This window comes from Genypterus blacodes, unplaced genomic scaffold, assembly GCF_046128005.1.
Source record: "Genypterus blacodes isolate CSIRO-AG114 ecotype Tasmania unplaced genomic scaffold, CSIRO-AGI_Gbla_v1 ptg000052l_1, whole genome shotgun sequence".
Lineage (NCBI taxonomy): Eukaryota > Metazoa > Chordata > Actinopteri > Ophidiiformes > Ophidiidae > Genypterus > Genypterus blacodes.
Window position 1 is genome coordinate 2,801,682 of NW_027466864.1, and position 67,745 is coordinate 2,869,426.

Below are 67,745 nucleotides of genomic sequence, written 5' to 3' on the forward strand. Positions count from 1 at the left end.
AGCTACTCCTGACAGCTTGTATTTGTGTTTGTGTGTGTGTAGACCCTGGTCATTGTGGTGGATAGCTTCAGTGATATTGAGCTTCTGTGTGACATTCTGGAGTCCATCAAGAACAGGCATGTGTGTGTTCATCTGCTGCTAGACCGTCTGAATCTGAACGTGTTTACCAGCATGTGGGAGGACCTCGAGCTGGACAGCAAGCACTTCCCTGTGAGTCTGTCTCTCTGTCTGTCTGGGACCTGCACAGCTCCCTCTTATGTAATATAAACAGGTCCTATCAAAATTATATTTCTATCTATATTTATATCATTGAAAACCTTTCGGATAGCTTAAGAAACAACAAAATGTTTTCCTCTGGGTCGATACAGTCTGCCTCCCCACCCTAAACGGCGCACGCACGCACACACACACACACACACACACACACACACACACACGCACACACACACGCACACACACACGCACACGCACACGCACACGCACACGCACACGCACACGCACACACACACACACAGTCAGTAATTTGCGACCCTCCATCAGCAGCTTCTCACGTTAAATCCCAAACTCTTAACTCTCTATTTCTTTGAGACTGTAAAAGGGGATTTTACGTTGCATCATCTGCATAAAGAAAATCATGGCATGTTCACAGCAAAGCTTTAGGTTTAATGTGGAATTAACAGCTGCTAAACCTTCCATCCACCAAAGGTCATTAGTGTCATCTTCTCCCTTTAGTCCTCCTCTAGCACCCAATCAGCATTTACCCACAATCCCCCTCCCGCAGCAGACTTCTGGCAGCCAGCCAGTTCGGTTCATACTGAACTCGTCCTATACACGAGCACCATGCTGCTCGTCTTCTTTGTCTGCTTGCGTGTCTTTGCCCCAGGCTCTCTCTTGTTAGCCAGCGTTTGACTTTAAGCAAGGTTGTAGATGCACAAACTCAAAGAGAGAGGAATTTTTGGGGATTAATCGTCTTAATGAAATCTCACCACATTCACGCCGGTGCAGTTACGACACAGCAGCGCTGCACATGTTCTGCTGAGCAAACAAACGGCTCCAGCAGTCGTAATTAGAGCTCCAAATGATTCACGTGATGTTTTTAAGTCTTTGAATGCTTGGAGTACTTTCAAAATATGAACATTTCATGAAATTAATGTGAATTTGTATCATTGAGGTTAAATATTTTATCTACAATATGTCGAGTACAATTTGTTCAGTCTTATGTTGCAATAAAAGGCAAGTCCTACATAATTCACCATAGTTAACTCATTGTTCGTGCGTGCTTGCGTATGTAGCAATTGTCAGTTCGCAGTGTGGATGGACAGACCTACTGTTCCAGAATGGGCAGGAAGCTGACCGGTCAGATCACTGAGAGTTTCATCATGACCGACTGGACTGAAGTGCTCACTGGCTCATACAGGTACAGGTGTACACACGTACACACACACACACACACACACACACACACACACACACACACACACACACACACACACACACACACACACACACACACACACCTCTCTGAGTGCATGAATACTACTATGAATAAATTATATATATATGTAACCGCCGAATCTCCAATATGTGTGTGTGTGTGTGCGCTTGTCCTCAGTTTCTCTTGGCTGTCCTGGCAGATCCACCGTAGTCTTGCTGTTCTTTTAAAGGGCAGCGCAGTCGCACCTTTCCATCAGGAACTCCGCCGGCTGTACACCAGCTCCAAACCAGTCCCTGGATTTTTCACAGTCCCTCTTCTTGTTGACACCACATCACATGGAGTCCAAAATAATCCCACAGGGCCAAGCCAGAGCAGATCAAATTGCCACCGGACTGGGAATGAAGACAGAACGTCTTTAGGGGTGCAGCAAAGACACACAGGATCAAACATGGCCACAGACGTTCAGCACACAGCTGCTGGTTTATCCAAACCCCAGCATGCAGGTCAAATACAAAAGCAGACAAAACCTTCCCCTAGAACGCAAATCCAGACACAAATGCGTCTAAATCCTCTGGCTCAGGCTACATACCTTCTTCATGTCAAGCCAAGTCCCACAGTGCGTGGTGAGCCGCCCCAGCGTGGCCCAGAAACAAACCCACAACCTCCAGAGGAAAACCACAACCAGGTACACACCCGGCCAAAGCCTCCTCAACCTCAAAACCAGATCCACTCTCAGCCGCACACTCAGCTCAGCTGGCCTCAGTCTCAGCTCACTGGCCGGGGCATCACCATGACTACAAACACCACGAAGGTTCAGGAATCGAACACTCCGACTAGTTCCGGCGCAGAGAGAGAGCACAGGTTTGAATTCCAGTCTCTACACAATGGAACCAAAATCGAGGCTCATTCAAATTTTCCGGCTCGCCACACTGCAGGTGTTTACCTTCCAGAAGGAAACAGAAGCAGACTGACAAAGCATTGTGGGATTGTTGGTCTGAACAAACCGAGACCCCATAATTCTCTCTACTTTACTCCACAAGCTGACTTTCTATCTTCTCATCTCAAAGTGTTATCATTCTCCACTCCACAGCAGAAACATGCAAAGGGAGACCCTCTGTGCTACTTCACCCACACAAGAGGCCCCGAGCATTCCACCCTAGCAGCCAAGAGGCAGGAGCAACCCCAGAGGCAGGATCAACCCCAGAGGCAGGAGCAACCCCAGAGGCAGGAGCAACCCCAGAGGCAGGAGCAACCCCAGAGGCAGGAGCAACCCCAGAGGCAGGAGCAACCCCAGAGACACCACCTAAGCCGCCTTCTGTCCAACATTCACCCAACAGTGCAGCCCCCAGGATCCAAGTTGTTCTTCCAAGGTACAGAGCCCAAGTTAACGCTGCGCCCCCAGCCGGTGATCCCTCATCTGAGACGAAACTGGGCGACCCAGAGACCGGCTGCAGCGCCCAGACCAGTGGTGCTACGGTCCAACTCCTTTGGCGGTAGGACAGCGAGTATGGAAGGACAGATGGGCTGGAGGACGTTTCACTGACCCTCACACAGTTTGAGAACCACGGCGGTAAAACATTTATATTTTTTAACTGCCTGGCGAGAGACGAGTGTGTCTCCAAGAACACAGCTATACTGAAGGAGGACTTGGCTGTCATTGACATCATCAAAAAGTCATTCTTTGCTTTCAGCCCATTTGAGTGTGTTAATTACACAATGCTTTATTTATGTCACAGCGAATTAAGGCACAACTTATATTCTAAAACAATGAGGAATGAAATGTCTCACTTTGTTTCCTGTGTGTGTGTGTGTGTGTGTGTTTTCCTTATAAAGCAGAACAGATGGAAAGAAAAAAACGTAAACATAAACATTAATTCCATCCTCGTCTTTTTTTACTTGAGAGATTCTGAGGAATATTTGAATATTGTTTGGCGAGTCTCAGATGGACAGATTGAACAGTTAACATTTGACCTGTTGTCCATTTGACACATCTGTGGACTGCTCAGCCAGTCTGCTCCCTCCCCTCTGTATCTGGATCTAAAGACCGTGTCTAAGTGTCCGTGTGTGTCTGATGTCGAGGTCCATCTGTCTCCAGTAATCCACTGGGTGAGATCTTACTCCACCAGCGCTCTCTGAAGCTCTGCACACACAGACTGGCTAGACTTTCCCCGTCCTGGTTGTCCTCCCTCATCTTCTCTGGGATCAGGTCTTCAGACATCAACTGGAAGATAATACGAGACAAACACACATAGGATGAACCACAAACCTGGACCTTGGCAAACCCTAAACTCTGAACTCTGAAGAGAAATCCTCCTCACCTCGTCGAGGAGCTGCAACGTTCCTTCTTTGGGATTTAGTAGCTGCAGTGCCTCGTCTGCCCTCTGGAGTGCGCTCTCGCTTCGCTGCAGCACAAAGGAGGACTGCTGCTGCTGAAGGATTCTCAGCAGGAGTCTGTGGAGGAAAGAAGCCCATCGACACACTCAACAGAAGAAACAACCTAGCTGATGGAACTGGAATGTTGTTTGTTTTTATATTCCTCAGCTAAATATGCAATCAACTTGTTCCACCATAATTAAGAACATGAGGACGTGCATGCATCTGTTAAATGAAGATCAAGGAGGAACAATTTTCTTAAACTGCTTAAAGTCAAACCATCCTTGCTTGTAGACAAACCGACCTTTCATGGCTGCTCATGTTATACCCAATCATGATGTCATCACCTGTTACCTATGAGCCTGTGGAGTATGTTTGGAATATTCACACACATCTTCCATTCTCCCTGTCCCCACTTTTTGGAACTTGTTGCAGGCATTAAATTTAGAATGAGTGTATAATTACTAAACAAGAGCCGACCTGTTACTGTTAAAAAACACAAATTATCCTGGATTTGTACTGTTTTCAATTAACAATAGGTTATGGAGAATTTTCTGAGTTTTTTTTTTGTATTTTACGCGCTGCCTAACTTAAATACAGAACCCTAATGACTACAAACACTGGACTACAGTCTGTCTGTCTGTCTGTCTGTCTACCTTGTTCTGATGAAACACATGCAGGCCTTCAGCCACATTCTGTCGCTTCTGTTCTCTGCTTCCTCCTCCTGTTGCTCCTCAGTCTGTCCACCAGTCTGATCCCCTGCTGATTCAAATGGCAAACAGGATCCCGGCGCTGCCAGCAAAAACCAAATACAACTAATTGCATCGGGCCATTTGCACGTCGGCTCACTGTGATTCAATAATCCAACAAAACAAACATTCACCCGCTGTAACATTATGGGTCTGAAATCAAACAGGAAGTGAGCTCCAGCTTACTCTGGGTTCTGTTTCTGTCCAGCAGTTGCAGGCAGGTCTGTCCCAGGTTGGACCAGTGCCAGGGGTTAAAGGGCAGCAGGCTGCACATCTGCTGCAGCGACGCCATCACACACTCTAGAGCTCCAAAGTACTGGTTGATGTTAACCTTTCATAAGAAGTTTACAAACTAATATTACAACTAAATGGTTGATGATTTAAATAGAAAGTAGGTATGTGTGTGTGTGTGTGTGTGTGTGTGTGTGTGTGTGTGTGTGTGTGTGTGTGTGTGTGTGTGTGTGTGTGTGTGTGTGTGTGTGTGTGTGTGTGTGTGTGTGTGTGTGTGTGTGTGTGTGTGTGTGTGTGTGTGTGTGTGTGTGTGTGTGTGTGTGTGTGTGTGTGTGTGTGTGTGTTGGGCACCTTGAGCAGCAGCAGGCTTGTCAGATGACAGCTGTTAGAGGCATCTTTGTTCTGGACACACACACACAAAAACAATAAGAGATTGTGCAGGCGTATCATGACCATTTTCCAAAGCTTTGAGTTTTTAGATCAACTGCATAAACTTAGACATGCAGGCGATCAGAAGGAAACTAAAAAGTTCATGACATTACAGGAGTTCGGTGTTGAAAGGCTCCATATGGGACAGTGATGTGGAATGGCGAGCCTTGTGTGGCGTTACCAGCAGGTCAGCGTACTCCAGCGCTCGCTCTCTCTGCCCCAGCTTGGTGCAGCATCGGGCCATTCCGTCCAGCACGTCTCTGCGGATGCTCAGGTTGTTGTCGGGGATCCACTGCAGGCAGCTGCTGTACGCGTCCAAGGCTTCCTGATCAACCACACAGCACCACAAACAAGGACTTCAAATTAGACATTTTAAAGTAGAACATTGGGACTTATGTACAATATAAAAAGACAACATGTAAGAAGTAATAATGGGTCACTAAATAACAAAGTCAATAAAATGGCAGCTCTGTTTGTTTTGCTCTACAGAAAACTTTTTAAATATATACATATACTGGCTGATGATGGCAGATGTGCAGTCCCTAAATATTAAATAAATACTAATACTAAATACTAGTTCACATTTCACTGTTAAAAGCGACTCCAATGATTTCCCACATCTAATTTAGTGAACTTGTACAAAGCATTTGTGGCATGTGCAAAGTCATGTAAGGTGACCCAGGACATAACCATGGTTACTGCCCGCTGGTGCCGAAGACAACAACACTACAGCGCTACTAAACCCCCTTTAGAAGTGTTCAGAGTGGCTAAGAATCTGTTTCATCTGTATTGTAATTGTCTTTAGTCAATTAGAATAGGAGTTCATAATGCTTGTTGAGATACCTGGTAGTTTCCCTGTCTGAAGGTCAAGTCCCCTCGAAACTTGTAGACTTTCTGCTTCTCTAAAGAATCGTCTGAATCCAGAGCAGCTTCCTCACAAAACCACTGCAGAGAGAAGAGGAAGCACAATCGCACATCATCAATGATTTCATTGCGCAATATTAGTCAGGACATGCGCTGTATACAAAGAAAGAAACAACCTATTTAAAGTAACTCTGTCCCGTTCAAAAGGTCAGGTGTTCTGAATGTACAATACCAAACTCTATTTCACACAGATGCTAATTATTCTGAGGACAGAAAAAGCCGACATTAGCCCCGTCCACAACCACTTCATTGGTTCATTATCTTCAATACATTCATTACCTCAGCCAAAGAAGACATGAAAGAGTCAGAGATTTAATGCCATTTTTATTTTTATTTTCAAAACAATTTTTTTGTATCTCTTCCTACAATTGTGGGTCAACAAATTAGAATGTTTGGATCAAGATAGACAAAAACTTCCTCTTTACTTTTTCATATTTCTCGCCCTTTTGAGATAGTTGGCAGCCAAAGTTGAGTGTGTGTGTGTGTGTGTGTGTGTGTGTGTGTGTGTGTGTGTGTGTGTTTCATTCTTCAAAAAGTGCTCATAAGAAACTGAGTCAACAATAGACACTTTGTTTACACGCAGACTGACCATGTCAATCAAACTGATGATGCTTTAACAAAAACAGGAACATTTTGTCCAGAGCGTTTGACGTAATAAAATCAAAGGTTCTCGGCCTTGGTATGCACAATGAGTGTTTTTAAGTTCTCTATTGACAGAAAATGTTCGAGGATGATTGCTTTTATGTGTAGTTATAATAATGGGCGGGGTTCCACGTGTAACCCCGCCCCCACAAGAACCTCTCGTCTTCTTCTAAGGTTCCAATTTTCAACGGTATTACAGAAAGCTGATAATGTTACATGCAGTTTGTGTTGACATTGTTCAGAGTGACAAGTATCGTGGTTAAACTCTACTGTATTGACAGGCTGAATTAAACACACACACACACACACACACACACACTCACCTCAGGCTCACACAACTTTGCGTTATAAGACGACAGAGCGGTAAAAACTCGATCTCTCGCCTCCGAGAACACCGAGTCATCAAACGTGCTTCCAAATATCTCCATTCTGAATCCAATGCTCCAAAATGTGTCAATAAATGTGTCGCCACAAATGCAAAAGAGGCATTATTGTTTACTCGTGGATGGACAGTCCGTGGTTATAAGCCGCAGGACTAAAGCACTTTCCACTGACAATGGTTCCGCACAGAAAGGTTCCTACGTCCTGTGTTCATGTGTCTTTATTTGGTGTTTGTTTTTGTATAAATATTTATTATTTATTCTACACATACGTTGTTCAAATGGTGTTGCTCCATAGGACGGATCCAAATCAAAGGTTATTGTTATTACTACCTTTATTTAATGACAATATAGATTACAGATACATAGATGAATAACAATATAACAGTTGAGTGACATGTTATGTGTTGTTCAACTGTTTATTATTAGAATCATAAAGAACTATTTTAAAATTTAGCCATATAGTATAGAATGAATGAAGTGCATAGAAAGCCTGTAATTCTAAGTGTTTCATTAAAATATATATATTTTTTTTATCATTCAATAATACGTTTACATGCAATACAGAGTCTGTCAGCAAAGGTCTCTGACAGTATCAAGTTTAGCTACAGGCACATACAAACAAAGGATGCACTGATACGATTCCAACACTTCACAATGATATCAAAGTGGCTGCATGGGCTAAATATAAAGAAGTGAGAAACATGAGCTGTGTTCCTTCTCACCCAGGCACAGGAAGGTGTGGCTGTGAATGTGAAGACACAATTTAGAGGTGAACTCACTGATGCACACTGATATGGATGTCGCCATAAATAAACAAAAAGAAAAGATTATACGACACAGATGAAGTTCAGCTTCGTGTCGTCAGGCAGACGGACCCAGCGATGACCACCTGATGTCTCCATGGCTCCGCTCATGTCACAATCGGCTGGCGTGGTGTCGTTCCCCGGGGCCCAGTGGGAAAATTCCAAATTCTCATTATCGACCCAGAACCAGAACTCCAGGACGCAGGTGTAGCGAAGGCCGAGCCACACAGAGTGAGTGCCTGCCTCCATGGCCGCCAGCTCCGCCCTGGTCTGGGTCTCCCGGTCAGGGATGGAAGCGATGTCTTTATGATTCTCTCTGCAGTAGTCCAACGCGTCTTCCCATGTTTTGGTCATATTGTACAGCATCAGCTTGTTGGGTGATTCTAGATATTTTTTATTGAAAAAAAATGTCATGAATATCCAGGCACGACTCTGCAAACTTAAGTCACTGAAGCATTTTCCACAACACATTGACACTAAATGAATTTGAATGCAAAAGCGGATTCCGGAAGTTTTAGTATTAGCCAGGAGCTTCTAGGATAGCTAGGAGCTTCTTCATGTCTGAGCCAGGAGGCTGGAGTTGATCCTCATCTTGGCCCAGGTGACTCCTTAGGTCACATGAGAGTGACTGTGTAAACTGCAACATTATAAGTAGGTCATAAGTGTTCTCTCACACCTTCAAGTGATCCAAAAAGGAGTCTGAGGTGTGAACCACCTTCACAGGACACATGCTGGTTCAGAGGAGCGACTTGGACTTAAACTGCAAGTCCAGTGACCTCAACCTGACTGGTGTAAGACTGAGAACGCTTACAGCCATGATGAGACAGAGACAGAGAATCCTAAAATGTGATTATTCAAGCAGATTCCTCATAGAAACATTAGATTTTTTCGGATTAAAATGCTCGCAAAACCAAAAATGATAGTCATTTCTTTCCATAGTGTCTAAGAACCCACATCACTTGGGAAATGACATTTGTTAGGGATATAAATGTTTAATGTACAGAAATTTGGCAATCTAAGGCTAAATGTAACATGATTGGAGTTTATCATTATTATTATTATTATTATTATTATTATTATCTTGCAGCGAATTCATCCACATGCAGCTGCTGAGAAAACTAGTCAGTGAAAAATGGCACTCTGTGTGAAACAATGACCTTTAACAAACAATAGTGGAAGAGGACATGCTTGTACCTTTTTTAGTGCCATGGATTTTCACCTCACACAGAATTAAATTCTTGGTCTCCTGGTACTGAACACTGACGTAGCGCCCAGCCACCGGCTTGTCATCACACTGATAGGATTGCCACTCTTTTAATGTAAAGTTGTCAATGGTTGCACACCTGGAACAAATCCAGATAGAGATGGGGGGAGGGAAAGAGGGATTTTGTAAATTTGTTTCTGCTAATTTAGAAATATAATTTGTTTCTCACTATATGACATAAATTACCTGCGCCCACTGGTTTAAATATTTTATTGAAACTATGTGATGCTTCCATAGACCTCATTCTTAATGGCCACTGGTGAGTACTTCAGATTTTTACAATTTGCCAGCAAGTAACTGAAGCGACAACACTAAGAAAGCAAAGTACTGATTTTAACATTCATAACAGGAACATAAAACACTGAGGCAGAATGAGACAAATAGCTTAAGAAGTGCAGAAAAAAAATGACAAACACCTAAAGATCACACATGCTGCAAGCTGATTGACGATATTTAACATGGGGGAAAGTGAAGGTTTACTTTGTGTTTGTGCTGTGGTTTATCTCTCTTGAGTACCCAACTCGGATCTCAGCCTTATTCAGCCTCGTATCCGTGTCGCCGACTTTGTTGTAGATAGAGATATTAAAGATATTATAGATCCCCAGCAGGTCGATCATCCACCAGGGATTCTCGTCGCAACGTGTGTGTGCACATAGTGTTTTATCCCCATCAATGGCTCTGCTGGACACGTGAATCTCATAAATTGATGACTGAGAGGTGGTGCCGTTCGTTGCCACATTTTCTGTGTTGTTGACACAAAATCATACAACAAACATTGTTTTTTTTAACATTGTGGCCTTTGTCTTGAGTAATGGCTTTTACCCAATTTAAAGAAATACAGTTAATCCTACCTGGTGTACAGTTAGCCAACAGTGTAGCGCCTGTAAAAACATCACCACATTATCCTCAGTAGTAGTAGAAGTATAATTGTAAATGTCCCAAAGAAAACAACCAAATTGTTTCCTCATGTTCTCCATTTTGTCCTGTGTGTAATAATGTGATGGTAACTGCACATTGATAAGAAATTCCTGCAAAATGCTCACTGTGATAAATTACAAACAGCAGTACAACAGTATATCATTCTTGAGAAAATAATTAGAAGTTTCAAGTGTTCAAGTGAAAAGAGTCACTTTACCTGTCAGACACACGGAGAACAGAATCCACTGCATCTTTGCTCTAAAACACTAAACCCCTTAACTACCAAACAGGAAAGAACATCACAACACATGCATACAGTCAAAGGTAACAGAGAACACAAATAAAGATGGAGATTTCCTTTAAGATGCACAAAATATCGCTTAATGAATCAAAGAGGAAGATTATGACAGTGCAGCACTCACCTCACTCGATCCCACATTGATTTGATCTCACAACTACATGATGTATTTGTGCTCATCTTCCTCTTTCAGTCAACCAGTAAACTTCTCTTTCAAACTGTCAGCAGTTATTTCAATATTCAAAGAAACACTATCAAAGAAAGCATCCTGTGTGCATATTCCTCCACATGCAAACTATCTCTGCATTTCCTTCTAATTTGTTTGAACAGTTTCCTGTTATCTGTCAATGTTTGACAAGCCGCTTTATTTCATTTTCATATACAAATCTAATTTCACCTGGAGGGCATCTTGGACTGCATTTCCATTGGTTTAGCTTGGGCTCACAGCTCTCATTATGCAGAACATGGGGTCAACTCTCATTTATTGTACTAATACTATGATTTCTACTATTAGTTCAATAAAACAGCAGTGATGAATAACTATAAAAAACATGATTCTTTAGTACAAATCAGGTTTTAATTGGACATTGCACACTCACCTACTCTGCAAACTACATGGAGTCCAGCTTGGTTCCTTTTTACTCAACAAGAAAACAACAAGCAACAAGCTGTTTACAAGCACACATTTTGATCAAAATTTATTGGATTTTGTCCTCAAACAAGTAAAAAAAAAAAGATGAATTTCTAAATCAAGCTAAAACTCAAGCCAGCCTCAAAAACAGTTGTGATGTCGCTCAGCATTTGCACGGCTGGGAGCTGAAGCAGCTGACTGCAGTGGGCAACAGGAGGAGTGTGTGGATCTCTACAGCAAGCCAGAGCTCAGACACAGTTTGCTCAAAGGTCACAGGGCATTCTCTTTGTATTTCACATGTTCCAGATGTGTGAGTGGGAACGTAACCTTATGTAGCTGGCAAGTTCAGTTCCACAGACACAGAATATGTTTTCAGCCAGCGTGTGGACAGTCCTGAGTGCAAAGGTGAACCAGCTGGTGATGGATCAGAATATGACACAGTTCTCAGCCGAGTCAATACAAACGGATCTGTCCAACTCTTGACTGGATGCTTTAGTCAAGGGAATAATCATTTAAAACGCTGCAGAATTTGACTTTTGGAGGTGTTGACCTCTCTGGCTTTGATGTTTTTATTCAAGCAAATCACCTAAATCACATCTGCCAAAAGAAAAATCTCACTCCTGTCTGCTGGCTTGTTTGTATACTTGTTGGCAGAATTTATGAAAAAATGTGGGATCATTTTTGGAAGTGTGGTTCCATTCTGAAGCTGCTCTGGATCCTGGAGTTTCTTAAATGGTTTCAGAACATTATGAGATAGGGTACTTTTTAATATTTTGCCATTTCTTTCAAAAATAACATCAATTTCAACAAACAACAAAATAGATCAGGCATATATGTATCCTATGATATATATTAGTATCAGAAGGTGCACTTTTGCCTGGAACCAGATAAGGATCTGGATGTGGCTGACCTAAAACAAGGTTATACAGCTGTGAATGGAACAGCTGCTTAGTGACAAATAGGACCACAAACGTGCAACAACTGCTAATGTATAGCTGAGATGATGCTTGATGCAGTAAACACTTCTGATGCATCTGTAAAAAAGCTACACAGATAAATCCAGAAATAACAGGATGTTTACGAGTCATTTCTCTCTCTCTCTCATCCTTGATGGAGGCATGAGTTGCTATGGAGGTTCCCTTCTACTTTGACGTGTCAAATCCCCCCGTCTGTGTCTAGGGAACCAAACTGTAATTACACTCGTCATTCAGTAAAACAGGGCACTGCTGAAAGAAGAAATGAGGAGAAATCTGTTTGGTTTGTGTTTAAAAACCCGACGCACATCCACAACAAGCAGCAACACGGAGTAAAAACTGTTACTAGGTAAAGAGTAGATTAGAAAACTGGTTGGGAATGACAGAATGACATGTCCATTTCATTGTAATGGCTTTTAAAAATCCATTCTTATATTAAAATTGTGACAAGGGTTATTTTTTTTTTTTTGCCAAAGATGCTACAGCTGCTCTACAGTCATACCATCTGACTCGGTGTCTACATACAGAAAACAAGCGAGGACTACAATATATTGAAATAGCAGAAGTACAGCGTAGGATACAGATATGACATTTGCATACAAGGACAGCAGGTAACTACTCAGATCACAATAATAGCTCTTAGCTCTACCGCACAAGGTTAACTGGGATACATGATGAGTGTCAAGAGAGAGAAAAATCACCACTCAGTTGAGCAGACATGGCGCCTTCAGGTTACAGCACACACCGTCTCTGTATTAGTCAGGTACTATGAGAAGAGAAACGCCGCCTCTGATTCTACCTACAGGATCCTCATTCTCCCGATATGTGTGGCTAAAATATCAACCGTGGAGGCGGCTTTAAGAGTGGTCGACGTCCAGGCAGAGTCTCAAAATGTGATGGGCGAGGAAATTGTTGTTGTTGTCCCGTGAAGTAAAAGGTTGTTAAAAGTTCAGGTCGCATTTGACTGTCTGCCGTTTTCCCCGTATTGAGACTTTAGAGAGCTGAGGAGCCAAAGAGCCGGCCCCGGTATTTAATCAGGCTTTCTCAAACATCCACATCAGCGTATGTCTGATCTGCTGAGTTCTGATTCTTTAACAAAAAAAACAAAAAAAGTACCAAAAACCCACTCGGGGGGGAGGGGGCAACACGGAACTCTAAAAACTGAACCTACCATTTCGAAAAAACACTTTTCTATTGTTCTATTGTACATATTGTATGAATCAAGCAATCCCACTGACAATCTGGACAGAGCAGTAATGTCATGGTTTTCATAGATAGAAACATATAAAACCATTTAAAACAGACGTGGTGTCTAGTAATACACAAAGAGCACACTGTCAAAGATCATGGGCTGGATACCTGGAGCCAGGATCAAGCCTAACCTCGGAGCTTCAACATAAACAAAAGCCGGTGTGTAGCAAAAAAGCGGCGTGACGTTAAGCACAGGAAGGAAGTCCTGCGCCAGAATGGCAGCAATGTCAAAAAGCTGTTCAAAAATGGATAACTTCATTTAAAAAAAACGTGTCTGGGTTTTCCGTAATCCAGTTTGGCTCATGGTCATTAAGCCCCTTCAGGGTAACAGTGTTAAGGCCTGAAGAAAGAACTTGGAAAGCGTGTGTGTGTGTGTGTGACATAACGTAACGCCACCTTCTAGAAAAGAATAAATCCATGGTTGCACAGTAAACTTGGTACTGAAAAAGTCCTGTTACAGTAAATGACATTTTTTTAAAGCTACACCAAGAATACTTATTTCGCCAGGATTAGGCTTCCACTGTGCCAAGTATACCAACCCAAACACCGTATGTACAAAAGGATCTGTTGATCGTCTTGGTTATTGCATGCAGTATGAGACAAAAGGCTGGACCTTAACATTCTCAAATCTCTTCTTTTCAAAGCGAGGCACTTGTCAAATCAGGATGTCAAATGTGAACTCAAACCCCCCCCCCCCGACAGAAAACACCGCTGTTTGATCTGGAATGCTGATGAGTTCCGCCTCCTCGGGTGCCGGTATGAATTTTGACAAGTGCCTCACGGTGTAATGCGTTCAATTCTAAACACCAAGGTATCAGTTTACGGTTGTGCAGAAGTTTCCAATGTCAACGTCCGAAGGCATCTTTTTTAGCGTCGGCAAAAAGCGGAGCTGGATCGTGCGTCACGAGTTTGAACAATGAAGACATCAACGGGACAATGTCTGATGTCCAAAGCTTCCTCCTCTCCTCCTTCCTCCCCTCATCCTTTACTGTCAAGAGTGAGTGAAATAATGTTCAAACAAGCATAAGAGCCAAATAGGCACGTAGGTTTATCTGCAAAGCTTCATCAGATTCTGTCCACCCCGATCAGAGAAAGAGCTGCAGGTGAGACGGTTTTGATCTCTGGTCTGTGTGGTGAGGACAGGTAGAAAGAGGATGATGGGTATTTGGTAGACCTGCACCTGCAGTTTGGTGAGGGAATGCTGTGCTGTTCCTTCAGGCACCACAATGCACTCTCGAGAATTCCTTCCTCAAAGACAATGTCCCAAGTATGTCTTATTCAGTCTGTTGAGACGTCCGCATTATCCTGTCTGTCTGTCTGTCCGTCTGTCTCACAGGAAGGTGCTAACATGTAGTAACAGTGGACTGAAGGACAGGGACACGTGGAGGGGAGGGGGGAGGGGGGCAGCGAACAACACATGGGAGAGTATTCTCATGCATTTAAGCAACGATACAAAACATAACACCAAATACAACACACACCCCCCCCCACACACACACACACACACACGTACACATTCAAAAGGAGCAATGCTTCAAAAATGGGGCTCAAATTGTGCAAATTTAGTTCAAAGAAAGCAGTGGGTGATTGTTCTCTATGATTTCTTTGAGCCATACAAACATCCAACTCAAACAATACATATTATTAGAAAAGTGGGTAAATTGGTTAGAGTTCTCCTGCTGAACACAGCAAGACTTAAAAAAGGCAAAACACTGGTTTAGTTTATAGTCATATAAAACAGATTTGGTCTCTCAGAGCCATTTCATGGTATAATAAGAGATTAAGGTGCCTAATCAGGATTTAATCCACTATCTACAGAAGTGGACAAAGTGCATTTCTTTTCGTTTAGGTGCTTCATATTGTTCTCTTCAGTGCAGAACTGAGTGAAGATGATTTATCCCACATACTGTCAAAGAGCGTTTGTCCGGGTCAGGACCCAAAATGATTCACAGGCCTGATTCTGACATAAATAAAGGCAAAGTCATGGTGAAAACTGCAGTCTTGCCGATGTGTCGAACTGCGTATTGAAATTGGAGTTAAATTGGAGCAGCAGCTGGTGCCGGCATTTGCATGAGCGAGGGATAAACCCTGAACACTGAACTCTCTACTCTCTGACAGACCGGTAGCTTTGTTTACGGTGAAGATGTTTGACTTCTGTCTGTCTGTCGGAGGCGGATTCAGCAGTGGACTCTGCGTCACGTCAGCTACTGCTTGGTTCACAAACCGACTCTGATTAGAGGATTAAACTGTGGCTCACATCTAAGGAGAAGACAACACAGTGAATTTTGGCACAACGGTCTGTCTCAAATCTGTGACAATCCCTTCAAAAAGGCGATACAATCACAGAACATTCTACAGAAATATGATTGAAAAATCTTAATAGTGAGATGTTTACGGAACCATTTTTTGGATTTATGTTTCTTCAGAATAGGTGGATTGTTAAAAAAAACTATAACTGTAATACAAATAAATCAATCAACCACTGTTAAGGGAAGACTTGCGTACACATCCTGCATCATTTAAAATCATTATGGCATTGGCATTCAGCATTAAGGTACTTTAACACTTAAAGTGGCATTATCAATTATTGCCATCTTCTTCCGCTTCTTAGGTTAACGTGACTTCCAGCACTGATAAATGTCGGATTTTCGCAAAATGACTTCACGGTGCTTGAATAAAGACGACGGACGACTAAACACATCCGCCGGCTGCCAGTAGATTAAGCTGGAAGTGAACTGGGTGACATCTCTAAACCTTTAAGCACCCTTGTAAACACAACCGAGATATGGTATTTTTCTCCTGTCGTGTTAAGTTTGAGAGCCCGGGATGAAACCTTTTGAAATGCGTCTTTAGGATTGTATGGACAACAGAATAACCGACACGGAAAGGCAGCATCACTGTGTGAATACATCTGCTGCATTCAAGCAAAGAGTGCAAATTGATTAAGGATTAGGCATGTAAACTGTCAACCTTTACTAAACTAAAAACTTTAATGACAAGCCGTGTTCAACAGCTCGTCTCAAACTGGATTTTTGGAACTTGTTTTTTTGTTTTTTGGATCTATTTCTATCGTTCTAAGTGGTAACACACGTTGTCTTCTCCGTCCTCCGCTCGTTTGAAGCGTGACACGTTTGATCGTATTTGTTTTGACATAATTACCTAATCGATGTGCTTTTGAATCAGAGTTGGCTCCGCCCCTTCATGTTTCTAGGTTTGCAAGGATCTCAGTCGGTCAAATACACGTTGGGACTGAGCTAAAGCTGATGGTCCATCTTTAAAAAATTACGTTTCAAAATTGCACACAAAAGTGAATTTGTTGCAAATGAATAGACATGCAAACCAAATGGAGAAAGGACTTAGTTAACCGTCTCAGTACTTACAGTACTAATGACACAGTATTTCACTCTGTAATGTTTCAGCATGTGGAGCCACGTCTCTCCCTCGCTTCCGCTAGTCCTCAGAAACCGATAAGGATTTCCGGACACTACGTGATGGCTCCCAAACCTCGCTGTCATCCGAATCATCGCCAATGTCCTCCTCCTCCTCGTCTTCGTCCTCGTCTTCATTGCCCATTCCGATGCTGGTCTGCTCGTCCGTGGCCATGGCCGTTTCTCCCTGCGCCTCTCCTGCGTCCTCGCCCTCTGTCCTCCCTGCGGCCGGCTCGTGAAAGGGGTCCAACCCGGTGTCCACCCGTCGGTGCACCTCTGCAAACCACTCCCTCACCTTTCAGGTGGGTAAAGGTTGCGTTAGTTTGTGTTGACAGAAAGAGATCTGAAGACAATAAGCATCCTGGTGTTAAAGAGAAACATGCTCCTACCTGTTCGTAGCTCATGTTGGTCTTGGTCACCAGCTCGTCCAGGTCTTGCTCATTGAGGAAGCGGTGTCTCAGGTAGTACTCCTTCAGGATCTCTCTCCCGCTCTTGGATTTCTTCGGCGGCAGCGGCCCGTCGACTTCGGATGAGGCGGACCGTCTCAGGTGCTTCCTGGTCCGGGACCGTCCCCAACCGCGATTCCGTCCGCGCCTCTTCCGGTTGTTGTTGTTGTTGCCGCCACCGCTGCCGCCTGCCGTCTTATTACCTCCACCGCCGTTCAGCCCCTCTACGTTGCCGCTTTGGTACTGGAAGAACCATTTCAGGTTGCCATTCTTCCAGGAGTAACGAGAATCTCCAAACCAGCTGACGATGTAGGAGCGAGGGAGACCGCTTTCCTCTGCCAGCTGGTCGTACTCGTCCGGTGTGGGCCACTGGGTCCGTACGAAGGCACTTTTCAGAACATGGAGCTGCTCTGGAGTCTTTTTACTTTTATCTTTCATGTCTCTGCTCGCGCTGCTGGTTGTGGGCACCTGCTTACTCCGCCCGCCAGGAGGGGTTTGGCTACCTCTGCGAGACGAAGAAGCAGAAGGCGAAGAGCTCAACCCTCCTGTTCCACCTCCTTCTCCAGCCCTCGCTTCATCCGTCTCCCACTTCCCTCCCTCGTTGGAATCGGGGGAGGAGGTGCTGACATTTGGCATTTTCCGTCTCTCTGTGAACCAGGCGTCGATCTCCCTCCGGGTCAGTTTGGTTTCTGTCCTCATTCGGCTCAGTTCTTCGTCTGACGGGGTAGTGTTCTTCTCAAAGCTCTCCTCTAGCACCACCAGCTGCTCGGGCGTCTTCTCCTTAAACTTCTGCAGCGTGAAGTCTGGAAACGGATTCCACGTTTTGGGACGCGCCTCCTTCTCCCTCACGGGCGGAGTGCGAGGAGGATGCGGAGACGTGGGGGTCTCGTCGCTGGAGTCGATGATAATGGTGGCGTTGGCGTTGCTGCTGCAGCCGCCGTTTCCTCTCCCGCTGCCGCCGTCGTGGAAAACGATGACGTGGCTGTTCTTGGAGTTGCGCTGGTTGTACCTCGTGTCGCTGAACCATTTCTTGATCTCTCCCTTGGTCAGGTTGGTGAGCTTCATCAGCCGGGAGATTTCCGCGTCGCTGACAAAGTGGTTCTTCAGGTAACTGGCTTTGAGCTCTGCAAGCTGCTCTTTGGACTTCTTAGGCCGCATACTAAACGTGTCCGCGCTGAGGGCTGAGTTCTCCTTAGAAAAAAAAGGAGAGACATATCAAACAGGACCTCCCTACAGATCGCTATGTGCCCAGTAATGTATGCTTTCGAGAGACATTTAGCCGTACAAATCATTGCGTAATCACTCTGTAATACCGCACTCTGTCCGACACCTCTTTCAGGAAATGACGGGCTTGTCGGGTCACAGCAATGAAAGGAGAATTGTCTGACAGAAAGCAATAAGTGCTTTCCCCACCTGTGGAGAAAGAGAGGGTGGCTGGACAGTGGTAGCCCGTTTCAGTTCACTGTTCAATGATGTGGGCTGGCAGGAAGCTCTGTTGGAGCTCTGGGACTGGCTGGGCAGCCCTGCCACAGTCAAGGTGATGGGACTGGTCACTGGAAGGCTCCCACCTGGGCCGACCTACACAGAGTCAGAAAACCAGGTACAATGGATACACAGAACGTGTCGCTAAGACAAAGAGCCAGATGGAAATTGATTTGAACATTTAAAGTGTCTCAAATTTGAGTTAGTGTTTGTTTTCTTCCACCCTGATTCACACAAATGAGCCTGGCCAGAGACCAAAACCAACACGTCAGGACAGCCAACCAAGTCAAAGAGTTCAATCGTCCCAGCTCACCTTTTCACTTTGCATTCATTTGGTCATGTGATGTGACACATGAGCAATGTCATGTTTGTGATCATGTGGTTCAATCAGTCAAATCAATGTTAACAAGGCATTTCTCAAAGCTCGAGTCTGGTTCGTGTGTGTATTGGGTCCTTATGTACCTGTGTGAACACCAGGCCGGGCTGGCCCACTATCTGGCAGGTCTGAAGAATGGACTGCAGGCCATTGGCTGCCGCTGAAAGTTGGTGAGCGGGTATGACAGTGATGGTCTGGGGCACGGTGTGAACGGTGCCGTTAAACTGCTTCCTCCTGGCCTCCTCCACTTCCTCTGGAGTCCAGCTGACACCGTGCTTGAGCCTCTGGGCTGAGAACCACACCTGGGAATGCATACAGGGAACTTTGTAGTAGTTGGCAGAATCAGGGAGTAAAGTGGAACTGGAAAAGAGTTTTATCAAGTATGACTACCATACAAAACAAACTCTTAGATAATACAATCATATGTATACATGCTCAGAATATACATTGGGTCAAACCATGCTGCTACTAAGAAGAACGAGAAAGCATTGCAACAATGTTTGGTTAGACAAACTAAAACAAAAAGTAATACAAATATAAAATAAATATAAAACAAAGGAATTCAAAATGTGTGCATTTAAAACAATAACTACCTAACAGATGCATTCTAAATCAACAGATCCATATATCGTTCATCAAGTTCATCTCTGTGTGTATACAGTCTAACAAACAGCCAGAGGTGAAAAAGTGACATCATCCTTTATTATTTACCTTGATCTGCTCTTCTGTGAACTGGGTCTGTGCAGCCAGGCAGCTGATCTCAGCCATGGAGGGGTAAGGGAACTTTTTATACGTGCCTCCGAGCAGAGGGTTGGTGTCCATGGCTGCGCTGTAGGAGGGGATGCTGCTGAGCGGGATCAGGAGCTGAGGCTGAGCTGCTGCTGCCGCATTCTGCTGAGCCTGGAAAGCAGACAGCACCTGAAGAAACAAAAGGAAAATAGGGTGTAAGAAAGGACCAGGAAGGAGGAGCAACATTAAAGAGAGGTGAGCCAAGACGGGACTCAAGCTACATCCTGCTGAAGTGTCTCTGAGCAAGATGAAAGATGAGGACCACCTGCAGGCGAGCTGCTCTGTGGCTGATGCTGGCTGACCTTCCTGCTGTGGGAGGGTGGAAGGACCGTCCTGGTGCTTTGGAACGATTCAGGCCATTGTTGAAAATGCACATTTCCAAAAGCACATCTGATTTTTGTTCTCTTTTTTTTCCATTTTACACAGATGCCACATAATCCAGGCAGGTACTGGTTTCCCTCCATTTCCCTACAATATGAGAACCAACTAGCATCTAGCATCTTTCTTACATTGGCCATTTTCATTTTGAAATAGCAGGAAAAAGCACATTAATGATGGCCGGGTCCAACACAAGGGTTACCACACCTACATGATAAGCAGACATTAATAATATAATTGGTCTGCTGCTGTAAGAGTAGTTATCTCATTATCCTGATTATCAGAGCTGGTCTTGCTTATTCTGCATCCCTGGGAATGTACGTAAGTAACATACCACTTATTCAAGGGAAATTCTGCTCTATCTATGTGATTGAGTGACATATTTATTGTATTTTCAATGATCAGCTCTTTTATAGGGAGTGCAGCCTCCAGTCAGTGCATCACAACCGGACTTAGTCTTAACTGACTCTCCTCGTAAGAGAAATAAAGTGAAATGGTTGAAGTCAACTGCACAGTGACATGCAGTACAGTATGCAGTGTCAAACACATCCAATTAGGCTGCAGCATTGAGAGTGTTGAGCCCATGGACTGCTCGAGGTGTGGGTGTGCTGCTCTGCTCAGCCCTGACAGCAAGTCACATACACTGCAGCTTGTCATCAAACAATGGATGACAGGGAAGCGACAAGTTTGAATTCACATCCATTGTCATCGGCATCCATGTCCCATTGCTATATTTAAAAGGAACTGAGGACATTATCCACTAAATCAATGTCATATCAGAGAGTCAGGGCCTGAATGCAATCCCTGAACAAAACCCCAAAGGGTGGAACAAACTGTGGTATCGTGAGGCAGAAGGTACGGCTTGTGATTAATTTTCAAGCAGTGAAATGAACAATGCGACACGATTTGTTCCCAATCTCAATGTTACATCAAAGTCTCATTGAAAAGGTGCGATGGATTCCCCGGGTTGCCATGTTGGAATTCTTTCTCATCGTAACACCACAGTGCTGATCTGAACTGTAAGTTGAATCATGTGATGCATTCATATTTAACAGATAGGACTCATGTGCTGCTGCAGTGGGTTAACGAGGAGGTCAGAATGATCTCTACCTGTGCCAGGCTGGCAGGCAGCACTGCGGGGTTTAGAACCGACGATTTCCTCTGCTGCTCAGAGGACGGAGGGCTGACCAGCAAGCCGCCTCCTCCGAGCTTCATGGAGTCGTGCAGCAGCATCTCCACAGGCGTCATGGGCCCCAGAGGAGCTTCGATGGGCTCCTGCTCCCCTCCAACCTCTCCCTCGCCGCCGCCACCGCCGCCACCGCCTCCTCCTCCTTCGAAACCCTCTGCTGCCTCGTCGGCTGATTTAAGGGACACGGCTATCCTCTTGGGCTCAGATTTACTCTTCATCCTCATGATTGGGGTTTTGCTGAGGGAGATGGCTGTAACCGATACAGGGTCTGCTGCTGCTGCTCCTCCTCCCTCCTCAGCGGTTTCGCACTGTTGCGGCAGGGTCGGCTTGTCGCTGCCAGGATCCTCCGGAGCGTTTGCAACACTGCGTCTCAGCGAGGGACAGAGGACCTCGCTGTCCTCAACAGGAGGAGGACCAGGTTCATCTGAAATGACAACGGCAATTTGACTTTAAACAAAATATCTATCATTTAATTCCATTTCGAGGTTCAACATCTAGGGTTATAGATATGTAGGTGTATTGTTGACACCTCTGGCTTGTACAGTAGTTACTATTTATAATGTAACTATTTATCATGTACACGGCACGCCCCAAGTCTATCGTTGCGACGGTACAGTTGAAGTCATTATTCATTATGCCTGAGAAGAACCTGTTCTCCATTCAATGACAGGTCAGTACAGATTCTAGAGAGAAAAACACTGGAAAAACTGGAATCCAGATGATTCAGATGTGATAAGATGTGTTACTTTGTAAAACAATTGTACCTGTATCCGGTGGGGTGGGGACAACCACAACGGCCTGATCCAGCTCCTCTGCGGTTGGACCTTCCTCTGCTCCCTCCTTTGTCTTCCCCTCCACCTCCATATCTTCCTCCATTGTTCTTTCTATTCTGCCTTCCACCTCCTCCTGCTCCACCACGTCGGTAGGCAGCACCATACAAGGTGTGTTCGATTTCCGGCGGCTCGACATCATGAAACCAAACTCTGTTAACGTCTACTCAGGCTGGAGAAGATGATGTGACAGAAGTGTGAGGCTCACGTGTCCGCGGTGGCTGTGTTCACATGATAGAGTCCTGGATTTATGTTTTTCTGTAAGAAGACACAAAACAAATGTGCATGGTGTGACACAAACATAAGAGAGAGTAAGGAGTAAAGTTTTGTTTACAGGCAGCCATTAAAGGTTAGAATAATATGGTTTCTACAAAGACAGACATAAATTATAAATAGATGTTTTAAATCCATTTGGCTCATAAGGCATTTTAACACATCATAAGCCCATTTCAAGGTGGAAATCCATTTGACCTTGCAAGGTTCTGCATTAGAAGAAAATCATAAACCACAGCAATGTGAATAGTCAATTCATTGTTTAAAACATTTAGATCGATTGACAAAGTAATAGCATTTTAAAGACATGCATTTGGGCTTTTATTCTCAATCTCTTACATAACCAACAGACAAAAGGATGACTCGTGTAAGTTGCAGTCCTAACCATAATAATCATGCATACACTTCCAATTATGTAGCTTCATTTGAGTCTGGATGGGTTAGTTTTAAGTGCAGAAAAAAAGATCTACCTCATAGGCTTTGTAGCTGTTTATTTTTCAACATCATCTCCTTCCAACTTGACACACTTCTGTCAACAATGCTGCCAATGTTCCTTTAGTTAATACGACCTCTTGAGCTGAGACAAATTTTGTGTCTGAGCTAAACTAGCCGTTTCAAATGTTTGGGAAAAGGTGAAAGTCTGAGGGGGACAAATCTGTTGAATAGGGTGGTGCTGAACTATTTCAAAGCTAAAACCGTGGGTTGTGAACAGCAAATACATTATAGCTGCATTGCATTGGCCTGGTATAACACACAGTTTGACCTGCTGAGCCTAAGCAAACGATGCTGATGTACAAAAGCACCTGAGGGATTCAATTACTGCAACTGCAGCTGTTGATCACTTCCTTATCAACTAAACCGACTCACCAATTGTTGTTTTTGCTAAAATACTTGGCAGTTCAGAACTCTACCATACATTAATGTGTGTGAACCCTGTAGTGCTGCACACACTGGGGCTGGGTTGGATGGAAGAGCTGCTCAGGGACGGAAACACGAAAATGTACTGCCTCATTCAATCAGCCTGATTATAGATGTGGGCCTGTAAACTAATTTATAGGATGCAGCATAGCATAATGTGATTTACATTGAGTACAAACATCAGTGACAAAGAGTTTAGATTTATGGATGTTTTATTGTTCCATTGGTGTTAAGAGCAAATCCAACTAAACTCAGTTCACTGGAGTGGGATCTACTTATATAGTAGACTTACAAAATGGCATAAATAGATACTGCAGGCATGTGAAGCTGTATCGTTAACCCTTTATATGTGTGTCTCATTTTGATCACTGATAGCTCATGGTTTCACTTTATAGCGTATTATTTACCACAATAACACACACATATTTAATGGTCACTTTTAAGATTCAACTGCAACAAGTCCAGGACAATTTTACACGACTAATTGAAAACTGTTTGCCCGTAAAGCCATTTTAATCTAACATACACTGTAACGTTATGTGTACAGTGAGGCTACGTTTTACTGGCGGCACGAGCTCATTTGCATTAGCAGCTGAATAATTTTGAGGTATAAGCTAGCTCCTTCGTTATTGTTTACTGTAAAGTAATTAGATCCCAAAAGTGGACACGTTTTAGCTCTACAGCGTGAAGCCTGGGATGTAAATGTGGGCCAAGCATCCAGTGTTAGCAGGGCCGGTCAGTATTATTGATCCTGTCTGGCGGTAAACTTACTGGAAGTACAGAAATGTGCAGTGTGGCTACCGGGCTGTCGAGACGAGACGAGGGCAGGAGCTGTTAATTTCCAAGCTCGGAGCTCCGCAGCGTTCAGCGTCTCTGTGCCGATTCCCCTAGCCGCCGCTGTCGCACCAACCCCCGGCTGCTCATCCAGCCCCCTGTCTGGCCGGGACTGCAGTATTTCGGCTTGCGGGTCTCACAAACCCACCGGAGAGGGGCGGACACAGGCGGAACCGACGAGACTCCCCGTCTACGTTACGGCTCCCGTCTGCAGATGCTGGAAACACCGGACATCTGTCTCTCTCCCCGCGGTGCTATATCACGGCGGTGTCTTTTTTTTTTTGAAAAGTTATTCCCACGAAATGACCGCAGTTACACCAAAGCCCGCGCCGCCACTTTGCTGACCCAATTCTCAGATTTTTAACCAGCAGATTTTTTTTTAATGATCAAACAGCGTCATCGTTCAATGTGATACGTCCTGACGTCATTCCTCGGCGACTCTCTGTGCTCCTAAATTCTTGGAAACTTAACATAAACATATGACATTTTTACTATTTTAGCTTTTGTAGGTAGTGCGGATGAAGTTGTCCTCCTTCAGGGGTAAACACCGTCACAAAGGCGGCGTAAAGTGGAGCGTAGCGGCTTACATAGCTGGCTGGCTGCCACGGCGTCCTTACATGACCCGTCAGCCAGAGTATGAGAAGCTACTTGAGGACAACGGCGCTGACAACTATGGCACACATACAGCTAGACTGCGAAATTGTTTATGCTTATACTTGTAGTCATTTCTAGTCATTCTTAGCTCGCCTTTTAAGCGATTTATACTTTGTTTACGATCGCCATACACATTCCCCGATATTCATACCAGTACTTTAAAAAAGGCCTTTGAATTCGCTAGCTGGCAAATGTCACATTTAAAACTTTATTTGGATAAAACTATTATTGTTGCACTCGATTAAGTGTCACATATGAAATACAGTATAAGTATATAAATATATATATTTGTGGCGATGTGTATAAATTAGATAGCCAGCAGACACGTTCAAAACAATGTGACTTAAATTGATCATGAGTTTTACATATTTGTTGTCACGTTGGTGTACAGTAAAGACAAATTTGAATAAATAGTTACGACAGAGAGGAGTCGATGTTAATGCCATGTCATTTATTTTATTCATTAAGTTAATCGAGTCAGTCTTGGCTTTGAGTTGAAGCCCTAATCTCCAAGTAAAGACATATTGAAAGAAACGTTGAGCTCTAAAGTGAAATATACAGTCATGATGGTGCCAACTTCTAATACAAAAATCAATTTACGAAAGTGAGTCAGCCTGCTAATATACAAGATCATGATATAAAGCGACAACATTTGTTATCTAGCTGGCATTCAGGGGCATTTAGTCATATTGTTGGGGGGGGGGACAAGACAAAGGACAAATCAGACATTTAATTAAAGTACAAACATTTAATTAAATAAAAATGACATTAATACAAAGATTTAGCTCGCGTGTAGATTACTAAGAAAATAGAAGCAGTTTGTATATTTACACAGCTGAGGTTGATGTGTAACCATTAAAAACGGTCACACCGGTCCTGTGAAACGGTCAACAGAAGTCTTCAATCTCTTGTTCCAACTCCTGATGAAAACAAGGACAGCAACCGAGGACAATAGGTTAATAAAACATCACATAACAACGCAATAATTCATGAATGAAGACTGGCAATGTTATATAAAGAGTCTACATGTAATTATCCTCATTTTTATGTGAGATCCTCTTGAAACGATTCAATAAACATACTAACCTGTATTAGTGTGGTTTTGTTGTAGTCTCGTCTGTGTCTATAGATGCTCTGGCAGAGCAACGCATAGAGTTTCTCCAGCTTGTACACCTCGTAGCCATCCGTCTTGGTCACGACTCTCTCCAACAGCTCCTGGGGGAGGAGAACGCCACGGGAAAGGAAGACGAATGAGACAGATGACGATATTTACAGCTATAAACTTCCGAACCCCCCAAAATAATCAGTGTAAAGATGACGGTGCTTCTGTGAGGGGAAAGTGACTCCAAAACACTACAAAGAACTGGATGAAGGCATACGCAGCATTCTGCACCTTTAATTTCTCTTTGTCCATCACCAGAGGAGTAGTTTCCTGCTCAAGGATCTGTATAGCTTTATCCACATCCATCGTCTGCTGCTGTTGCTGCACGGCGTTCTTTAGAGCCCGAGTCATGCGCCTGGCGCTCCTCTCTGAAACACAACGCACATCGGTGACAATGACTTCACACTTCCTTTTCCCAGAACACAGATTGTATTATGCCTGTTGCTACATTGATTTTGTTGAGTGAGGGATTTATTGGATTCTCAAGAACATTTGGAATTCAACTTCAGTGTTTTAGTTGCAGGTCGGTTTGAGAGTCAGACAGCTCACCTGCACCGATGTCGTCCTCTCCTTTTCCAGCTCCAGCAGGCTCTGTGGTGGAGGTCTGAGGCTCCTTCCTTTCACTTGCTTCCACCTCCATTGGCTCAGCCTGGATTTTCTTAATGGACTCCTCTGCTGTAGCTACTCCGTTTGCTTCTTGTCTAACAGTAGGACCCTTCTCACTCACAATTTCTGACACTTTTTGGCCATTACACTCTCTTTCCGTCTCTGTGTTTACATCCCTGTTGTCACTCACTGGATTGATTCGGCATCTACCTGTGTGTTTGGGTGTTGTGGTAGTGCTGGCATGTCTGAGTGTTGTGGTAGTAGTTGCAGCAGCTGCGGCTGACGCTTGTACAGTCTCTCCTGCTGAGGCTGCGTCACTGGCCTTGACCTCGGCAGCAGGTTTCGTCTGTTTGGGAAGGACGTGGTAGTAGGAGGGAGCCAACCTTGCAGTGGAGCAACCTGGTGGAGACAAAAAGTGAAAGTCTCGTCTCAAGTCGCTTTTACACACATATGCAAACGTTGCACATTATGGCCCTCAGTTGTATTAAGTTACAGTGGCTGAAATCATGTATCTCTATGTGAATATCACCACTGAATTGGTAAACTGAGGGAAAAGCACAACTTAAAGTAGCAGTCTGCAACAATATAATTCCTTTAGTGAATTTAATGAAATCCCCGCTCTTATAGATTTAGATTAGATTAGATTCAACTTTATTGTCAGTGAGCAAGTACAGGTACAAGCCAATGAAATAGACTCTTTGGTTTAATTTGCACACTGTGGGTTACTGTTGTTGATCATATTGAAATGATATCAGCATTGCGTTGTGTTGGTAATTTTAAAAGGCAGCTCAGGCGGTTGTGAGTAATGGAAACATCAACACTGCATATCTACAGGAACGATGTGTGATATGTTTGGAAGATTTAGTAGCAACTGCTTCGTGGAAACTCATCGTGTTTAAAAGAGCGATTAATTCAGGGTGAACTGCAGCAGTGTGTGTGTGTGTGTATCAGCTGACATAATCCAGCGAGCGAGAACAAAGGGGGAGGAAGAAGTCGTTACAATTTTCTTAGTGATTCCGTCCACGTCACAATCTTGTAGACTGCTCGCTTCAGCAATTTGTATGAAATGTGCTGTGTATGTATTAATGCAGTATGGTGTATGTTAGCCACACACACACACACACACACACACACACACACACACACACACACACACACACACACACACACACACACACACACACACACACACACACACACACACACACACACACACACACACACACACACACACACACACACGCACACACACACACACACACACACACCTCTTCTACATCGTGAGTCCTTCATCTCCTGACAGATCTTCTCAAAGTCTTCATCAAGTTCATCTTTTATGATAGCATGGACGGTGTCCGCCAAAGCACACGCTCTGTGGCGAATCTGCCGATCTGAAGGAAGCACACACACGGTCAATTATTAAGCTACACATCCATTTTTCCTCTTTAGAGTAATACTGAAAATGTATGCATAAGACAAGGTCGATACACTTTGCATTACCAAGCTTATTCCAAGTGTGTGTGTTCACTGTGTGTACCTGACGGGTCTCTGTCAGGGTTGTACTCCAGGGCATTCTGCCAGATGAGATCCACATCATGAAGGAACTCACTGACTGTCCCATACTGATGGCGGTCAATCTTGGACAGAACACTAGACAGGTCCATCGGCTGCTTGATCACCTCGGCGTAGTCTGGTACCTACAAGGCACACACACAAAAAGGAGGAGGAGCTTGGTCAAGCAGCAAACACAAGATAGTATCAAAAGACAGTGAACTAGAGCTAATCAAACGCATTTTAAGGGAACAGCTACCTCCTCCAAATCCACAGGTTTTGTGAAGACCTTGAAGCGTTTGTCTTGGGACAGCCGATTGGTGACGTCACGCAGGAAGAGGCGGAGTTCCCTTAGCGTGCCTTCCTCCTGCTCCTCCAATCGGCGGGCCTCTTCTTTGGTCAGCTGACGCGGGGGAGCCGAAGGAGCGACAGGTAGTACTTCTAATGCCTGGAGTGCTGTAGAGAGCTGAGGGTTAATAGACGCACAAGGCACTTACACTACATCAACACTGTCACAGGCTCTGGAGTAGCTGTCACATTCAAATAAATGTGATACAAACCCTCAGTGAGTAAGAAGAAGTAATGAGTAAGAAGTATAACATCTTCCACGGAACACACATAACACGACTAAGTTGGGCATAGATTTGGAAAATGTTACCAAATGAATCGATCTCTCACCAGCTTTCTTCTTGGAGGCGGGGGCCTTGGCAGCCTGGTTGAGGAGTAGGTCCTCAAAGAAGTTTCTTCTTTCTCTGCTGGTGGGGACCTGGACATGGAAAACCTCCCCATACTCCAACCGGAACAACTCCTGAACCTGAGGCGACGCAGGGGAGGGAGGATTTATCAACTTTATAGCAGAGATCATTTTTGAAGATGCAGCATACAGCCAATTATTTTACATTTTTCAACTCTGATCATTTTTTTCTAAGAAGCTTTGCTCCGCCCTTACAATGCAATTTAAGCGGTCATACCTCCAGAGTGAGCTGCTCGTAATGCAGGTTGCAGGTGGCCAGCAGCAGTATGGGAGAGAAGGCGGGAATGGAGTAGAGCAAGCTGAGGAAAGTGGCTCTTAAGGCAGGACCCACGGTCTCCCACCACTGTCCGATGTGGGGGATGTACAGGATACTGGGGGAGGTACGCTTGGCTTCAACAAAGATCTGAACAACACAACAAAAAGTAGATGTAAATCTAAACAGAGATGTGCAGTAATATGTTTTGCAGAAGAGCAGACAATGACAAATACGAATGTCTCGACCCATCAACCATCAATAGAGCCCTGTTTTATACTAGTTTGTGTGTAGCACATGTTTATCCCGCGTCCACTGTGGATGGAAACGGGGCCCATGAGCTACCCAATCTCTGTGGCAGCCATTTTGGCCAGTGTGATCCACGGAGAAGAACACACTGAATTTGACAAAGCTGCAAGAACAGAACGCTAAAGGACCCAAGGGTCTCTTTGGTTCACTTCAAGGCCATTTCCAGTATTGGTGTGGAAATCAAAACATAATAATTTTGTGAATGTGGCTTCTGTGCTGTAAGGAGGAAACACTCAATCTGGATAACGCTGAACCAAATCAATGAAAGGTTAATTAGTTCTCATTTTGTTCAGGTTCTAGTAGGATGTTCATTTCAAATCTGGTAAAAACTCAGAGGTTATAAATATCATCTTTCTTCAAGTCTTCACTGTGGTATCCGGTTTTTACCCGAGCACAGGTCTCCTCTGGTGCAGTGGCACTGGCTCCAAACAGCACAGCCATGTCCAGAGTGTACACAGTGAATTTCTCCAGAGCGTGGAGAGCAGCAGGAGCCAGGTGGGAGCTCTGGCCAGAGCCTGGTCTGCCCTCCAGTAGCAGCCGGGGACGATAGGAGGTCGGTTGGCTCAACACACTCCTAGACGAGGAGAATAGACAAGAGACATCAAAATGGTTGAATCGGTAAGGAGATTAAGGCTGCATTTACTCCTACAGAATCTGGTACGCAGCATTGATCGCCGCATGACAGTGAACCTACCTGCTATGGTTTAGGAGTCCGTTAGCTGCAGGTGACTTTCGTTGAGGCAGAGAGTTGGAGCAGACTTCTGAATCCTCACCTTCACTGAACACCAGATCATCCTCAGGCACAGCACAAGGCACATCTGGAAATGTACAAACACGCCCAATATCTGACTGAGGACTACAGTAACATGCTTAATCCATTATAGCTGTAGACGTGAAAAAAAAAGATGACAAAATGACAGGATGGAAAGAATAAATGCAAAAAAAAAGGACAGTAAGAATGCACCTTGTTCCTTCTTCCTCTTTAAACCGTGCTCAGCATGTGGAAACACTCTGCTGACTGTGTGTAGAATGTCCTGCAAGGCTGTATTCAGCAGAGGACGAATGGCGGGTATCAAAGCCTTGGCTGGGGAGACGATTGCCCTAAGAAACAAGGAAGGTTTACGTTTACATTTCAATGCTATACATATAAGAACCCGGGGCCATCAATGTGCTGCATAGCTACATTTGTCATACCTTTGTGCAGCTGGCACCATCTTGGCCATGGCAGACATGAAGTCCCCGTTTGTGATGGCGATGGAGTTCACGTCGAGTACTAGTTTCTGAGATGATGAGTAGATTTGGGGGTAGCGGCGCCGCAGAGCACACAGGGCGGCCTCGGTACACACTGCCTTGATATCTGCACCGCAATAACCTGTGGGATAACAATGTGGTACTGTTAGAATTGATGGAATTTGTGATTTTATAAATGTATTGTAAATTGTCACTGATACAGTATAACACAGTATGCAGTAAGTTTCTCTGCGTGTAAACATACCGACACAATTATCTGCCAGGTCCTCCAGAAACGTGTCAGAAGGTGGAGGAGTCCATTGTCTGGTGTGGATCTTCAGAATGGCTTTTCTCGCCTACCGTAGAAGAAATAAAAGAATTAACAATCTAAATTTGCATGAATGCTTTGCAGGCTACAAAGAGTTTCTTAAGATTTGATAGGAGACATTGGAGAGGATCATCTGAAAACCACCTAATAATCTTACCAGCACAGTGAGTGAATGGTCAGAGTCAACTACTGATTCTAAGGGTAAACAGTGTGCACGGTCATAGAATCTGTATTAAGAGGATTTCACATGATTATTCTGGCTAAGAATCTGATATTTTGAAGGATTTGGTGTCTGGGGTCTGTAGATCACAAACAGAACTCGATTGTCAATAGTATTGACAGGAACAAGTACAAATTGTAGACACGGAACACGACAGAATGTTTCTGTTCATCTCAGAAGGTTTGGGGTGATGTGAGAGAATTCTGTGTAGAGATTTCACAGCTATTGTTTCTGTCTTCGGTCACCCTCACCATCTGCAGTATTATGTTTTGCAGAAGAGTAGACGGTGCAGACAACAATGGCAAATACAAATGTCTCGACCCGTCAACTGTCAATAGAGCCCTGTTTTATACTAGTTTGTGTGTAGCACATGTTTATCCCGCATCCACAGTGGAGGGAAACGGGGCCCATGAGCTACCCAGTCTCTGTGGCAGCCATTTTGGCCAGTGTGATCCACTGACAAGAACACACTGAATTTGACAAAGCTGCAAGAACAGAAAGCTAAAGGACCCAAACCATGTTATGTCCAGTCTATTTACCTCAGTTCAAGGCCATTTCCAGTATTGGCGTGGAAATCAAAACATAATAATGACTGAATAATAATGTTCTCACCTCTCTGTCTGGCAGGCCGAAGAGGAACTCTCTGTCAAAGCGTCCTGGACGTCTGAGCGCAGGGTCGATGGCGTCCAGTCGGTTTGTAGCTCCTATCACTACGACCTCACCTCTACTGTCCAGTCCATCCATAAGAGCCAGAAGGGTGGAAACAATGGAACTATAGAGACACAGATTCATTTTGGAAACTCAGGTCAGCAACATCTTCCGAACAGACGAGTAACGGGTTAACTGTTACTTAATTATAAGTAGTTATCAAGCCATACAATAACAATCATTCTCATTTCCCTTTTTCGCAGTCTAGCACACACCCATCATTACTACGTTCACACATGACCCAACCACTGCTCACCTGTGGATCTGATCCTGTCTGTTGGACCGGACTGGAGCCAAACCATCAATTTCATCAAAGAAAATAATAGAAGGACGCATCTGGTATGCCTGAGAGAAATTCAACAGAGGGTAATCAGTCAAAGATCACAATATTCTTCAGACAAAGCGGCAATAACAAAGATTAGTATGTCAGAATACAGTGGAGCCTGCTTTTGTTGTATTTATAATTAGGAATGCATCATGAGGGAAGACGTGTGGGAAAGACGTTTACCTGGTCAAACAGAAGTCTTAACTGTCTCTCCGACTCTCCCACCCATTTACTGAGGCAGTCGGCTCCTTTCCTCATGAAGAAAGACACCTTCCTTTCCCCCTGGCTGCACTCATTGGCCAGTGCTCTGGCTACAAGAGTTTTCCCTGTGCCTGGAGGACCATAAAACAGACAGCCCCTAGAGACAAGAGAACACCAAAAAGAATTAGAATTACATGAGCGTCTCAAATATTAAAATCCACATGCAGCCTGGGGCAGTGGGAGGAGGAAATAAACCAAGGAGAAGGGAAGAACAATCAGTGAGAGAAAGACTGGAAACAAAGAAACAGAGACTGAACATGTAACGCATATAACAATGTATTTAACGCTTCTGTGATGATGTCGCCACAAAGGCTCTGGAATACTGTGGAAAACCGACATCAGCACCACTCACAATCTCCCAGTGAAGGCAAATGATGAAAGGATGACGTGCAGCATGTCAACCTTCTCTGGTTCTTAAACACATTGTTACCTGGGTGGCTGTATGCTGAACCTCTCAAAGACTTCTGGGTAGAGCAGAGGGAACACCACCATCTCCTTCAGAGCTGAGATATGTCGCGTCAACCCTCCAATGCTGTCAAAACGAACCTATATGACAGCCACAGTGTTATCATTTTCTCTGTTTCTATACAACACAGAAATGAATACGTAGCAATATCTCTACCTGTCCTTGTTTCTCAGAAGAATTTATCTGTAAGTACTTGTGTTCTTACCGTTCTGTCTATGAGCATGGGATCCACATCGGCCAGGCTGGCTCCCATCTTCATCCTGTCCTTCTGGATCCCAAGCAGGTCTTCTTTCACAAGGTTCATAGGCAGACATCTGGAGGGGAAACAGAAAAGGTGAATTTGCAACCTATTTACAAACAAGTAAAATTCCATTTGGTTTTAAGATTAAACTCTGAATGAATCTTTCTCATTACTCCTTCGGAGTTTTAGAGGGAAATGTAAATACACGTTTAAAGAAGGTCAACTTTGTTAATCTACGGTGCAATTGCATTAGAAAACACTTCTGTTGTCCATAGTGGTCTAAGTCGCTTTGGATAAAAGCGTCTGCCAGATGATCGCAATGTAATGTAATGTAATCGTCTGTATGTGGCTGAGGGTCTCACCTATTGACCGACCTGCTCCTGTTCTTACTTCGGTGTCTCTGGAATTTCTCATCATCTGACGAGGAGGAAGTGGAATCACTGCTGTGGATGGCATGTCTCCTTCTGCAAGAGCAAAAGATGCAAACTGCCATCATAATACAACCTCGGTCACCCCTGGCCCTTCAGCCTACCTGAGCAATTAAAAGAGGGAATTCCTGAATAGTGGAGGTACATCGATCTCTACAATACACGTTATTACATTGTGTAAAGCAACATCAGACTGAACTAAACTGATGTACAGTGGACATTAAAGTTCAGCATGATACATCATACAGATGTTAATTAACTGCACATAGAATATACAGAATGATAATTTTACCATAATGGGAACAAAAACAATTTGAGTTTGCCACAAAAAAAGCAATAGATGAGATGAACTTATTTCTATATTTACATTTGGCTTAAGTGTATTATCTAAATTCATCAAGGCAAGGCAGACCAAGGCTCTTTCCTCATTAACCTTTGCTGAAAACTTGCTGGCTCCGTCTCCCCTGGAGAAGGCTGAGTAGAGCTTGGCTGTGATTGAAGGCTGAGGAAGGTAGATGCCAACTTGCTCATTCTCTTGACCCCTGACCTTTGTTAATGGTTACTGAGAAAACCGGGCTGACGGGGAACTGCTGCTCGACAAAAGGTGTAGCTTCTTGCCTCCTGTAACATCCTCCCCGTTATTTCATTTGCTAATTGTTACCCGATTTTAGTGGAGATTTGTCCGCTCCAGCCAATTTAACACTTTACATTGCGGCCTGCCGACGGCGGCAGTCGCTTCTTCTTTGGCATAATGCTAATGATCTCTCTTTAGAAAGGAACAGGGCTTTGTTTTCCCTTTAAAAGACCGCCTCCAACACAGTCCCGCCTCATTCGTATGTCATCAAGAATGATGTCATATGACTATGAGGTCGCTCATGATGTCATTATGGGGTGCTGGGGTGGTTCTATTCATATCTCAGACACCTATAATTTGGTAGTGCAGATAAAGCATAAAATAAAACTGTAAATGAAATGGAAGCCACCGTGCGCAGATGCTGGGCCCCTGAACAATGTTTCTGGTGAGTTTGGAGGCGATTGAAGCAATGGTGCTCGCTGTATCAACGTATCAATGGTAAGTAAAGTAGTAATAGAATAATATATAAGTATAAGATAAAAGATGAAAGTGACAAAATGTGAGAAAGCAGCTAGAACTGTGTGTCCAGGAAACAACCAAAAAAGGGTGATTATTATTCAGAACTATTCCCTCTAAGCCCTATAGTTTCACCCAAGAACTAGGTTTACATACAACCAGAGAGCTACTGGGTCCCAGTGCCTTACCTCTCAGAGCTACTCCTGAGGATGGGAGGAAGAGAATCAGAAAAAAAAAAATGGAATTTGGCACAGATAATAAAGAGGACATATTTTATATATGTGACACAGCTTTGACTCTCCATTTATCTTAGCACATTTGTTATGTTGCCAGATAGTAATGCATCACAGCTGCCCAAATGCTATTGCAAATGATAGTAGGGAGCATTTAGCAGTCTGTGTTGCTGTATGAAAACACAACTTTAAATGGCTAAGTAAAGAACTCTTAACTCTAAAGTTGTTCCCAAAGCATATTTTCATTGTTGAGTAATCCAACCTGGATTCAAAGCGTTTGTCACGCCGTCATATTTACCTGCTGCCTCTTCTTCTGTTGTATGGGCTCCTGGGTGCCGTGGAGCTGAATCTGAACCTGCGTCTGGTTGGGGAAGAGCCGCCCTTGAAGTACATGCTGCGCTCCCTGGGTTCTAAAGAAACACATCACCAAACCTCATTCAACTGTAACTGATCTGATAGGAAGTTGTGTTTAATATCACATATGATGTTGAAGCCTATGTATGAAGTGATTGGTGAGTCGATGGTTTGATTAATCTGGTAGTAAAGAAGACGTACCGGCTTGTGGTGCCTGGTAGCGAACCACCGTCTTCCGTTGTCTGAAGTCATAGCGCCTTTGATTGTCTTCTTCCTCATCCTCCACATCTTCATCTTCTCCCTCCCCATCTTCTCCATCTTCCTCCTCCTCATCCCCCTCATTCCCAGCTGTGAATGTACAAAAACAAATCAGCTCAATAAATATATCATTATGTTCCTGTCATTAATTAGAGATATTAAGACTTTGTGATGTTTGAAATGTACTAAAATGGAAAGATGGCAAGAGAAGAAATCACTGCATTAGAAGATTTGAATAGGATTGAATGTTCTTTGACACGTTACCTTGCTTCTCCTCTTCAGTGTCTTTACTCTCAGCATCCGTCCTCATAGACCTCCGCCTCTTGCCCCTGGTGTACATCCCCAACTTCTCAGAGCAAACACAAGTCAAAGAAAGCAGCATTAATTCACTATTTATTATTACTCTGATTTACAGTTTATAACCAACGTCAACAAAAACGATTGCAATTTCTGTTAGGATACCATTAGAGTTTTACAAATTAAGAATTTAGGGTCACCGCCACAACATTCATAGCATTCAGCATAGATTTGAGTCTTCTTCAAAATAAACAAAATCAAATCAAACCATTGTTCTGTGGTCTTTCTTACATGAAAATTTAACAACAAAACATATTTGTTTAAGCTTAGCAACTAATAGAACACTATGCATATGCAAACACAGCTTTGAGCTATAGTTTGGATGTTACATAATGCATCGTCATAAACTACTACTGTGATCGACAGCTGGTATTAGTAGGCCCCCTAGTGGCCATTTATGTACCCTGCATTGTTCACAGTTGCCTCTACAGGAGGGAAGAAGCTGGATTTGTGGCGTGAGGATTTGGTCCTGATGGACCTCAGCCTCCTACCAGAGGGGAGGGTTATAAACAGTGTGTGTCCAGGGTGGGAGGGGTCGGCCACAATCTTGCCTGCCCGCCTCAGGTAGGGTCCTGGAGGCGTACAGGTCCTGGAGGGACGGCAGGTTGCAGCCGATCACCTACTCCGCACAGTGTATGATAAGCTGCCCTTGTCCTTGGCAGTGGCTGCAGCGAACCAGATGGTGATGGAGGAGGTGAGGATGGACTCAATGATGGCAGAGTAGAAGTGCACCATCATTGTCTTTGGCAGGTTTAATTTCTTCAGCTGCCGCAGGAAGAACATCCTCTGCTGGGCCTTTTTGGTGAGGGAGCTGATGTTGAGCTCCTGGGAGATGATGGATCCCAGGAATAGAAAAGTGTGGAGTCACACAGAGTGATGGGGGGCTGCTTTCAGTCGGAAATCCACAACCATCTCCTTTGTTTTTAGAGCATTAAGCTCCAGCTTGTGGGTCAGTGTCATTAGCCGCAAACTGCTGCTTCAGTTTCTCAGAGTACAGTTTCTTAGCATCTCTCACCGCCTTGCTAAATCTGTACTTAGCCTCTTTGAACCTGTCTCTGCCCTCGCTCCTAAATGCCTGCTCCTTCTGCCGCCGGAGCTGCATGAGTTTCACCGTGAACCAGGGTTTGTCATTGTTGAAGGCCTTAACAGAAGCTGATGTATGACGTCACAGCCTCTGTGTACTCGTCCAGACTGTCAGTGTCAGACCTGAAAACGTCTAAGTCGGTACAGTCAAAGCACGCCTGAAGGTTCTCCAGAGCCTCACTGGTCCACTTCTTAGATGTCCTCACAACAGATTTACACAGTTTGAGTTTCTGCCTGTATGCGGGAATCAGATGGACCAGGGCGCGGTCCGAGTGTCCCAGTGCAGCACGAGGGAGCGTGCTATGCCCCACTGACTGTGGTGTAGCAGTGATCCAAGGTGTGTTATATTCTTAACTTATGCACATTTAAAGTTTATACATATTTTAACTCTTACTGTGACCTTGATTACCCTTAACAGCGTTCACTTTTAACACAAGAAATCGGATATTTTTATTATGTTACAAAATTTGAGACATTACCTCTACTTCTTGAGTGTCTCTGTCTCTGCTCCTCAGTCTGCATCTCATCTTCTGCATGTCATCCATCTTCTGGAGAACAGCTTCAGCCGTGCTGAGGGACAAGCCGGAATATTTGATTAGGAAGTTCTTTCATTCATCTAGTGACTCGTTCTTTAACAACTACTGTATCTGTTCCCGCCTTTTATAAACTTGTAGAATTTTGCCTTGTGTCAGTAGGGGCCACTGGAATGAATAAAAGTTACATTGTATATCATGCAAAGATGTTTCAATGTAGTCGTGTGTGTGTGTGTGTGTGTGTGTGTGTGTGTGTGTGTGTGTGTGTGTGTGTGTGTGTGTGTGTGTGTGCCTGTGGACTCACTTGGTGATGAGGCGGTCGTAGAGTGCCGACTGGTTTCTTGAGTCCAGTTTGTATCGGGTGATTCGAGAACTACGGCGGACTGGGTGATCCTCCTCATCTTCCTCTTCATCCATTGACCTGGTCTGGATATCGAATCTGTTCCTCTTAGGAGTGGACGATTCCTCCACCTCCTCCGACACATCTGGGACATCAATAGAAACCATTTGGTCAAACCTTGAGTTAAAACGGTAAGGTGGGCAAATCTCCTCTACATTATGACTCAATATTGCCAATGTTGGCATAACGATTGCCATGATTTCTGGTGCTCTCAAACAGGAACTAACTAACTAATTGTTTGTAGTTTGGATCTGTACAATGCGATCACAGTCATATGACACAAATCCTCCTACAACAAATGCACGTTTTTGAGCTCTGTAATTCAAGACTACAGTTCTTATTGATTAAAGGCGGTGACACTGTAGTGCGTTGTACCTGCTTGGTGGTTCCCACTTGATGCTTGTCCTTCTCTCTGCAGCCTGGGAGATTTCCTGTAGAAGGAAGAGATGATCAATCCCAGTACTGCTTCATGACATCTTATCAGATCTGTGAATTAAAGTGCTCAATCATGTCTCAATGCTAGACACAAATATTGCCCAAAAAAGAGTTTGGATTGAGAACAGCTGTTTCCTGGCACTTCATAAGTTCTATAATAATTGAAATCTGAATTTGATAGTAACCTTACCTGGTTTAGGTAAATAATGTTATTTTTAGTAAGTGACCCAGTCTTACCTTGTACAATATCCTCCAGTCTTATCTTCTGACGCAGGGGAGCTGGTCTTTGGTTCCATTTCAGCAAAGGAAACCTCCAGTTTAACTCTCTGTCCTCTGGTCCTCAATGAATGATGGAGACCGCTTGTCTCCTCCTGATTCGTATCATCGTGTCCCTTGTAAAGTTATCACATCATGAGTCACTCATTTATATACATACACAATAAGCCAGTTACAACAGTAACAGCTGTATGATGAATTCAAGCTCTAGAAGTTTATTTATATAGTTTGTTTGAGAAAATAATCCAGTCCATGCTGGTGTTTTAATATCCAGTTTGCGCAAGCTAAACGATAGCAATAAATTCAATCTTCAATCAAATCCAATTGATGAATTCCTAGAACTGCATTTTGGGGGACACACAACGACCACCTGGCTGTAAAAAACTAACATCTACTTACTTGATTATCAATACCGATGATTCACGACTGATCAGCTGACAGTGGGCTAAAATTACATCGATTACACGCAATTTTGAACGTAGGTTTTACTCAGAAAAACTGGTCTGCAGCATGAGTTACTGTGCAACGGTGGGATGAACAGGCGGTCAGATTATCTCACACTGACAAGATGATACGGCAGCTAGTTAGCTTAGCAAACTAAGAAAAAAAGGCACAAGAAAGTTGCGTTGAACGAGTATTTCTAAGTCTTACGAATGGCCACACTCACATTGATCGTGTTGTTTTGTGGACTGCCGGAGTCGCCACTAGCCTGGGAGGACCGGGTCAAACGGGCGGACTTTCGCTGCGACGCGGGAAGCAGCGATAGAAAGTCGGCGCTTGTATCCAACTCCACCGACCTCCTCTTCGGACTCGGAGTTGTCGCCGGTTCCGCTCCGACATTGCCGCTGCTGCTGCGTAGTATCACCATCTTGGCTCCAATCCGATTTTACACCAACATAAACATCAAATCAGCAGTTACTCTGGTTCAAATGTACTGGATTTCGCGATACCGCTAACATAGCACAGATAACCGTAAATATCGACCAGCTGATACTCGGGACCGCTTTTCTGAACCCTTGATTTCTGGCGCCACAAACGTCATCACTTGGTGCGTGGTGAGTGACGATGAACTGCCGCCTGAAAAACTAGGTCCATCCGCAAAACCTTAGAATATGCTAATTCAAAGAGGAATTGTATTATTACTGCAAGAGTGACGTGGCACATAAAACTGAGTCATTTTAGCTGACTTAATAAATTCGAAAGTGCGATTCATTCTAACAAAACAAACGCGGAAGCATACAACTTCATCCGAAAAGACGTTCCGGCTGATTTTAGCGCGCGCTCAACACTGCTGCCCAGCCCGCGCGCTCTGAATACGTACATACGCGGCACCATGACAGCATATTTTACATGTTATTTTAATATTTAAAATAGCAACAAATTCATCTTAAACTTCAAGCTAGGGCGCCGAGTGCATTTGTCCTCACCACTTATCCATTTAAATTCAACACAGAGACAACGTCAAACCATCATCTTTTATTTGAATTAAGTGGACAGATACCAGAGGAGAAAATACAAATTCAATAGTTGCTGCTTTACTGGAAAAAAGTGGTACATTGTGTAAAACTGTTGTACAACCAAACAGACTCATACATATTAATCTCAAAGTCTTCCATTAGCTCCTGTCTTGTTTGTCAATCTTTCTAATGGTACGCACAAAGTGCACTCAGGCAGTTTCTAGAGAGCCTGTGCCAATGTTCAGGGTAGGTTTAAGTCAATAATGGATGCTAAGGCTCTACTCAATTTAGCCATGGTCCCTTTCTCCCAAAGGAAAACTGAAATATTCTGTCTTGGGATCACTACAGGCTATTTAATTTTCAATATAGGAATTCAGCAAAGTTGTTTTCGGATTGGTTTGTACCCAACGACCTAGGAGTCAATGAAAGATTTGAGATTTTTACCCTCAGAGCCAACATTCCACTTCATTCACACAGCAGCCATAGTTCACAGTACTAAGGTACGTGTGTGTGACACAAAAGCCATATGACACACCAGTTCTTTCAATAAATTGAGATTAGATTTAGCAAAATGTGAGTACATTGTGAAATACAAATTCAGATTCAGTTAACTCGCATGTATAATCTTTTTGTAGGTAATTCCCATGTTTTCAAAACAGGTAAGGTAAACTAGTATAACAACACAATGTATCCAAAGTCTGCATAACTTTATCATCAGAGTGATGTGTCGCACAACTCCTGGCTACTATGCTGCTGTGTCACTGACTTGAAATGTGGCCAGAGTGCCCCGTTAGTTGGCCGGATGTGTTCACGCAATGGCTGCCAGGTAGTCTTTCACCTCGGCAGGGGTGAGTCTTTTGAAACCAGCCTCGTTGCAGATCCCCACCTCAATGTTCTCCTCGGTCATCTGACCCTCAAAACTCTCCTGAAACACAACAAGCAAAGGAGTGCAAGTGTAAGAAAATACAACATTTTGATTCAATGACATGCTTGAAAAATGTTTTTTTTAACAAACACCTTCAATGTTAAGATGGCTGTGTGGATAGCATCTTCCAATTCCAGATCGTTGTTATACCTGGGGGGGAAAGGGGGCAAAGTGATCCACTGTCAATTTGTGTAATGTGCAAAAAGTAAAAGAAATGCATATACATTATTTTAACGTAAAAACCATTCAACACAAAATGGGCCAGGAGACTGTAACATTACTCAACATTGCCTGTTTGAATAGCAGTTCAATTAATATGCCTCAAACACTATGTTATTCGTCTGGAGAAGAATTCATACACAAATATCCCATTAATAGTCACAATCTGCATTCACAAATATGACGTAAAAAAAATGTGCAGATGTATACTAGCACCTAAAATGTACATAGGTGCTTTATTATAAACTTTTACCGTTTTTCAAGGAATGTCTTTCCATTAACGTAGTTCTTTCCCATGGCTGTGGCCTTCCATGCAAAATAAGCACCCTGTCAGGAACAGAGAAACACAGCATTCAGTTATGCAACAGTACTGAACAAATTCAGTGCTGCAGCTTTAAGTTAAGACAATATTAGCAGTAATAATATTTCAGCATGTCTAATGTCTGCTACAACCAAGACGACCTCTCTTAAGGAAAATAAACTAGCATTGATTTTCTTCTAATACAGCTTGAAAGAACTTACTGATGGATCTGATTGGAACAAATAGGGATGGTCTTCATCCCATCCAGCAATCAGCAATGACACACCAAATGGACGAACTCCACTGAAGAAAAAAAAAGCACAAATCAAGTAAGCCCAAGCAGCCTAACTTGACTCCTGAGACTACCTTTTGAGCAGCAGCAGGAAGAACATCCAATCAAGGACATTTATGTATTAGTGTAAGTGCATGTTTGTGTATACACACCCAGACTGTGTGTATTCCTGCATCACAGAGGCCACTCTTTGGACCAGCTGGCCTGTGGGGATTGGCTCCTGGTAAACCAGGAAGTACTGTTGTGCCAACTTCCTGGCTCGCCGCACTAAAACCCTGGAAGAACACATCTTATTAGTACTAGTAGAGTCTGGCAGCAGCATGAAACTTCCACAACTCATGTTTGTATATGTGAGTGTACACAGTAGATGGCTAGCTTTAATTTATTTTATAATGAATGTCAAGGTTTAATTAATAGTTTGTCATTTTACACGTATACTCATATTTGATGCATCTTATCAGTGTAATCAATCCTCAATGTTTGACCTATGAAGTTGCAGCAAATATAAATATGTATGTAAAACTACCACTTTAACTCTCCAACACTGAAAGAAAGATGGATACCTGAGGAAAACTTTTCAAGCAAGTTTAGTTATGGAATCTGTATTTTGGTGATTTATTTTTCAAAGAATGCCAGTATGTAAACTTGCAAATTAGTAGCAATGAATTTACCCTCCCATGGTCACAACTGTAATGGACTTAAACATGTGACCAAACTGTACCTGAACCATTTGAGTCCCTGTGTTACATGGAAACACTCTTTTGGTCTGGAGGGAAAGAAACAATAAATACAAGTATCAACATTTGCAAAGTCTCTACCTGTAGTCAGGTCCCATGCCGCTGTAGACCATGCCTATGTGTTTGGTGATGGGCTCCACTTTGTGAACACTCTGCTCATCATACAGGATGGACTTTTGTTTCTTCTCTGTTGCCAGGACAACTCCATTGGAGGCTGAAAGACACAACGAAAATGAAACTTTGCCTTTAAAAAGTAGAGAACATTTTGTCTAAACAGCTTATTCTTATGGTTTGACACATAAAGACAGGTAGAAGTATTACTAAGAGAAAGACACAATTCTAAAACATTTACAAGTATTTGTTGGAACAATATTAAATTGAACTATCCACTACATGACTTGTCCCAGAAGACACAGATACAGAGCAGTGTGTAAATACACGATACACAACGTGAGTTTTGTATACAGTATATCATGTAAAATCTTGAGCATCTAATGAAGACTAAAACACCTGCTGTGACATACAAGTGCATCTCAATAAATTAGAATATTGTGTGTTTATTTCTGTAATTCAATTGAAAAAGTGAAACTCCTATAGATTAATTACACAAAGGGAAATATTTCAAGGCTTTATTTGTTTCAATTTGTATGATTAAGGCTTACAGCTCACGAAAACCCCAAATTCAAATATTGTGGTAAAAGTTGAATATTGCAGACTCATGTCACACTAATCCGCTCATCAACTCAAATCACCTGCGTTAAATGGTCTCAGTCTGGTTCAGTAGCCTACAGCTACACAATCACGGGGTTACAATACGATATTCTAATGTATTGCGATGCAGAAACAATGTCCACCCAATGTAAACGTGTGATGATGAGAACAAACATTTATAGAATACACCTTCTGTTCAGTAACATGTCGCTTATCCAGGACTCATTCATTACCTTTGATGCCGACTGACGGCGCTCCGGCCGCTACTGCTGCCAGGGCATACTCAATCTGCACCAGTTTACCAGAAGGGCTGTGGGACAAACATAGGATCCATTATTTTGCTGCGAAGCAGAGGAAAGTGTGTTTGATAATACGACTTTGTTTTAGCGAAACATGAAAACAAAACTGAAAGCACAAGTCGGGATGACTCGCGCTTCGAGGCTAACCGTTAGCCAGGCTATGTTCAACACAGTTCGCATTTATATCACTGCTTATTATTTATTTAATGTATTCGTCCACGCAGCCAGTCTTTTTATTTAGCGATTTCACCGCAGAGTTTACATTAATCACTGAAGCAAAGCAAAGCACCGACCTGCCCCGGTAGCCGCCATGCTAAATCTTCTAGAGCTAATTCAACAGCACCCGGCAATGACAATGCATCAACTGCAAGTGCACCAAAAACCTGCTTTTACATTTACAAAGAACAATAAGCACACGCCTGATCAAAGACACATTAACAAAGTATCAGTATAGACCGCAGGCTTGCACCTCGCTGTAGCCTTTCGTGATTATTTTAACAAAGTTTACCTAAATGTGGTGAGGGAGAAACTATAGCCTCGTTCCGCCATCTTGGTCTTCTTCTTCTTCTTCTTTTCTGTATTGTTGGAAGTATAATGTTCATACCGCCACCCAGTGTACAAACATATGAACATACAAAGACGCTCCATATGAAGAAGCATTAAATCATAGGATAATATAGGGCATGTTATGAATATTCTGCGAAGTGAACCAGAATACATTATAAGCATTGTATTATAACACGCAGCAACTCATTCCCTTCACAAAAAAACATTTCCAGTAGTTCTATGCAGTTGCAATGTGATAAGGCTTGTGAACAACAAATAGAATAACCGAAACCATCTCAATCATTTATGTTTGAATGAATTGGATGTGAAGAATTAATACATGTTTAAAAAAAATATACATAGAAAATAGCACGCAATACATCTGCAGTTTGTAGTGTTTACCAATAGATGGCGATAACAAGCCTTGTCTCCCGTTGAAAGAAGAAGTGCTGGATTGTATTGTCGCGTTTTGATGACGTCACGAGCGTCCGTGACCGTGTGTAGGTTGACACATACAGCGGAATAAACCTCGTGCGGACACTGATCATGTTGAATATAAACGCGTTGATTCAAAACTTGGGGCGCTCCCTGCTTCAAATTGAAAGCAGGATTCTACAGGCTGCGGGATTGGACAGACATCTGAGTGAGTTTACTGAAGAGTCCTTGCGTTAAATGTTAATAGACATGACAACAAGCTCTTTCCTTTAGGGAGGCAAAACACATTATATAACATCACGCTCTCTGTTTCCGTTTGTTGCTGTCTTTCCTCTCACCCGCCTTTCCCCTCTGATATGACTGATTGTGTATTGAGCTAAGCTGGGTTGTGGTGTGACAGTATTTCCCCTGCATGCAGCTCCAGCTCTGGCACTGAATGGCCCCAGCCTCCTGCCTCAGCAACAGGAGGATCAGGAGATGGACGATCAGCAGGACCCTTCCTTCCTGGACAGCATCCTGTGGATGGCAGTACCCAAGAAGAGGCGCACCATAGAGATCAACCGTACCAGGAGGAGATCTGACAGCAAAGTCCTAAAGGTCAAGGTACAGTGAGACCTGTCTATCATCCACAACTTCACTGTATGTGTTAAGGGAATGGGCACATATGTTCGGAAAAAGCACAAAAGTTGTCCAGTTCCTCTGTTTTATGCTGTTTCTTACTTCTCTGCACATTTAAATCCTCCATTTCTTCCCTCTTCCTCTGTGTCCATCTCTCAGCACAACGTTGAGCAATGTGTGGAGTGCGGCCACTTAAAGCAGAAGCACGTCCTTTGTGCGTTTTGTTACCGCAAGGTGTGTAGAGAGACGTCTCAGATTCGTCACCAGATCTACGCAATGGAGGGCCCCGGCCTGCGCAGGGCCCCTGCTGTGGAGACTGTTGTCCTGTATGAGGGTGAGACACCAAGCGAGAAGGACCAAGACAAGAGGATAGTGGAGAGGCCCAGGAAACGGCCTGCCTGGTTCAGCTAATGTTGCTGAGATGATCAGCGTCGTTTGTGTCCAGACGATTAATGTTAGGTGTGTGTGTGTGTGTGTGTGTGTGTGTGTGTGTGTGTGTGTGTGTGTGTGTGTGTGTGTGTGTGTGTGTAAGAGCCTCAGTAAATCTCAGATCATTAAACATAAATCATTATTCCACACAACTACGTATATATGACAAAACTGCTGCATAGGACTCCATGGTTTGATTAATGGCAGTAGATTTTCATTGTTTCAGATTTTGTCTGACTGACAAATCTAATGTATGATGTTTGTTTGTTTGACAATAAATTCATTTCTTTGGAAAATTTAGACCATGTTATATTTTTTTCACACTTTAAAAACAAACTGAAACAAGTGAAACATGCCAGAGAGCTGTGGTTTATTTTTCATATCATTTTGAAAAATGTTCACACATTCACCTGATCATATTCAAAGAGTTGAAGAAGATATCTACACTTTGTTGCCTGAATTTTTGACTCTAGTACACCACAGTGTATTCAGGCATCACGACACTCTTATCCCACTATCACATCATCAGCATCCTCCAAACATATCGGTATTTCTGGCAACAGATAGATTTACTTGTTTGTATGTAAGTGTCACAGTCAAGTGATCAAATCCTAGTATCAGTGTGTGGATGGTCATGTGTTGTTATTAGAGATTATATTACATTACATACAAACATTACAAAGTTGACATCATGATGGAAAAGCAATTAGCACTTTACAAGTTGTGCCTTTAGAACAGAAAGTCCTCATATTCAGTTTCAGAGTTGAGCTGAGCTCCTTTTGGCCCTTGTGTCTCTGGGGTAGATCTTACCTACTGGGATCTTTGTCAAACTGGAATCCCAGACCAAGTTCAGAAGACTGCTGAGCAGTGCCTGTGACAGCATCATGGAGCGTTGTGGATGAATACTGGGAACGTTATTTGAATTGGCCAATATCTAATACATAGTTTACAGCCCCTCGCTCCATGGTTCCTGACCCAGTGCAAGATCTCATAGCAAACACAGAAAAACTCCCTGAAAAAAAACATTTGCAAAACAAAACAGTACAACATAAGTTGTATCAATATGTGACGATACAGTAATGGAGCTCTGGAGGATCTCAAAGTGACCACAAAGATACATTCATCCCATTCATCCACTATGCGCAAGTTTTCTGCACAAGGTTAAGCTGTGATTGAGCTTTCTCATGTGTCTCATGTGTCTCATGTTAACCCTGTGATGGACTAGTGACCCTGTCTCCACCTCAATAACTTTGGGGTAAGCTATAGCCCTCACCATGACCCCAAGGATACAGGCAATCTAAAGCCAGAATTGTAAAAGTCAAGATTGTTTGGTTTTAAGAGCACCTTAATGGAGTCCCGTGAAAGAGTCAAATAAGATGTCCTCAGGAACTGAAGCTGAATCACTCCATGCCCCACCTGCCCCTCTCTCAGAGACAGAGCTGAACCATTCTAGGCCCCTGTTGTGTTGGTTAAACAGAATCTTTCTAAAAAATCTTCAAGTTATTCCGGATCTGATTTCTAAACTGTATAGCAAAAACCACATATCAGCATCCAGAAACCAGAATCAGAATATTGAATTGGATTCATTCCAGTGAATTCATTCAATTCTTTCTTTTCTTTGCCATGTCTTGACCGATGATGTAATCATTAGTGCATGGCAGGGATCTGATCACGCTCAGCTGCTTCCTTGAAGTGACACCTGAGGAGAGTGAGAACTTTTACTCTGACTTCATGTTCTGGACCCCGGCTGAAGGGGGATTAGTCATTCCATATTTATGTCATCACAAACAGACACGTTTAAGATTATACTCTTATCCATTTGAAGTTTGTTCCATGTACACACCTGTCAACAAACCTGTCATCAAGGTTTCTGGTCAATGTCATGGAAAGAGCTGATGCACCTCATGATTTGAAATGAAAACCAACCATCATGATGGATGGATTGGACATTCACCCTGATGTGACGTAAAAGAGTAAAAATAGAAAGTGAAGTGAGTATTTAAAAGCTTGCCGAACACACACAAATAACATACATGCTGGAACACAGGGAAACACAGGACACAATAGCTTGTATCTGTTCACTGGACAATCTTTTCCTTACTCAGTCATAGGACACAGGTGGGAGAGGAGTGTTTATCTCCAACCCTTTCTTTGCATAGGTACAAAGCTCATCATGCTGTGTATGAGCAGGAGAGGGGGCTGCTACCTGATGGACTCCTGGTGTGATCTTCACGAGGAGAAACAGAAGATGAAAGAGAGCTATGAAGCAAACTGGCTGAGCCTGGTCATGGAGACAAGATCACAATATAAGTAGGTGGAAGCAGTAGATATTTTACCTGTGATAGCAGATGGGAAACACCTGATGTGACATCACTGAATGGCGTTTGGCACAGATGCAGCCAGCTTCACAATTTTATGTCAATGAGAAAACCATTAGTGCTTGTAGATTATTAACCAGTGGTGTTATTTGCATCATGAGCATTAAATAAATGCAAATGTTGCAATGCATCATATGAGAAAGGTTTTCACATTTGAGAGGATTTACTTTATATAGGTAGATTCAACTAATTTAACTGAGGTTTATTGTGTATTCCAGGCTGACACTGTCAGAGACAGACAGCATGCGTAAGCAGAGTTATGAGCAGCAACAGGTGTTCCACTTCTTGACTGAGCGGGATGTCGGACAGACGCTGAAGCTGAGCAACTGCAGAGGAGCAATGACAGAGCAGCAGCACCTCAGCAGAAAGTCACATCAGTACACATCCTTCTTCAGGTGCTCGCTAGGTCAGGATTCTGTGAAACTGAACGAGAACCATGGAGAGCATGCAGGCCAACAGGAGGTGACGACTGTAACGAAGGGCCTCCCGCAGCAGCACGTCCAGCCAAACGGAGTGAAATTCAGAGCTTCGAGCTTCATGTCGTCTCCAAGCAGCACCTCTCATAGGGTGCAGAGGAGGGTGTGACACAAGGAGGAGGAAGATTATTTGAACAGTATTTGAGAATGATAAATGTTATAGCGTGCATTCTCCATCATTTAATCAGGTATCAGAAATAATGTTGTTGATGTTTTGATGTGTTCTATGATGAAACTTCTGGATTAGAGGTAATGAACAGCCTGATATTCATTTAAAAAGCCCATCACATCACTAGAAGGACCCTGTAATGACAATGAAACATGGGATCCATCTTCATATATTGTAGAGACTGACATATTTTCAGTATATGTACAGTACATACATTTCCTTATGTCGATGAACTTAAAAAGTGTACTTCCATTGGCCGAGTCTGATTTAGAATTGTTGATAATTGAACAACTATCATAGATTCTAAAACCTAAAAACTAATCTCAAACATCAATAAATCCTGTTTTTTTATTTGTGAATTTCTCTTGAAACCCCATCCTTATATCAGACACGCTTACGTATCTGGAGTTAACAAAAATACACAAATGAAATACCTCAACCAAACTTTTATTAAAGGATCATACAGAATTGTTTCATATGAGAGTCAGTGTTCAGCTCACTTTATGACATTTCATCCAAAATGCATCATACATTCAGTATATCCTTTCACTGAAGAGGGATAGAGCCTATTTGGAAATGCTACAGCTTTATTTTAGCCTTTTGGAACCTGTGTGAAATGTGAAACAGGATTATTAGATAGTTTTCATTATAATGTGGTGACAGGTGTTAGTACTGAGCTGTATTTTATGACATTTTTTCTTTCAGATTTGGATCAATACACATGCAACGCCTTGAAATTCCTGTCTCCCTGATAATCATGAAACTCCCATTATCATGCATTGATTTAACAACTTGTAACAGAAAAAATCATTTAAATCTAGTGATGAGAATCAGATACATATGATGCAGCGGATTATAAGCAGAAAAGTTATAGATGGGAGGCAATTCCATGGACGGAAAGATTGCAAACGCCTGTAAAACCAGATGATGGTATCCACAACATTAAAGTTCATCTAATCATCATTTATGATTCAAAGCTGTATTTAGACAACATTGTTAGATTACACTGAAAATACTTTTCAGCCAATCCCCTTAAATACCCGTAAGATTGCATTTTCCCAAAGGCAGACATGCATATCATGACACCACATCAGAAGCTTTGCATCCTTATGTAGTGTTCTTTTTAGAAATGTATTTCCAAAACAAAGAGCAACAGCAAAGATATGGACATAGAGTTACATGGCACTCACCACCCTAAAAAGAGATTCAGAGGGTTTTGAAATTAGGCAAAGTTATCAACACTAAAAACGACAATAATTTTAGTAATTCTACTTGAGAAGTGATGCTACTTATCAATACCCAACCCACATTCATGTTGGTTTGATGAAAGGCTCCAGTTGTCTGTTGTTGCCGGGAGTGTTTGCATACAGAAGAAGTAGTGTGTAAACTTTTAAAACTTTTTTTATCCACAGCAGCTGAGTTATTCTGAGTGCATTTTATTAGATATATTTATTTCAACTGTTGATATGAAGCGCACTGTCTAAACTACAATATCTTTGAGCTTCTGAAACAAATCTGAATAATGTACTTCTGCATGCTGGAAACAAAACAAATCCATTCTTTCCAACACTGACGTCAGGAGTGGAAGTTGAGAATTATTATGGTGAGATTTCTTCCTTACTGCTTGTGTAAGATCATTTTCCACAGACTGACACTGCACGGCATTCCCACCCTTGACCCACAAAGTTTCAACATTCATTACACATTAAAGTCAAATGAAAAACTGATTCTGTCTAAGGTCACTTTGTGTGAGACTGAGTTTTCCCTCCTAGAATGGCTTCCTCAGCTCTTTTGTGTTTCTGGACGGTGACCTGCTGCTGCCAGTATTTCAGATACACCCACATAAGGCTTCCGTTCTTCCTCTTGTCTGTATTCCTCATGTCCGCACAATACGTATCTCTTCTAAAGATTACCTTCAGATCTGCCTCTAAGTTGAGTTCTTCGCCAATGGGTTCTTTGACCACCTTAAGCAGCATATCACGTTCCATTTCTACCCGTTTCCCTCGGGGTTGGGTGATGGAACAGAAGACGTTCTGTCGCTCCACGAGCTGAGCCTCTAGTTCCTTCAGAGTGGCCGTGGCTCGCTGGTACCAGTTGTTCTCTCGTTCCAGGGCAACGTGCAGCATCGCTCCGGCAGCACCGGACTCTACCACCCTTTTCTTTTCTGTCTCTAAAGAGTCACGTTCCTTGTAAACAAAAAGACAAAGAGATTCTCTTTAGGGAGGAGAGAACATAGATGAAAAGGTACGAAGGGCCTGTCAACAGAAGCCTTTCTTTCTCTTCTGAGGAGGAGTGTATGAAGATGTCAAAGGCAAAAACAAGCAGGATAACAACACAAGAAGATGATGAAGATAGTGAGATATTTACCTGCTGTAACTGTTTCCGTTCTTCCATCACCCGCTGGCTCTGTGAGGACATGGCCAGCTTGAAGCCTTTGACCCTCTGTCTCTCCTTCTCCAGCTCCAACTCCAGCGATGCCACTGCCCTGCGCCTCTCTGTCAGCGTCTCTCTGTACTGTCTCTCCATCTTGTTTCTTATGTGGGACACATCTTGGTCATACTGGGCTTTGATTTGATCGATCTCCCTCTGAGACTCTCGAGTCCAAATCCAACCTGAAGAGCGGTAGGGGGGGTGAGAAGAAGAAAACATTTTAATGGGGTACTTGCATTTCCTGAATCACTAAATTTGTAGAAATGTAAATGACACGTGACATGTAAGCACTGTAATTCTGTACACATCTGGATTTCATAAGGAGTATTTATCCCAATTTATTGCTCATACATGCAAGCTGGATGAACTGGAAACTTTGGTAAGCGGTAGTATAAAATGTCCCAGAACCTGCATATAGTCTTTACTGGAAGAACAGATTACAGAATATGTCTGAACGTGTCTTAACCCTTCATGAGCACAATCAGCACCCTGAATCTTATGCAAACCTGTGTCCTCAACCACACACAACAGTTTTAATGTAATTTTCATGTGGAACTCACGAAATGCAGCCAGTCCCAGCATGGGGACCAGCAGAGCGTAGTTCCATTGGTTCCCATCACCTGCTCCTGCTCTCCCACGGCCTCTGGGTTCTGGCTGAATGTTCCATCTTGGTGGGTCATTCAAGTTGTTCATGGAGGCTGCAGCATCAATCAATCACACACACAATACCGAAACATCTGACTCAGCATCACCTGCAACCCAACAAAACATTTGCAAAACACAAAGTACATTTTTTGTCCATATATTGTTTTTTGACAACACCAATAATCATAAGGTTAGAAACACGTGCTGGACACCGCATTACGTCATTATGAAGTCCCTTGCGTCCAACACAATCCATTGTTTACATAATATGGTAGACTTTCATTTTGCAATAACTTGGGTTTAGACCCACTAACACATTGACTTTATAGTATTGCAATGTGACAGTGGATGTTTTGGCATTTCATTATCATAACAATTCGAACAAAGAGACGGACCTGAATATGAATTGGGAAGTTTGACAGTCAGCTAACCAACCGGGAAATGGTTAGCTTGCTATGAGCTAACACGCTAATTAACATCTTAGCTTGCTGTCTGGTGTGGGTGACTTTTCTAAACGTTTCCATATCAACACTGCAGAGAGCAGATTTCTGTGTTCGACTGTAAACCAGCGTTTGTCTGTAGAAACCGTAGCTGTTTCTCACCTTGAAGCAAAACTCTAGGTCACTTATGTATTTGGTCCTGCACACCACAGATTATACAACAGCCATACGGGTTCAAACTCCATCCGCACCGACCGAGGGTACTCCTTGAATTGTACTTGTATTTCATTTCCTCATTAATGTCTGCAATTACATCTGTGGTTGGTCATTTCTGTATTTTTTCTGATTTAAGTGACAAATTAATGCGACAGACGCTTTTATATTGTGCTAAGAAAAGTTTTCATAATTTTCCCTTCTGTCGTGATGTAAGCGATTCACCCATTTTTTTTAAAGAATGGTTTGATCCAGTCACCGGTGCAGCCACATATGTGTTCCTCCTCCCCTGCTACATAATCGTCCCTCTAGTTGACAACATGGCCGGTGTCCGTGCTGCGTCCACTCTCCTCTCTAAAAGGATTCTCTCCAAATCGAAAGCAGTGAGTTATTTAAAAACACATTTCCAGCTTCCACACATGTATACACGATGTATTAATGTATCCATTGTCTTTTGTATGCCAAAGATAGACATTTGCTGCATGTTTAAGTTTCGCAACTGGCTGACTTCTGACTTGCGTAACCTCCGTTGTTTAGCTTAGGTTCAAGTATTTGGATGTGGCATCAACAGTAGAATGGGTTTGCGATCCTTTAAGATATCTAAAATTATATCTGTATGTTTAAAGTAATCGGTAGAGAGGGATTTTTCTTATAACGATGAGTCAGAGTTATTAACCATTTAGCTACCTCAGTTGCCCTTGAAGAAAAGACGTCTCATGTAACAGTTGCAGTATGTCTTATAAATGTTTTCGGCTAAGGTATTTACCCTTAAAGACAGTCGTCATCGTAGTATCTGTCAAAATAACGTAAATGTCCTTGTTAATACATCGGGATTACACTAAATACCAGAAGTGTGTTATTGTTGTCAGGCAGCAGCATGTGAGTGTGTGCTTCACATGCTTTTACATGCTGATTTAGAAACTAGTGTGTGTGATTTCACTCAGCTCTATGTTTTCCTCTCTGCTAGGTCCCTGTTGCTGCAGTTCACGGTACCAGGAATCTTCATTTCTCTGTCTATGGCAAGAAGAACAGTGCCAAAGTGTCAGATGACGTAAGTTTGACATGTGTTTTTACTCTGATAATTACTGGATTGTAGGCTTGGGCTATATTTCTTAGATATCTCAAGTAAGTCGCAATTAGTAGGGGGCAGCAGTAGCTCAGTCCATTGGGGACTCATCTTGGTAACCAGAGGGTCGCTGCTTCCAGTCCCCGTATCGACCAATAAAGTGGCCTGGCAACAGGAGAGTTTGCTCCAGGGCACTGCCGAGGTGCCCTTGAGCAAAGCACCGAACACCCAACTGTTCCAGGGGCGCCGTATCATGCCTGCTCTGCACTCCCTCTGTAAAAAAGCATGTGTAAGAGAGGCACGATGCGTTTCAAATCATGTAACTGCATGTGATTCCATGGAATTTGACAAAGTATCTTAATCTTAACTGACAAAAGTCTCCACAGTTTCATACAGTAGACTGCTTGTGCCTCCACATTTGGTAGCTCTCTTAAATTCTTCAGTTATTTCCGTCAGGATAATGAAGTTCTAACTTATCTTATCTTATTATTAGGATAGACCTAATAAAATCCATGATTTGCTCTGAATCTCTTCTCTCAGTCTCAAACCATCTCCAGCTCATGGAGTTTGTTTGTTTTTATAAGGTACTAAGGTTACACTCCTTGCTGTGCGGGTCTCCTGTCCCATCCACACACACACTGATACACAAAAGCTTTTTGATAATCCAGAATGGCTGAATGTAATTTACATATTATAGTGTTATTATAACTGGTATATCCTCTTAATACAATTGTATATTTTAGGTTTTTATGACGTATAAATGTGTGAGCTTTGGATCATCAACTCTCATTTATCTATCAATAGTCCCTGATATGTAAAATGTATCTTTCGTGGAGGTTTTGATGTGAACGTTCCTCCTCTCCTCCTCAGATCTCCACCCAGTACCCAGTTGTGGATCATGAGTTTGATGCGGTGGTGGTCGGAGCCGGAGGAGCCGGGCTCAGAGCAGCGTTTGGCCTATCAGAGGCCGGCTTCAACACCGCCTGTGTAACAAAGCTCTTCCCGACTCGGTCTCACACTGTTGCTGCACAGGTAAAAGAAATCCTTCAGTTCTTTTCTTTGAAATATAGGATGCTGATAGCCACAAAAACTCGTGCAGCAATACTTTGAGTCCAATATTTGAATTGAAGTTTATACGTTTTATTAGACAGGGATCATGTAAACAGATACTCCAGTGTTGCCAACACCAGCGTAACTTGCGTAACCAGCGCAACAGTGATGTTGACAAGAGATGCCATCCAACTCTAGCAAAGTAACAACAATGATGTCACATTTAAACACCACTAAATCCTACTGTTCAGTATAATATGAACCTTGCAAATTTCTAATGATCTAGTTCATCTCCCGGCCCCTTATTGGCTCGATGACCAAATTGCAACATTCTTTTACTGTCCATAAACAATTAAACTTGTGTGGGATCTCTAGTCTGGCCCATGGCCTTTAATTCAAATGGCCTTTTTGATTGTGTGGTTGACAGTTCCATGTAATCATTTATGCTTCTGACGTTTCATGCATACTATGTCTCAGTTTGATAGCTTATCTCTTTTCTTGCTGGTCCTTTCAACTCTGCTGCTGTGTCACCTGAGCTTCCACTCTAAGGATTAATAAAGAGTTTCTTATCTCTTCTTATCTTCAGGTCAACCAGTAAGACAATCAGCTAAAGCACTCTTGTCTTTTCAAGTTTGATTGAGGTGTTGTGATGTTGTTTAGGGTGGGATCAATGCGGCCCTCGGGAACATGGAGAATGACGATTGGAGGTGGCATTTCTATGACACAGTGAAGGGATCTGATTGGCTAGGAGACCAGGACGCTATCCACTACATGACAGAGCAGGCTCCTGCAGCCGTCGTGGAGGTAACATTCCGTAAACACAGCATTCCTTCCCTGACTTTGGCTCAGATGTGTGTACCTGCCCTCATGATGTCACTCTGTTCATCACCGTATGCATGGTAGATAAGTTTGATGTTCGGTGTTGTGTTATTTTGCATTTGTTAAAAGTTTTCTCAAACTCATATTGCCGACGATTCCCCTTTTCCAGCTGGAGAACTTCGGCATGCCGTTCAGCCGCACAGAGGAAGGGAAGATTTACCAGAGGGCCTTTGGCGGTCAGAGTCTCAAGTATGGAAAGGGAGGCCAGGCCCATCGCTGCTGCTGCGTGGCAGACAGGACCGGACACTCGCTGCTGCACACACTCTATGGACGGGTCAGTATAGACACACACACACACACACACACACACACACACACACACACACACACACACACACACACACACACACACACACACACACACACACACACACACACACACACACACACACACACACACACACACACACACACACACACACACACACACACACACACAGAGATTCAGTTCATCAATGTATGTGCATCTGCCCATAGATTCATATTTTATTTTTTTTAATATTCAATGTATGCGTCTGCTCCTTTTTCATGTTAAGTCACTCCGTTACGACACCAGTTACTTTGTGGAATACTTCGCCCTGGACCTGCTGATGGAGAACGGGGAGTGTAAGGGAGTGATTGCTCTCTGCATGGAGGACGGATCCATCCACCGCTTCAGAGCTCAGAACACTGTCATCGCCACAGGGTGAGCTGCACACAGGGAACAAATAGTCACTTTGCTTTTTATATCTGGATTAGCTGATCAGTCAAACATTTCCTCATTTTTAACCTGAAGTATTATCTCTTGTCTCCAGCGGTTATGGGCGTACCTTTTTCAGCTGCACGTCCGCCCACACTAGCACCGGAGATGGAACCGCCATGGTGACCAGAGCCGGGTTGCCCTGCCAGGATTTGGAGTTTGTACAGTTCCACCCCACTGGTGAGGAACAAAAGAATCATTAACTTAAAGAAACGATGGACATCACAGCAAAAATACGTTGATTACTGAAACGTTAAAGCAGTTAAGATAGACTTGAGATCTCATTTTGAAGAGCTGTGACTTACAGCTCCAGCTTGATGCATATCTGAAATCTTTACCTTTTATCGTTAATCACAGTTTCACTAGAACTCCATCTGCTATTCTAACTGAGCTTCTGGATATTTGACACCTGACTGGTTATGTGTGTTGTGGCCTGTGACAGAGACTGAACTTCACTCTTCATTCACGAAAAACAACTCTCACCACAGTTCAAACAGTCAAGTAAAGTAAACGTAATGGCAATAATGTGCTTTTACTTTTGAGATTGTATCTTTTTATTAATGGTTTGTATACTTTCAAGTGACATTAATACGATTTAGTACCAAACACATGAACAGTAAAAACACTAAAACCATAAATAAAACATTTCAAGCTGAAGGGCTTAACTGAAGGAAACTGGCCATTGTTGTAAAATCCCAAAGTAAATTACATTACATTACATTACATTACGATCATTTAGCAGACGCTTTTATCCAAAGCGACTTACATTACATTATATTACCACCCTTCGCAGAGGGGGGAGCAATTGAGGGTTCGGTGCCTTGCTCAGGGGCACCTCGGCAGGGACTCGAACTGGCAACCCTCCGGTTCTTAAGCGGAAGCTCTACCCACTCGACTACTGCCTCCCAAATGTTCTTATCACTGCCTGGCCAGTATAACTCATATTGTGTCATTCAAAGGTGTTACATCCATAAAGCTGCAGTGATCAGTCACTGCTTCATTCTTAGAAATCATTTGATAGATTTGATTTGAGTGCAACACAGCTGCCACTGAATGCCGCTGAATGAAGCTCACTCTATTGTTACCTTTAACGTATTTAAGAGACGGCATCGTTGTCATGCAGAAACATGTGAGTAGAGTGCAGGGATTGATTTTATTCATGAATTATTTCTGCAGGCATCTATGGAGCTGGGTGCCTGATCACTGAGGGTTGCCGTGGCGAAGGCGGCATCCTGATCAACAGTGAGGGCGAGCGCTTCATGGAGCGCTACGCACCCAACGCCAAAGACTTGGCCTCCAGAGACGTTGTGTCCCGCTCCATGACCATAGAGATCAGAGAGGGCAGGTGTGTGATCATTAGATAAAGTTAAATATCAGCGTGATTTATATATGTAGCACATGAATCTTACACTCATTTCTACTCCACCTTTCTTCCCTCCTTCCCTCTGTTTGTTTCTCAGGGGCGTTGGTCCAGAGAAGGACCATGTGTACCTGCAGCTGCACCATCTGCCTCCCCAGCAGCTGGCCAGCAGGCTGCCTGGTATCTCCGAGACAGCCATGATCTTTGCTGGGGTCGACGTCACCAAAGAGCCCATCCCCGTTCTGCCCACAGTTCATTACAACATGGGCGGTGTCCCCACCAACTTCAAGGGACAGGTAGATTCAGAGTTTGGCTCACTCCCTGTTAGTTACTGCCTTGAACTCACTCCACTAACAAAATGTTTCTCTGATCAGGTGATCACATATACCGATGGTGCAGACAAGGTGGTGCCCGGCCTGTATGCCTGTGGCGAGTCGGGTTGTGCAAGTGTCCACGGCGCCAACCGGCTGGGTGCTAACTCCCTGCTGGACCTGGTGGTGTTCGGCAGAGCCTGCGCCTTGACCATCGCTGAGGAGCACAAACCAGGTGAGGAGCTCTGTCAGAGGATGCAGGACAGATGCCCCATATCAGAGTATCTTTAAATTAGAGCCTAGAAACCTGTGGACATCTTTTGTGTGTTTGTCGTTGAGTGACATTGCTGACCCACTTTGCTCTGCTCACACTGGTGTGTTCTCTAGGAGAGAAGCTGTCCCCTTTGAATGCCAGCGCAGGTGAGGAGTCTGTGGCCAACCTGGACAAGCTGAGGTTTGCTAACGGAAGCATGAGGACCTCTGAGATCAGGCTCAACATGCAGAAGGTACACTCACACACTCACTCGTTCACTCACTCGTTCACTCACTCGTTCACTCACTCACTCACTCACGAACACGGGGGCAGGTCCTGTTGAAAGTAAAGCCCTTCACCCACATGCATGCTTCTCCTTTCAGACCATGCAGTCTCACGCTGCAGTGTTCCGTACCGGCTCTGTCCTGAAGGAGGGCTGTGACAAAATGGACGCCATCTATCAGACCCTGGATGACATCAAGACATTTGACAGAGGTACGTACACACCACTTTCTATCTTTCTTAATCAATAGTTCCTGCCCGTATTTTCTGCCACTCTGAAAAATTTTTTTGTGGCAAGGGAGGACGATCACATTAAACCCAAACGTTAAGAAGGCCTGTCCACAAGACAAACAAAGGCCTGGAACAAAGGAAAAGGACAAAGTCATGCCGAGTGTTCTTAGACCACGCCTCCACTTCATGTAGTGTTTGCATTCTGGACCACAGTGATTGTTCAGGCTACAAAATGTGCTTCCACTTCCATTGGGAGTCTAGCAGCTTGACTCCAAGCACAAATGAGCAACAGGTGAAGGAAAGCAGCGAGGCAGACAGGGCAAGACTCCGATCACAGCATGAAGTTTAAAATGACACACAGGCATGATTGTGTGTATTCGTTTTTCATCCCAAACAGTCTGTCCTCTGTGGGAACAGCCCTTCACTCTGTGACAAGACTGTAAGCCATTATCATGCGATGTGGATGAGTGACTGTTGTGGTGTGCTCCTCTCCTCCTCGCTCCAGGCATCGTGTGGAACACAGACCTGGTGGAATCACTGGAGCTGCAGAACCTGATGTTGAACGCCGTCCAGACCATCAACTCTGCAGAGCAGAGGAAGGAGAGCAGGGGAGCCCACGCCAGAGAGGACTTCAAGGTCTGGGTCACCACATTGTGAACTGCATTCCTCTTTATCTTTGTCTTTCCTAACCTGGCTTGGTTATTGTACATTTTATTATTAGATTTATGTGGACTCATTGTTTGTTTCAGCCATTCATTGCAGTAACACTATTTCTGTTGGCATTGCAGGATCGACTCGACGAGTATGACTACTCAAAGCCCCTGCAGGGCCAGGAGAAGAAGCCCTTTGAGCAGCACTGGAGGAAGCACACTTTGTCCTACGTTGACCCCAAGACTGGCAAGGTACTTTACTGTGTGTGTGTGCAGAGTAGATTACATTATGGAGCTCTTTGCTGCATATTGATGAGGGAAATATGTTCTTAATTACTCCCTGATGCTTTATGATTCGGAGTTAATGCGCACACAAATCGCTTAACATAGAAACATAAGACAATTAGTTATCCTTATGATGCCTCCCCCACATGGGAGGCAGTAGTCTTGTGGGTAGAGCTTCCGCTTAAGAACCGGAGGGTTGCCGGTTCGAGTCCCTGCCGAGGTGCCCCTGAGCAAGGCACCGAACCCTCAATTGCTCCCCCCTCTGCGAAGGGTGGTAATAAATGTAATGTAAGTCGCTTTGGATAAAAGCGTCTGCCAAATGATCGTAATGTAATGTAATGTAATGTCATAATTGGATGATTGACATGTCTCCAGTATCAATCAGTATCTTTAAAGGGTCAGAAATGTCGGTGTCTGACGTAGTTGTGCCTTTGTCCAATCACAGGTGACCTTGGAGTACCGCCCTGTGATTGACACCTCTCTGGACGAGCAGGATTGCGCCCACGTGCCTCCAGCCATCCGATCATACTGAGACGGCATCTCCTCTCTCCACTCCTGTTATCCATCCTCACTGAGTTAGCGAATGCCCTCCTATTCACTATTTATGGACATAGACTTCCTGTAACAATGTTGATTATATTTGGGATCGCTACACTTTTGGTTGCACATGTGTATCATCTAAAGTACTGTGTTGTCTTTGTGTTCATCCCTTTTTTGTACCTCCCCCTTATGTGTGTACTGCCTTCATTTGATCTGTTTGCAGCAGATTAAACCTGAACACCTTTCCTGTGTCAGCTGGCTTTGTACATAGTCATACTTTGCTTAAGAAAAGAAGGGAAGCAAGTTTCTGTATCTCCAGAAGTTTTTGTTATTATATTTCAGCTGGAGTCTGTGCCAAGTGTGACCATCTGAAACATTTAACAAATACAAATATCATTGTGCTTCATATTTACAGGTTTGCTCCCTGTCTCTGCTTGATTGAAAATATTTTTTCTGGCTTTGGCATTTATATTTATTTCTATATGTTAAATAAAGTGCATTCAATACAGAAAAAAAAGCTCTTAAAAGTCTTTGGACCAGAAATCAATGCGAAATTAAGTGTTGTGTTAAATTCAGTGTCCGCCCCGGTGTTGACCACCAGGGGGCAGTCGAATTCCAGCCATTGAGGCAGAGCTCGGACGGAAGATCGCCCACAGATGAAACTTAAAAAAAATCTGTATCGTTAATCAATTCATTCCAGAAGTAATTTTTTTCTAGAATGATCGACTTTCTACAATCAATAATTTAGACTTATTGTTTTGTAGATCTTTCTCTTCTAGATTGTATGATCTGGTTCCCTTCAAATCCATTATTTATTCATTCTTATTTCTTAGCTTATGATTGTGATTGATAATTGTAACATGTTGAGTAAATACAGCGTCTCCGCTATGATCATACTTCTGATGTGGATCTTTTAATTCTGTAAACTTTGTAGAGGAAGTGACACAAAAATGTAAGGTCAAACGTGCCTTTACAAGTTTCACAACACGACAGCCTGCATGTCAACTTCCCGTTGCATCCTTCCCACAAAACCAATCTGTCACGTCAATAAAAACGAAAGTACCTCAGATGACCCAGTTTCATTCATAGTTTCTTGTATATTCTCTTTTTTTGCAATTTGTTTTTATTGAAGCAGACATTGTACATGACAATGCGCATACAGTTGTAGGATATTTTGGAGATAATTTTTTATATAGAAAGAGGGGAAAGAGGAGAGAGAGACAGAGAGAAGGAGGGAAGGTTGTATCACTACTATTGTTGTTTAACTTTATACATAGACCCTGAGGTAGAGTACAAGTAGATTGGAATTGCAATGATGTCATAGGGTACATACAGTTACTTACAGTTCTTACAGGTTGCGTGTATATTCTCATATTTTACATTGAGATAAGAATGAAAGCAAACTACAGCAATCATAGCAAAACCCTGTTTTGGGTGGAGACACAGAGCTCATGTAACTGACATGAAAGGGTTAAACGGAACAGACTATGAGTAACAGTTACTGTTATTCCATAGATAAGGCGTTAACAGGAATATAACAGGAACTTAAGCAATGGAAAAAAAGAACTGTGGGTCAGAGTATACGTTGTACTTTGATCCTCAGTTCCTTTTGTTTAATAAGAGTATAAAGTGAAGTCACCCCACCTGACGCTTAGCTTTACAACGTCCTACCTTTTTTTATAATGGGCATTTTGGAATTGGGTTTGTCCTTTAATTATTCTTTTCTTTTGGATATGGACTCTTCTATCATCAAGTTTGAATCAAATCTTTTCATTTCTGTTGCTGCCTGTGGTTTTGTCACTTCCACTGTGAAACGTTATACCAACCACAGTGTGGTTAGGACAAAGCTGTTTCCAAGAAGCTGTTGGTTTCAAGAAGTGTTGAGACCTTGTTTCTTTGATGATCTTCCAGAAGATAACATGAGGTATTGTTTAAGTATAAATGATCGATCTGGAGCGCTGATCCAAGCCCACTGGGGTTTATTAAAATCAGTATTTTAAGTCAAAACTAACCCCTCTATAGTCTCAGCTTGTGATAACAATGTAGGTGTTTTAATTTATTAAGACATCTCTCAATATATGTACAATTAAAAAATCTGCCACTGGTGCAGATTCTCACGGTTACTCAGCTCTGAGTAGAAACAGTCTGCTGCATGTTTCTTTTGATTAGCTGATTCTTCCTGTTTGCCCACTAATGAGGCTTTTCTTTACTTGTTTCCCCTTTTGACATGTTGATTGGTCCTGCACTCTTCTAATGTTAGAAAGCATTCTTTTCCAATACCAGAATCTTGATTCACAACCAAATTCAATTTATTATTGTATTGGTTCAGTTCAGAAGATCAGTGAAGAAGTTTTTGAGTAATGCTAACGGCAGTGTGTGTGTGTGTGTGTGTGGTGTGTGTGTGTGTGTGTGTGTGTCCACTGCGAAAAAGAGGAGGATAATTGACAGAACACAGATGTAATGTGAGGTATGTGGAGGGGGAAAGAGATGGATGTGATGGTGAAATGAAGAAGAGAGGAGGATGAGGATGATTGAGAAAGGAGAAAGGAGGAAGTGTGGGCGTGTAGCTGTGGGGGGATGTTGGTTCATAGCTCCAAACAGGGGTGGGGCCGCTAAGAACCTTATGATACTAACGGTCAGAGAAGTTTCATGATATTATGACTACAACTCAACCAGATTCTTGATCATGCAGCTTCACATCCAGGATCTCAGTGTGTCATATTGCTGTCAACGCTGGTATAACATACATGTGCTTAATGCTTAAACCAACTGTGCTAGAGCTGAGGAAATATGGGGGTGCAAATATTTATGGTAGTAATATCAATAATGATTATGACCATTTGAATTGATTTATGTGTGTGCAGCTCTTATATAATTCAATTCTGCCTCCTCATCTTCAATAAATTCAACTTTCTACTAAATCCTGGTAGTCATCATCATGGATGTTTTAGATGTTTTACCTTGTTGAGTTAAACACAAGTTGCCTCTATATGAAATCTGGATGATGATGTGATGGAATACTAATATATTCAACCCAAGCCTCAGATCACAACATAAAAACATCTTTGCTTCATTCACGTCCATTTGCAGTCTGGTTCTGTGCTCCCTCTGCTTTTGACTCAATTTATTTTACATTTAAGTTGTTCCTGGTTGTTCCTCAGCTTTGCAGAGAAATATTGAAGAGATAAATGTTTGTAATGGAATAAACGTTGGCTTCAGATCTGGTCTGATAGATCATCATATAAATGGACAAAGACAGCACAAGTTGGGTTTTTCTCAATACATTTAGAACTTTATTTATACACAAATTTGGCATACTTTATATATATTTTGAACAAAGGCACTACATGCTTCAAATTGAACAGTTTTATAGCAACAAATTCATCCTCCTGCAGCGAGACCAAGTATCGCCTCATTCATTTACCTTGAGGCGGTACTTATTCATATCACTCCTCTAGCGAAATGTTTGAAACAATGACATGTGTAATTCAGTGGTGGTAGAACTGCCTGTGTAGCAAGATTAAATGAAATCTGTAATAAAAATAATATCGTACAAATATAAATTGCACAACATTTGAGTAAATATGGCGTATAAACATCCAGAAGACTCACTTCTGGAAGACCAGTAATGTAGCAGATGAGATCTAAATTTGGGATTATGGTGAATGATCTCCCACCGCTTTAATGATGCGAAGACATCACGATTGAGAAGTAGGCGATGCTGATGACAAGCATTGCGATGCCGATTCCCAGCCCGGTGTGGTTCAGGATCCTGGCCATCCTGCTGCTTTTCTCCGCTGCCAGCTGGTCCCCGGCATGGTTGGCATCCCGGGTCTGAGGGGGAGATGGAGGAGCGAGGGAATAGGGGACAGACAATACGTGAGTTGCGGTAAAAAGAGACATTTTTTTTTTATGATGTTTGGGGGAGAGTGAGAACAACCAGAACAACAGCTGAAACAGAGAATATGCTCGTGTCAAATTTAATGGTTTGTGTAACAAAGAGCATTCATTGTTTTGGATACTGAATACCATGTCCTCCTCTGTGGACTGGCCTTCCGTCTGCAGCGAATTTGAAGGGAGGACCATGCTTGACACAAAGTCAAACAGGATATGAGTCTCCCTCCGTCTGCTCGGGCTTTACTGAGGGCATCAGATTTCAATGCAAAGGAAAAAATGTTCCTCCACAAAAGCTCTTTACCCTGCAGCACAACCAAACAGGCTCTGTGCTTTTAACAAGAGAGCCGCCCACAATTTTTATTCAGTCCCAATCCCCCTCCTCTGCTTGTTTGCGTGCGTTCTCAGCAATGTTGAAGCTGGGCTGGTCCAAATTACCAGCAGCTGCTTGGCTTCCTCTCAGGCCCTGTTCTTTCCTACAGACTGTGGCTTGTTTCCTCTTTTTCCTCTGCTCACTCTGTATCCTGCAGCTTGTTGCCCAGTAAACGCCCTACTCAGCTCAGGTACAAATCGGCCTGCCTAGTGTTCTCTTGCACTTTGACACCTAATTGCATCCTCATTAGCCTCATTTCATTTTTACTGCAGAGGTGAACACGTGATTGGATATTGCACACATTTGTTTTTCAATCAGATTGCGGTCAGCATAAAACATTCGCCAACAGATCGATTGTCTTTTTCCACCCACCACAGCCTATGATGCAAGGCAAGGCAATTTTATTTATATAGCACATTTCAGCAGCAAGGCAATTCAAAGTGCTTTACAATAAGATAAACTAAAAGCATCAGGGAAAGAAAAGGACACTTAAATACAATTAAAAACAGAAAGATGTAAAGAAAATTAAAACTAGTTTACCTCGTAGTTGATTTTTACCCATGACTTGTAAGTTGTTTTGTTATACACATTTAAGTCCCGGCTGCTTGGTAATAAAATAGGCTGCCTTCTGTTAAAAAAGGATTTCTATTTTATTTCTGTTTGACTAAATCAATTGTCTTACCCCTGCAGAGGCCACAGGGTTCTAAGCTCAAACAGAATAAAGCAGGTAAACATTAGGTTGGAGTTACAGTAAGTTACAGTGCAGTGAAAGATTTAAAGCCTCGATTTAAAAGATGTGAGAGTTGCAGCTAACCTGCAGTTTTCTGGGAGTTTGTTCCAGATATGTGGAGGATAAAAACTGAACGCTGCTTCTCCATGCTTACTTTTAAATCAGTCCCGAACCTAACGATCTGAGAGGTCTAGATGGTTCAGAATCTAGCTGAAGATCAGACATGTATTTTGGCCCTAAACCATTCATGGATTTATAAACCAGCAGTAGTATTTTGAAATCAATTCTTTGGCGGACAGGAAGCCAGTGTAAGGACCTCAGAGCTGGAGTGATGTGATCCCCTGATGCGATGCGTTCCGAAGCTGCCTGCACTGTTGTATGATGTCATCCTGTAAGAACTGTACCTATGAAATCATGGAACTATCATTACTGATGTCATCTGAAACTCTGCGACGACATCATTGTGCCATTTCAACGTAACCTTTGCTGGCTGGCATGAACTTTACACAGCATGGGTCTCTTTATGGTTTTAGCTCTCTTCTTTCTCTCCATCTCTGCCTCCTCTCTCTCTCTCTCTCTCCCCCTTCCTCTCTATGTTCAACAATAATCTGTACATGGTAATCTCAATCTTGGCCTCAACAAATCATGAAAAGGGTTTAAAGCACATGATGAGCATGAGTGAGCAGGTGATTGACTGCATATCGTTCTCTTTACTGGGTCAGCGTTCCAGCTGGTTATTACAGGGGGATAAAACCTTTTGATTGCACGCACACACCCTGTCTGGTTTGATACTAAACTGCATGTCATCGTCTCAGTACTAGTATTTGCGAAATCTTATCTAATGTAGTCAAACCAGCCTTTGGACTCTTATATCACACCGACCTCTGAAAGTCGACCAAGTAAACAACACTTTCGCAATTTCAGCCAAGATTGATTTTTCACATGGTTTGTCTTATTATCTAACAGTCAGGGTTGGTTAGTTACAGTCATTGGAATAAATAGTCCTTCATGCCGGCTATATTCCCTGAACTGGTGGTGTAATTGTGTTTGACAATACTGTGGATGCAGTGTGCAGGACTAGCAAATCAGGATAAGTTATTAACAACTGTAAAATCTACAAATTCAATGGAAATGAAGTGAAATTAAACTATAGAAATAGATCTACAGATGACGGAAATAGTGGTTAAATATGTATAAATATAACCGATTATATGAAATGAAAAATAAGGATGAAACACTGATGAACAGTATTTTGGAATGGGAGCCCTGTGGCAGAATCATGTGTATATTAGAGCAACAACAAAACAGTGGCAATAATTTCTTTATCGAATCAAATCGTGAGCCAAAGAATCCACATGGAATTGAAGCAGATCATTCCCAAAGATTTAATTTCAGATTAAATGGGGTGTAGTGTCACAAAGTCTCATCAAAACGTCTCCAAGAAAGATACACTAAGATACAGATAAGACAATCCTTGGTCAAAGGAATGAGCCCACTGAAGGATAGGATTTTATTATGTGATCATGACTCTTTTATGAGTTTCAAACTTCAGCTTCTGTCCAACTCACAGCCCACGACTCAGCAGCTCTACTTCCTGACAAAATCAAACATTGCTGTCCTGGTGGGTTGGGGGTCAAAACTCTCCTCCCAACTCCTGAATGCCTGATGACATTCCAGCCCAACTGACGTGCCAGACTGAAGCCCGTCATCCAATCCAAACCCTGCAGTGCGTCGCCAGTTTAATCCTCACTCTAACAGCTTGACTTGCTTCATCTGTCCGGCTGACAGTCAGGTCGCCAAGGCCCCGACTAAAAATGCATTCCGTTTCAAGGAACAGCTCCCTGTGTCTGTGGTTGAACCACTGGAACCTTTATCACAACACATCCTGTTAACACACAGGCTGTGTGTTCAGCAGGTATTTTAGCAGCGATCACGTGCACACAGCTGGTAAACAGCCATCGCCACAAAACCACACCATTGATTTCAAGGACATCTGCTCTTCACACGGTGAGCTGTGTGTGGTGCTTCACTTCAAAGGTCCCCTTGGTATGTTTAAATCTCCCAGTTTGGCATTTATTACCCCAGATGGGGCGCAAGCCAAAGTGTGGCACTTCCCACGGTAGATAAACAAACGGCTACGTGCCTTCATCAGTGTGTGTGAGGAGAAAAATTCAGACTTAAAGCAGGAAATACAGTAGGTGGAATAAGTAACACAAACCCTTTGAAATGCCATAGGTGAGAACAGCAATGGCATCCTCTTTGTTCAATCTACTTTCTGTATTTATATAAAGCAAAGAGCCTAAGCACTTGAGCAAATATCTGAACCCCATGTTGACAAAGGAAAACAGGTTGTACTGAGCTGATGCCGAGTCTTAGATCAATACGAGAAGAGTGCCTTCATACTTTAGGTTTCTGTGTGATAACGTGGGAGGACCATACTTTCAACATAATCAACTATTCTGGCTTGACTTTGTCGGACTTTGATATCTGTTGTTGGTCTACTGCCTCACCCAAACATGAAAATCAGTCAAAAGACAAACTCATCACAGTGAACTTGACCTTCCTTCTACTGCTTCTGCTTCTCTTTTATGGCGTTTATGCAAAGTGGATTACACAGCA

General features: G+C 43.1%; 9 protein-coding genes and 2 non-coding genes across 14 annotated transcripts; 3 read left to right on the plus strand and 8 right to left on the minus strand.

The window, feature by feature from the left end:
• Window positions 1-3,130: 3,130 nt before the first annotated feature.
• cunh8orf76 (chromosome unknown C8orf76 homolog) lies at window positions 3,131-7,321 on the minus strand. Of its 2 annotated transcripts, none has more exons than XM_076150412.1 (8): window positions 7,107-7,321; window positions 6,061-6,162; window positions 5,399-5,542; window positions 5,140-5,190; window positions 4,744-4,888; window positions 4,465-4,567; window positions 3,754-3,886; window positions 3,131-3,656 (listed from the first exon to the last, which is right to left on the minus strand). In XM_076150412.1, the coding sequence occupies exons 1-8, from the start codon at window positions 7,209-7,211 to the stop codon at window positions 3,486-3,488; spliced, it is 954 nt and encodes a 317-aa protein (XP_076006527.1). In that variant the 5' UTR covers window positions 7,212-7,321; the 3' UTR covers window positions 3,131-3,485. The 2 variants fall into 2 exon arrangements, with proteins under 2 accessions (XP_076006527.1, XP_076006526.1); XM_076150411.1 differs by having other exon boundaries at window positions 4,465-4,600.
• A 242-nt stretch (window positions 7,322-7,563) lies between these two features.
• LOC143000892 (uncharacterized) lies at window positions 7,564-10,725 on the minus strand. Its single transcript, XM_076150368.1, has 6 exons — window positions 10,574-10,725; window positions 10,369-10,430; window positions 10,085-10,114; window positions 9,714-9,975; window positions 9,164-9,312; window positions 7,564-8,352 (listed from the first exon to the last, which is right to left on the minus strand). The coding sequence occupies exons 2-6, from the start codon at window positions 10,400-10,402 to the stop codon at window positions 7,994-7,996; spliced, it is 834 nt and encodes a 277-aa protein (XP_076006483.1). The 5' UTR covers window positions 10,403-10,430; window positions 10,574-10,725; the 3' UTR covers window positions 7,564-7,993.
• A 1,109-nt stretch (window positions 10,726-11,834) lies between these two features.
• zhx1 (zinc fingers and homeoboxes 1) lies at window positions 11,835-24,676 on the minus strand. 2 transcript variants are annotated; one of them, XM_076150357.1, is made up of 8 exons: window positions 24,186-24,675; window positions 22,158-22,481; window positions 21,315-21,817; window positions 19,749-19,955; window positions 19,124-19,339; window positions 18,593-18,757; window positions 17,123-18,370; window positions 11,835-17,028 (listed from the first exon to the last, which is right to left on the minus strand). In XM_076150357.1, the coding sequence occupies exons 2-8, from the start codon at window positions 22,363-22,365 to the stop codon at window positions 16,756-16,758; spliced, it is 2,820 nt and encodes a 939-aa protein (XP_076006472.1). In that variant the 5' UTR covers window positions 22,366-22,481; window positions 24,186-24,675; the 3' UTR covers window positions 11,835-16,755. The 2 variants fall into 2 exon arrangements, with proteins under 2 accessions (XP_076006472.1, XP_076006473.1); XM_076150358.1 differs by lacking the exon at window positions 18,593-18,757 and having other exon boundaries at window positions 24,186-24,676.
• Window positions 24,677-25,355: 679 nt separating this feature from the next.
• Window positions 25,356-39,804, minus strand: atad2 (ATPase family AAA domain containing 2). Its single transcript, XM_076150356.1, has 28 exons — window positions 39,431-39,804; window positions 38,725-38,879; window positions 38,428-38,483; window positions 37,957-38,137; window positions 37,599-37,689; window positions 35,944-36,025; window positions 35,623-35,769; window positions 35,366-35,477; window positions 33,679-33,780; window positions 33,281-33,389; window positions 33,040-33,155; window positions 32,532-32,706; window positions 32,280-32,368; window positions 31,928-32,087; window positions 31,033-31,123; window positions 30,732-30,909; window positions 30,502-30,638; window positions 30,232-30,355; window positions 29,925-30,111; window positions 29,193-29,378; window positions 28,900-29,035; window positions 28,481-28,677; window positions 28,208-28,367; window positions 27,939-28,061; window positions 26,614-27,069; window positions 26,296-26,432; window positions 25,989-26,117; window positions 25,356-25,822 (listed from the first exon to the last, which is right to left on the minus strand). Exons 1-28 carry the CDS (start codon window positions 39,629-39,631, stop codon window positions 25,790-25,792), a joined length of 4,050 nt encoding a protein of 1,349 aa, XP_076006471.1. The 5' UTR covers window positions 39,632-39,804; the 3' UTR covers window positions 25,356-25,789.
• On the minus strand, window positions 29,511-29,645 carry LOC143001049 (small nucleolar RNA SNORA5). Its single transcript, XR_012963685.1, has one exon. It is a non-coding gene; the product is annotated as a small nucleolar RNA SNORA5 (small nucleolar RNA).
• Window positions 31,671-31,805, minus strand: LOC143001048 (small nucleolar RNA SNORA5). Its single transcript, XR_012963684.1, has one exon. It is a non-coding gene; the product is annotated as a small nucleolar RNA SNORA5 (small nucleolar RNA).
• Window positions 39,805-40,224: 420 nt separating the features above from the next.
• On the minus strand, window positions 40,225-44,276 carry psma2a (proteasome 20S subunit alpha 2a). The gene is made up of 8 exons (XM_076150372.1): window positions 44,213-44,276; window positions 43,639-43,715; window positions 42,776-42,908; window positions 42,110-42,232; window positions 41,887-41,968; window positions 41,618-41,691; window positions 41,238-41,295; window positions 40,225-41,145 (listed from the first exon to the last, which is right to left on the minus strand). The coding sequence occupies exons 1-8, from the start codon at window positions 44,251-44,253 to the stop codon at window positions 41,029-41,031; spliced, it is 705 nt and encodes a 234-aa protein (XP_076006487.1). The 5' UTR covers window positions 44,254-44,276; the 3' UTR covers window positions 40,225-41,028.
• Window positions 44,277-44,705: 429 nt separating this feature from the next.
• Window positions 44,706-45,837, plus strand: mrpl32 (mitochondrial ribosomal protein L32). Of its 2 annotated transcripts, none has more exons than XM_076150375.1 (3): window positions 44,706-44,893; window positions 45,086-45,288; window positions 45,463-45,837. In XM_076150375.1, exons 1-3 carry the CDS (start codon window positions 44,797-44,799, stop codon window positions 45,712-45,714), a joined length of 552 nt encoding a protein of 183 aa, XP_076006490.1. In that variant the 5' UTR covers window positions 44,706-44,796; the 3' UTR covers window positions 45,715-45,837. The 2 variants fall into 2 exon arrangements, with proteins under 2 accessions (XP_076006490.1, XP_076006491.1); XM_076150376.1 differs by having other exon boundaries at window positions 45,104-45,288.
• Window positions 45,838-47,905: 2,068 nt separating this feature from the next.
• LOC143000777 (uncharacterized) lies at window positions 47,906-48,695 on the plus strand. Its single transcript, XM_076150206.1, has 2 exons — window positions 47,906-48,042; window positions 48,329-48,695. The coding sequence occupies exons 1-2, from the start codon at window positions 47,906-47,908 to the stop codon at window positions 48,693-48,695; spliced, it is 504 nt and encodes a 167-aa protein (XP_076006321.1).
• A 491-nt stretch (window positions 48,696-49,186) lies between these two features.
• On the minus strand, window positions 49,187-52,538 carry ccdc127a (coiled-coil domain containing 127a). The gene is made up of 4 exons (XM_076150369.1): window positions 52,433-52,538; window positions 51,746-51,937; window positions 51,123-51,367; window positions 49,187-50,941 (listed from the first exon to the last, which is right to left on the minus strand). Exons 2-4 carry the CDS (start codon window positions 51,876-51,878, stop codon window positions 50,495-50,497), a joined length of 825 nt encoding a protein of 274 aa, XP_076006484.1. The 5' UTR covers window positions 51,879-51,937; window positions 52,433-52,538; the 3' UTR covers window positions 49,187-50,494.
• Window positions 52,539-52,784: 246 nt separating this feature from the next.
• Window positions 52,785-60,406, plus strand: sdha (succinate dehydrogenase complex, subunit A, flavoprotein (Fp)). Its single transcript, XM_076150364.1, has 15 exons — window positions 52,785-52,866; window positions 53,451-53,534; window positions 54,420-54,581; window positions 55,260-55,403; window positions 55,588-55,752; window positions 56,015-56,163; window positions 56,273-56,397; window positions 57,394-57,562; window positions 57,678-57,873; window positions 57,952-58,123; window positions 58,276-58,394; window positions 58,525-58,636; window positions 59,160-59,290; window positions 59,443-59,556; window positions 60,035-60,406. The coding sequence occupies exons 1-15, from the start codon at window positions 52,804-52,806 to the stop codon at window positions 60,119-60,121; spliced, it is 1,992 nt and encodes a 663-aa protein (XP_076006479.1). The 5' UTR covers window positions 52,785-52,803; the 3' UTR covers window positions 60,122-60,406.
• Window positions 60,407-67,745: the final 7,339 nt, after the last annotated feature.

Bases quoted from the DNA above. Each gene is read 5' to 3' on its own strand.
- mrpl32 (XM_076150375.1), top strand. From the start codon at position 44,797: ATGTTGAATATAAACGCGTTGATTCAAAACTTGGGGCGCTCCCTGCTT. The intron at 44,894-45,085 runs GTGAGTTTACTG...GTGGTGTGACAG, and splicing joins GGGATTGGACAGACATCTGA to TATTTCCCCTGCATGCAGCT. The intron at 45,289-45,462 runs GTACAGTGAGAC...TCCATCTCTCAG, and splicing joins GCAAAGTCCTAAAGGTCAAG to CACAACGTTGAGCAATGTGT.
- cunh8orf76 (XM_076150411.1), bottom strand. From the start codon at position 7,211: ATGGAGATATTTGGAAGCACGTTTGATGACTCGGTGTTCTCGGAGGCG. The intron at 5,543-6,060 runs GTATCTCAACAA...GTGGTTGATCAG, and splicing joins TCAGACAGGGAAACTACCAG to GAAGCCTTGGACGCGTACAG. The intron at 3,657-3,753 runs GTGAGGAGGATT...ATTATCTTCCAG, and splicing joins CGTTGCAGCTCCTCGACGAG to TTGATGTCTGAAGACCTGAT.
- sdha (XM_076150364.1), top strand. From the start codon at position 52,804: ATGGCCGGTGTCCGTGCTGCGTCCACTCTCCTCTCTAAAAGGATTCTC. The intron at 54,582-55,259 runs GTAAAAGAAATC...GATGTTGTTTAG, and splicing joins CTCACACTGTTGCTGCACAG to GGTGGGATCAATGCGGCCCT. The intron at 57,563-57,677 runs GTGTGTGATCAT...TTTGTTTCTCAG, and splicing joins ATAGAGATCAGAGAGGGCAG to GGGCGTTGGTCCAGAGAAGG.
- psma2a (XM_076150372.1), bottom strand. From the start codon at position 44,253: ATGGCGGAACGAGGCTATAGTTTCTCCCTCACCACATTTAG. The intron at 42,233-42,775 runs GTAGAGACTTTG...GTGTTCTTCCAG, and splicing joins GGCATGGGACCTGACTACAG to GGTTTTAGTGCGGCGAGCCA. The intron at 41,692-41,886 runs GTAAGTTCTTTC...TGTTCCTGACAG, and splicing joins TGTTCCAATCAGATCCATCA to GGTGCTTATTTTGCATGGAA.
- zhx1 (XM_076150357.1), bottom strand. From the start codon at position 22,365: ATGATGTCGAGCCGCCGGAAATCGAACACACCTTGTATGGTGCTGCCT. The intron at 19,340-19,748 runs GTAAATAATAAA...ATGCATTCCCAG, and splicing joins TCACAGAAGAGCAGATCAAG to GTGTGGTTCTCAGCCCAGAG. The intron at 18,758-19,123 runs GTACATAAGGAC...GACTCTGTGTAG, and splicing joins CCGGCCTGGTGTTCACACAG to GTCGGCCCAGGTGGGAGCCT.
- LOC143000777 (XM_076150206.1), top strand. From the start codon at position 47,906: ATGCTGTGTATGAGCAGGAGAGGGGGCTGCTACCTGATGGACTCCTGG. The intron at 48,043-48,328 runs GTAGGTGGAAGC...TGTGTATTCCAG, and splicing joins GAGACAAGATCACAATATAA to GCTGACACTGTCAGAGACAG.
- ccdc127a (XM_076150369.1), bottom strand. From the start codon at position 51,878: ATGAACAACTTGAATGACCCACCAAGATGGAACATTCAGCCAGAACCC. The intron at 51,368-51,745 runs GTGAGTTCCACA...ACCGCTCTTCAG, and splicing joins GCTGGGACTGGCTGCATTTC to GTTGGATTTGGACTCGAGAG. The intron at 50,942-51,122 runs GTAAATATCTCA...TTTGTTTACAAG, and splicing joins AACGGAAACAGTTACAGCAG to GAACGTGACTCTTTAGAGAC.
- LOC143000892 (XM_076150368.1), bottom strand. From the start codon at position 10,402: ATGCAGTGGATTCTGTTCTCCGTGTGTCTGACAG. The intron at 10,115-10,368 runs GTAAAGTGACTC...ATGTTTTTACAG, and splicing joins GTTCTCCGTGTGTCTGACAG to GCGCTACACTGTTGGCTAAC. The intron at 9,313-9,713 runs GTAAACCTTCAC...GATTTGTTCCAG, and splicing joins AACCACAGCACAAACACAAA to GTGTGCAACCATTGACAACT.
- atad2 (XM_076150356.1), bottom strand. From the start codon at position 39,631: ATGGTGATACTACGCAGCAGCAGCGGCAATGTCGGAGCGGAACCGGCG. The intron at 32,369-32,531 runs GTAAACGTCTTT...AATTTCTCTCAG, and splicing joins TAAGACTTCTGTTTGACCAG to GCATACCAGATGCGTCCTTC. The intron at 29,379-29,924 runs GTAAAAACCGGA...TGTGTTGTTCAG, and splicing joins CAGAGGAGACCTGTGCTCGG to ATCTTTGTTGAAGCCAAGCG.